This window comes from Loxodonta africana, chromosome 19, assembly GCF_030014295.1.
Source record: "Loxodonta africana isolate mLoxAfr1 chromosome 19, mLoxAfr1.hap2, whole genome shotgun sequence".
Classification (NCBI taxonomy): domain Eukaryota; kingdom Metazoa; phylum Chordata; class Mammalia; order Proboscidea; family Elephantidae; genus Loxodonta; species Loxodonta africana.
In genome coordinates, this window is record NC_087360.1 from 76,938,026 (window position 1) to 77,003,504 (window position 65,479).

The 65,479-nt window shown below is 40.8% G+C and overlaps 1 protein-coding gene across 2 annotated transcripts; it reads right to left on the reverse strand.

Moving 5' to 3' along the window:
* Nucleotides 1-28,796: 28,796 nt before the first annotated feature.
* FGL1 (fibrinogen like 1) lies at nt 28,797-55,318 on the reverse strand. Of its 2 annotated transcripts, XM_003412431.4 has the most exons (8): nt 55,119-55,318; nt 47,618-47,697; nt 45,389-45,569; nt 38,808-38,967; nt 38,443-38,540; nt 32,853-32,941; nt 32,250-32,437; nt 28,798-29,386 (listed from the first exon to the last, which is right to left on the reverse strand). In XM_003412431.4, the coding sequence occupies exons 1-8, from the start codon at nt 55,138-55,140 to the stop codon at nt 29,227-29,229; spliced, it is 978 nt and encodes a 325-aa protein (XP_003412479.2). In that variant the 5' UTR covers nt 55,141-55,318; the 3' UTR covers nt 28,798-29,226. The 2 variants fall into 2 exon arrangements, with proteins under 2 accessions (XP_064128960.1, XP_003412479.2); XM_064272890.1 differs by lacking the exon at nt 55,119-55,318 and having other exon boundaries at nt 28,797-29,386; nt 47,618-47,909.
* Nucleotides 55,319-65,479: the final 10,161 nt, after the last annotated feature.

A 65,479-nucleotide genomic window follows, 5' to 3' on the forward strand; every position in this document is an offset into this window, starting at 1 on the left:
CAATTCTGAAACTACTCTCAGTGTATTCTAGGAATGCGTAAATACATTGAGGACAGTGAAAGCTAGGTTTTTCATTGCTGGTGAAATTAGAAATATTGAAAGGGGGAGGAATAAACTGTACCCTGTGATGTTGGATTGGAATTGGCGGTACAAATATGACCTTGTGTTTTTAATATCTAGGTATAGATTTATTGATGTAGGTAGTGATATTTACAGATATGGAAATAAATATAGAGACCTGTATTTATGTCCATATGCATGTGTATATGTGTATGTATGTGCAGCCCTGGTAGCACAGTGGTTAAGAGCTTGGTTGCTAACCAAAAGGTCAGCAGTTCAAATCCATCAGCTGCTCCTTGGAAGCCCTTAGGGGCAGTTCTACTCTGTCCTATTGGATCGCTAAGAGACAGAATCAACTTGACGGCAGCATGTTCGGTTTTTTGGTTTGGTTTATGTATGGATCTATGTAAGTGTGTATGTGTTTATGCGTGTGTGTATAATGGGTACATTCTGTGTGTAGAATGCCCCAGATCTGTCCACTCAGCACCTAGAAGAGCCTTCAGCAAAGAGCACACCTGCTACCAATATCACTGTTTCTAAGTATCTTTTCTCCATTAAATGGAACCTGGGTTTCTTGGAGAAATGCTGATGCCAAGGCTACGACAGAAAAAGCACACAGTTAGCTTGGAACATCTTATTGTACCTGCAAGGGTATGCTCAAAATAAGATGGACGTTTATCAAAGGACATAGGAGTTGGCTTGTAGAGGCTTCCCCTAACCAAATGGGGAACAAATCGAGCATTAACATAAATAATAATAGTAATGAGTTATAACCCACTAAGTAAAATCAGAATCCATGAGCCCATACTGACATAAATAAATTGATTAAAGGAGCAAGAGAAGGGTGATGCTTCCTACTACACCAACTACTAAATACTGAGGGAGTGATGGCGTTAGGGAATCATTGGTGGACGTGGTGGGTGAAAACCCAATGAGGAGAGAGTATTTACGGAGTTTCCATGCTTCTTCCTATGAATTTCTTATTCATTTAAAAGAAAAAAAAAAGTGAACTTCTGTACACCACCCTAACCAAATGATTATCACCAACATCAAGATACACCAAAACTACTAATTTCCAATTTTGATGTATGAAGAACACATCATTCTTTACGCTATGTCTCTGTGAAATGTGAAAACCTAAATTATGAAGAAATACCAGATAAACCTAAACTGAGGGATATTCTCCACAATAATTGGCCTATACTCTTCAAAAGTGTCAGGATCAGGAAAGACAAAAAGGCTGAGGAATTGCTTCAAATGAAAGATCTAAACTCTTTCAAATCTAAAAAAGAATATGACATCTAAATGCAATGAGTGGACCAGCTTTGATTCTTGACTGGGAGAAAAAATCACCACAAAGGAAATTATTGGACAATTGATGAAATTCGAGTATGAACTGTGGGTCAGAGAATAGTATTTTATCAACACTATTTTTTTTTTTTTAATTCTACTGCAGTTATGAAAGAGAATGCCTATATTCTTAGGAAATATACACAGGCATTTGGGGTAAAGGGGCACAGTGTTTTCAACTCTCTCAAATAGTTCAGAAAAACTTGTGCATGTGTGTATACATATATGTGTATATATTATGTATACATTGTGGGGGTTGGGAAAGGAGAGAGAGTGCAAAAGGTAAATAATTGGTGCATCTGGGTAAAAAGTGTATAGAGATTTCTTGTATTATTCTTGCAATTATAACAAAATAAAAAGTTATGGACCCCAACCATGGTTTCAGGGGACATCTAAGTCAATTGGCATAATAAAATCTATTAAGAAAACATTCTGCATCCCACTTTGAAGAATGGCGTCTGGGGTCTTAAACGCTAGCAAGCAGCCATCTAAGATGCATCAGTTGGTCTCAACCCACCTGGATCAAAGAAGAATGAAGAACACCAAGGACACAAGGTGATTACGAGCCCAAGAGACAGAAAGGACCACAGGAACCAGGAACTACATCATCCTGAGACCACAAGAACTAGATGGTGTCCCGCTATAACCGATGACTGCCCTGACAGGGAACACAACAGAGAACCCCTGAGGGAGCAGGAGAGCAGTGGGATGCAGACCCCAAAATCTCATAAGACCAGACTTAATGGTTTGACTGAGACTGGAAGGACCCCGGTGGTCATGGCCCCCAGACCTTCTGTTGCCCCAAGACAGGAGCCATTCCCGAAGCCAACTCTTCAGACATGGATTGGACTGGACAATGGGTTGGAGAAGGATGCTGGTGAAGAGTGAGCTTCTTGGATAAGGTGGACACTTGAGACTGTGTTGGCATCTCCTGCCTGGAGGGGAGATGAGAGGGTGGAGAGGGTTAGAAGCTGGCGAAATGGACATGAAAAGAGAGAGTGGAGGGAGAGAATGGGCTGTCCCACTAGGGGGAGAGTAATTGGGAGTATGTAGCAAGGTGTATATGGGTTTTTGTGTGAGAGACTGACTTGATTTGTAAACTTTCACTTAAAGCGCAATAAAAATTATTTAAAAAAAAGTTATGGACCCCCAAACATTGAAAACAGTGACTCAGATACTTGCATGTGAATATTCAATGTTCATTGCAGTACTATTCACAACAGCCAAAAGCTGGGGGAAATCACAAGTGTCCATCCACCGATGAATGGATAAAGAAAATGTGAGATACACACACGCACCACTGGAATTTATTCAGCCATGAGAAGAAGTGAAGTTCTGATACACGCTACAACATGGATGAACCTTGAACACATTTTGCTGAGTGAAACAAACCAGACACAAAAAGACAAATACTGCAGGACGCCACTTACGTGAAATATGTGGAACAGGCAAATTCGTAGACACAGAAATTGGGTTAGAGGTTACTAGGAGCTGGGGGAAGGAGGATAGCGGGGAGTCATTGCATAATAAGGACAGAGTTTCTATCTGGGCTGATGAGTTTTGGGAATAGATAATGGCAATGGTTGCAAAACATTTTGAACGTCATTACTGCCGCTGAATTGTACATGGAAAGTGGTTACAATGGCAACTTTTATGTTATATGTGTTTTACCGCAATAAAAAGCTAGGCAAAAAGCGGTCAGCTAAATTTATGTAACTCCCGAGCACTTACCCTTACAGCTGGAGCATAGATAACATTTCATTAAAGCTACAGCTAGGATTTGTAACTGGAAAGAAACGAAGGTTGCTTACTGTGCTCCCATCCTCAAAAGGGAAACGTTTAACATCGATTACACCAGGTTTTCTAACCATATATAATTATTTTAATGTTTTATTTAAAATTTTTCCACATACTTATCTCCTGTTTATGCCAGCTGAAAAACTTGGCTTTGAATTACTTGAAATAAAAAAAAAAAAAATTCTTATACTTCATTACTTTTTATTGACTGTATTAGTTTCCTGTTGTTGCTGTAACAATACACCACATGGTTGAAATGGCAAATGTTTTGTTCTATATATTCTAGCACAATAAAAAAAATTACCATAAACTTAGTGGCTTAAAATAACACAAATTTATTCTCACACAGTTCTAGAGGTCAGAAGTCCAGAATGAGTTGTAAAGGGCTGAAATCAAGGTGTCAGTAGGGCTGGTTCCTTTGAAGGCTCCAGCAGAGAATTTATTCTCTGCCCCTTCCACTTCTAGAGGCTTCTAGCATTCCTTGCCTCCTGGCTCCTTCACTCCAATTTTTGTTTCTGTGGCACTGTCTTCTTCTCTACCGGGGTTAAATATCTCCCTGCCTCCCTCTTCTAAAACCAAAAACCAAACCCACTGCCATCGAGTCGATTCCGACTCAGGTCATTTGTAATTGCAGTTAAGAGTCCACCAGGGATTATGAACTCAGCTGTTAGCCAAAAGATCGGCAGTTCGAGTCCACCAGCTGCTCCTTGGAAGCCCTATGGAGCAATTCTACTCTGTCCTATAGAGTTGCTACGAGTTGAAATTGACTCGATGGCAACAGGTTTTTTAGGATAATCCAGGATAATGTCCCCATTCCAACATCTGCAATCTAATCACATCTGCAAAGTCTTTTTTGCCATATAACATTCACAAGTTCTGAGTATTCAGATGTGGACATTTTGGGGCCATTATTCAGCCTGTGACTAGTCTAACTATTCAGTTTCTGTTCACCCAAAAAACTAAATCAAATATTTGGCATTCTAACAGTTTGTCGTTTTCAGGAGCCATCGATTTAGGAGTCGATTCAGGCTCACAATGACCCCATGTGACAGAGTAGAACTGCCCCAAAGGGTTTTCTTGGCTGTACTCTTTATGAAAACAAGTTGCCAGGTCTTTTTTCCTCAGAGCTGCTGGGGAGGTTCAAGCTGCCAGCTTCTCAGGTAGCAGCCGAAGGTTTAACCGTGGCCACCAGGGCTTCCTTCTAGCCATTTAGGTCTAAGCATTTACTCTTCATGATAATTTATAGTATTTTATTTCATATAAATTAGACTCTTTGTGAAAAAATGTCAAAGCTAAATTTAAAAATACCACTTCCATAATTAATATTCAATTTTAAGTCTTTTCCATTAGTTTAGTTCTACCAATTATATAAGAAAGTTTCTAGATAAAGAGTAATTTATAGTGAAAATAATGAACAAGAATCTGATTTGGAAGATAGTATATCTTATTCTAATTATTCATTGAGCAATACTTACTCAGTGCCATTGATGTAGATACTGAGTAGTAGTGAAGAGCCTACCATCTGCATTTATCTCTTGTGGCAGATTCTATTTTCCAAAATGACTATGACAACATCTCCCAGCCTCCCTGTTCGTCTTACAATGTGAAGTTGACATTCCTCCCATTGAGAGGTGAAGGCTGTTCCCTTCCCTTGAATCTGGATAGACCTGTGACCACAGCAGAAGTTTTGCTATGTGACTTCTGAGCTAGGTAAAAGTCATTACAGCTTCTGCCTGGTTCTCTTGGGTTGATCACACTGAGAACCCAGCTTCCATGTTGTTAGGAAGCTCAGGGCACATGGAAAAGCCATATGTGTGTGTTCTGGTAAAAAAAATTCAACATCATCCACCAGGCATATGAGTTAGACAGCCTTAGAGAATAACTCCATTCTCAGCCATCACCCAACTTCAACCACATGAGCTGAGCCCAGTCAACTCCTGGAACCATGAGAAATAATAATAAATAATGATGATGATGATAATCATTGTTGTTTAAGCCACTAAGTTTTGGAGCAATCCATTACACAGCAGAAGATAACTTGAACATATCTACTCGTTTGGGACATAGATACAGCTTACACTTACATTTCATGATATAATATAAGAAATTTAGGATGAATCCCATTTCTTACCTAGTTCACTAAACTAAACCCAGTACAACCCAGTGCCATCGAGTCGATTCCGACTCATAGTGACCCTAAAGGACATAGTAGAACTGCCCCGTAGAGATTCCAAGGAGCACCTGGCGGACTCAAACTGCTGACCCTTTGGTTAGCAGCTGTAGCACTTAACCACTATGCCACCAGGGTTTCCTTTCACTAAACTAAAAAAAAAAACTAAACTAGATGATACTAAATACGTGTCATTCTCTGAATGTCAATTAAAAAAATATATCCAAGTAAACTCAAAGTGCTTTTTTAAATGTGTTTCTTAAGTGGCTATTGATGAGATAAAAGGAAATAATGCAAGCAAAAAAATCCGAGGCTTCCTGACCTACCAGAGCAGGTCTTTATGCTTATTTTTTTCTCTCGTTTTTAAGCCATTCAAAGTTCTTCCCCCACATCTGGTCTTCTTCCAGGGTTTCCTGTTTCAGTGTTTGTCATCATCATCTACCCAGTTGCTCAAGCTAGAAGAAACTTGGAAGTTGTCCTTGACCTCCTTCTCCTTCTTCACCCACATCTAATGAATCACCATTGTTGTTGTTAGGTACCATCAAGTCGGTTCTGATTGTTGTTGTTAGGTGCTGTCAAGCCGGTTCCGACTCGTAGCAACCCTACACTGCCAGGTCCTGCGCCATCCACACAATCATTGTTATGCTTGAGCCAATTGTTGCAGCCACTGTCAATCCGTCTTGTTGTCAATCCGTCTTCCTCTTTTTTGCTGACCCTCTACCAAGCATAATGCCCTTCTCCAGGGACTGATCCCTCCTGATACCATGTCCAAAGTGTGTGAAATGTAGTCTCACCCTCCTTGCTTCTAAGGAATATTCTGACTGTACTTCTTCCAAGACAGGTTTGTTCATTCTTTCAATCATTATTAATTATTAATAATAATTATTAATTCAACAGAAGTCTATCAACTGTTCTCCCCAAATCTCCCTAAATCCTCAGTCCCCTTCAATTTACTTTCCATCAGAATTCAAGTTGGATCATGCTGCTGCCCTGATTCCTTTTGAAGTTTTCTCAATGCTCTTAGGAAAGGAGACCAAATCCTAAACGTGACCCACAGACCCTGCAATTTTGGACCTTGCCTCCATCTCCTGCTTCTTCCCCCCACCCCTTCACCTTGTATTCAAGCCACGAAGGCCTATGTCGTTTCCACGCTTCTTTCCACCTCAAGGTCTCATTGACTATGACCCCTGTGCCGGAGACTTCCTTACTTCCTTTTCTTGGTTAGCACTTATTTAACTTGCAGAGCTCTATTTAAAAATCCCCTCTCTCGGGAAAGCCTTCCTTAATCCCTCAGCCCAGCCCAGGTGGAAATAATCATGGGGATGATACAGGTCTGGGTAGCATTTCAATTTAATTCCACTGTGCCCGGGGTGGCCATGAGTTGGGGACTAACTCAACGGCAACTAACGACAACAATCTCCCAACCTAGATCAGGTACTTACACTTTTATATTTAGCTGTCTTAAAAAATACAACAGGAACAAAAATTAAGTCACAAGTTTTCACATTTTTCTACCACCGAAATCACTAAAGGACGCTTGCTCCCACAGCGGTTAAGCACCTGGCTGCTATCATAAAGGCACCAGTTCGAAGCCACCAACTCCATGGAAGAAAGGTGTGGCAGTCTGCTTCTGTTTCTGTAAAGATTTACAGGCTTGGAAGCCATACGGGGCAGATCTATTCTGTCCTACAGGGTCACCTTGAGTTGGAACGGACTCAATGGCAGTGGGTTTCATTTATTGGTTTTAAATCACTAAAGAAATCTCTTTGCAGAATTTAACTTCACTTACATTGAGGATAGAATAGATGGAAGAAGAGGAGAAGGGAGTGGGTGAGAGGCCAAAGATCTGGGAACGTCTCAGGTGGAGGGGCAGGGAGAACTTTAGGATAATAGAGTTCTGCTGGGGAGGAGACAATGAGAGCAACGTTGAGGATATAAGGCACAGGAAAAGATGTTGAAGACCTTGTGTAGGACATTAAGAATGGACCTTTTCCGTATTTTCTAGAGAGGTCGCAATAAAGATTTGAGCTATTTTTATTTAACATTTTTTCCTGGACTAACCACAAGCTATGGGGCAGTTCTACTCTGTTCTGTAGGGTCGCTATGAGTCAGAATCGACTCAACAGCACTGGGTGGGTAACCACGAGCTTGTTTATATGGATTACGCACATTGAATATCAATTTAGTGACTGTCTTCTCCCCCCACTCCAACTTGCATACAAGCTTTCTGAGGTCAGTTTTCTGATCTGTTTCGCTCATCCTTGTAGCCCCAGTGTTGGCACAATCGGTAGCAAAGGCTGAACCAATATTGGTTGAATTAATATGTGATTTGGTGCAATTTGCTTAACCTCTATGGACCTCATTTAGGGTTGCAGTTTGTGCCTCTCAACCTTTACAAAGAAATGATGCCAACTGAAGAGGAAGAAAAGCATTTACCTCCCAGAAGTCTGGGGTAGCCTGAGGCAGCTCACTGCAGCTCTGAGTTTTCAGTGACTTTTTTGAAGTCTCACCTTTCATCTTACAAACTGGTTTCATGTCCAATTCTAAAACTTGCTTACATTTTACATTCCATACCATTATATGTCAGTACTTATTGAAAAATTAAAATAATTTTCTCTCAGATCTTCTAAGAAAAACAAATGGTGTTGTACATATTACCGCCAGGGCTAAACAAACTCATATCTGTTTGAGAAACACAAGTATTCATTGACTGATCTGTGAGGTTCCTTTTCAGCCCACACTTTTATTATTCCATGATTCTGATAGGTCAAACAGCTAACATTTCCTGAGTTCCTTTCATGTTCAAGTCACGGGGGGGAGGAGGGGAATACAAGGAACAATCAGATAGATGGTTTGCCTTTAGGAGACTGAGTTATGATGACAAGTCAAACACATCTTAAAAGGTAATACTACACGGAAATGCACAGGGAGTGCCGAATGAGCAGAGCGACTTGTCAACGGAGAAGAATTCAGAAGAAAGATTGAGCCTTCTAAGCCTCAACTTCCTCATTTGTAACACAGGGTAACAATGCTCACACCTTTGATCTCCTAGGGTGGTTACGAAGCTCAATAATATATGTCCACGTACAAATAAGGAATAGTACTATTAGTTGATCAGAAGGGCCTCGGTCACAAGGTGGAACCCTGAGATGTGTGTAGGAAATCAGTTGACAGATGAGCATGGGAGAATGGCCTGCAGATAGGCATGGGGTGAAATGGATCACAAAGATGTGGAGGACTAAAAATAGAATAGTCTGTATTGACCAGAAAGCTCTATTAAGAGAGAGACCTCTGAAGAAAGCAGATTGCTGTGGCCCTTGAATTCTGGGTTAGAGAATTGAGAATCACTCCAGAGAGCTTTGTTTTTTTAAAAGGATAACCCCCTTCCTTGATATAACTTGGTCCATATTTTGAGATGGCTGGGAACACTTCAGCACAGACCTAAGGGTGTTTTAAATGCTCCAACTCTTTTAAAGAATATTAAAAGGAGACTTGAAAAAATTAGATAATTGCTTGCAGGGATCAAGCCTCTGGATTGTAATACTGCTACAAGAGTAATGGAAGGGAACATGGTTGTATGTTTTAGTCAAAAATTAATTGGCATTATGCCAGGTATGGGAGACTGGAATAAAAGTAAATCCAAAAAGGAGTTTGGTATCATTCTTAATAAGAGGCTAAAAGCCAGCAGCTTCTACATAATTTAAAATAAAGTCCAGCATTAGTGAATGGGTAACACATGGTTCAAATGTTAATCTGAAAATCAAGTATGCGATAAAACCTTGACATGCTCAGAAGGTTCAGCGTTTTGGTCATTATGTGGGGGAAGTAGTACCTGGTGATAATTCTGTATACGTGATCATTTAAATGGGATATTTGAAAATCAACTAAAAAAGAAAAGATATTGTTAGTATACAGTAATAGACAAAAACAAATCCCTATTCTAAGAGCTTTCTATATATTAAAAAAAAAAAAAAAAGTTGCTGTTGGGTTTATTCTGACTCACAGTGACCCGAGAGGACAGAGTAGAACTGCCCCATAGGGCTTCCAAGGAGTGGGCTCCACTTCTTATATAAACCAAAAACCAAACCATTGCCCTCAAGCCGATTCTGACTCATAGCAACCCTGTAGGACAGAGTAGAACTACCCTATAGGTTTTCCAAGGAGCAGCTGGTGGATTTGAACTGCCAACCTTTTGGTTGGCAGCCAAATGCTTAACCACTGCACCACCACGGCTCCACTTCCTCTATGGCATACCCTTTTATGCAAAGCACAGAAAAGCCACAAAACTTAATGTTAAAAACACACATATTTGAGTGCTGTTAAGAATAGCTGCATTTGAACAATGCATAGAGCATGCTACGATCTGTGTAGAAAAGAAGATTAAAAAATGGTGTATCTATCTGCTAATATACGTATAGTATAACCCTGGAAGGATACAAAACAAACCGGTAATGTTGGTTTGCCTCTAGGACACCAAGGTGAGGGGGAGAAATTTCTTTGAATATCTTTTTTATTTTTTCATTTGTATCTTGTGAGTTATGTAGCCCGCTAAACAGATAAACAAATAAATAAAATGACTGCAAACCAAATGGTTATCTTTGACCTAGTTTCTAGAGATTTGAGACTTAGTTTCTTAAGTGAAAGCCCATAAGGCAGGTTACATCACAGGATTTTCACAGAGAGAAGCAACAGCCCGTAAAAGACAGATGTGGGATTAAAGACAAGCTGCAATGCTAGGGTTCTGTAAGCTTAATGTCTCTACACTGTTTCTTCAGCTGACACTGGTTATAACAATAACCACCCCAATTCTGGTGCTCAGTGATGTTACATTGCAACAAAACCTAATATTTATTAAGCACTTACTAACACTTTACGTGCATTAATTAATTTACTCTTCACAGCAACCCTATGAGATATGCACTATTAGTATTCGCATTTTCCATGAGAAAACTGAAGCCCAGAGAAATTAAGAAACTTGCCCAAGGTTGCTCAGCTAGCAAATGACAGAGTCAGGATTTGGACACCTGTGACCTGTGATCGCCATGCTATGCTGCCTCTCTTAAAAGCTGGAGAGGAAGGTAAACATTTCTTCGCTATTCCAGCCCATTGTTGTTGGATGCTGCTGAGTCAGCCCTCACCTGGTGCGTATGGACACAGGGAACAAAATGCCACTCGGTCCTGCGCAACCCCCATGATCCCTCGGGGACCAGATCGTTGCTACCTGGAGGGTTTTCATCGGCTGATTTTTGGAAGTTGGTGACCAGCCTTTCTTCCTAGTTTGTCTTAGCCTGGAAGCTCCGTCAAAACCTGTTCGGTGTCACAGCAACACGGAGGCCTCCACTGACAGACGGGTGGTGGCTGCCCACGCGGTGCCTTGGCCGGGAATTGAACCTGGGTCTCCCACATGGAAGATGAGCGTTCTACCACTGAGCCACCACTGCCCCCACTCCGGTTCTTTAGCTACCTTTATTAAAATATATACATGGCCTCTGCTCTTTTTATTTTTAAAATATATCTCCCTGATAAAGGCTTTTACAAATAAAAGGAAAAACATACACACATCTGATTGTATAATGTATTTTGTTTTTATTTTTTGCACAATGTGGTGGTGTGTCAGAGGACAAGTGTATAAAGGGCCGTTAAATATATATGGTAACTTTATTGTAAAGGACATATTGAGTGTTTATTGAATATTATGCTGTTTTCAAATTCCTGGTGATGTTTTGTATTTTAATACACAAATGATGTATCAGGAAGAAGAAACATTTTCAAGCAAAGAATGCAGTCTGCTTAGAAATGTTTGCCTAGTATAGACCACTCTATTGTTCTATCTGTCTGCCTGTTCATCTATCTACCTATCTGGAGAGTAAAGGTACTCTTGTGCCTACAAAATTTATGAACAAGCAAAACTAGGGTAACAGAAGTCAGAATAGTGACCACGTAGGTGTGGGGGGTGGGGAGGGGTAATGATGGGAAGGAGCATGACGGAGCCTCTGAGGTGCTGGAGACACTTTGTATCTTGATGTGGGTAGTGGTCACTCAGGTGAATACCTATGAAAATTAATGAAATTAAACAGTTAAGATTTGTGCACTTTGCTGTGTCTACGTAACATCTCGGTAGAAAACAAAACCAGTGTCTGCGACTTTACTATGAAATAGCTATTTCCATGCTAAATAACTTTCACCTCTGGCCAATTAAAATACTGAAAAAGTTTTGAGCACCAGCCCCGTCAGGAGGCTCCACAGCTGACTGTTACACACGGAGCCGATGTGGAAAATTACACTGGACCACGGCACTAGGAGCCATGTGGCGGCGGGGAGAACAGTGAGCAGCTCATGGATGGTGAGTACGTTTTCCGCTGAGAAGCGCCTGCCACTCCTGACTGCCTGAAACTCGTGAGTCAGAACCTGGGGGAAGAGGGAGCGGAACGTGCTCGCCCGCATCTCCCACACTGCAGCCCTGCTGACCACAGATCCCCGGCTTCGGCTCTGACTAGCTGCTCTCGGTCAGGCTTTGTGATTTTCCACATTCTAAAATACAAGTTGTGTAAATAAATGACGCAGGCTAAAAGCCTGCAGATGCTCGTAGGCGTTGCTGAGGCTTCCCTGAGGGGCCAGTTCTTGGTTTTCCTGCCCCTCAGCTCCCTTCGTTCATCATGTATCACAGACTGGGAGCTTGGAGTGGAATTAGCAGGCAACAGCTGGAGTTTTACTTTGGACTTCCAGTTTTCGGTTGTTGCAGTGGCCATCGGTGGGGTTCGCCTGGGATACAGTCCGCTAACCAATGCTCGGACATCCTTTAAAAGTTCACATCTACCAAAGTAAATAAGAATTGGTGTGATGTCTTGATGAACGTCAGCAACACGTTGACGTATCACGTGCTACGTTCTGTAAAATAAAACTGGGACCTAACAGAAGTGATAAAGGTGGAGCTGAGTCTGCCCCTACCCCGCAACTTCAAGGACGCATCCTGCTGGCTAGGCAGGAGGGTGAAGCCGAAATGCCTGCACAGCAGCCTAGGCCTATAGGTAGTCAAGTGCAGATGAGCACTTGGATGGTGGAACATCACTCTGAGATGGTAAATATTCTTCCGTGACCTGCCTCCACTGGCCACGTGAAGGACCAACCGTTTTCTGATTGTTCTGTGTTTGAGGGTACTGGAAGCCGAACGCATCTGTCACTGGCTTTGGGCTTTGGTACTGAGGCAGGGATGTCAGAACCTACAAAGGAGTGATTTCTTCCCTTTGTCCCTGCAGAAGGGGTCCTTCCAGATCCACCCAGCATCACTGGGGTGTTGGTTCAGATCCACGAGGCACAAATACCAAATGGCTATTGTTGTAGTTGTTAGGTGTCACCAAGTCGGTTCCGACCCATAGTAACCCTATGCACAGCAGAACGAAACACTGCCTGGTCCTGCGCCATCCCTACAATCCTTGTTATGCTATAGGACACTCAAAAGTGAATCATTAAAATGTTTCTAACAGAAGCAGATGAGAAAAGTGCTAAGAAAATCTTTTCATTTTTCTTGGTTGTACATAAAATATTCATATACAATTGTTATTTTCTTTTACTAGGTAGAAATTTAGAGAATTGAAATTACTAGCTCGTTGTTCTTTAGTCTTCTTTATATTTGCCCTTACTTACTTCCTCCATGACTCTATTTCTTTCTCCTCAGCTTATAGAGACGCAATTCATAGGTGTTAAGTGTGTGGATTCTAGAGCCAGGATGCCTGGGTTCAAATCCCAGCTCATGGTCCACTAGCTGTGTGATCTTAGGTGTTGTTACTTAACCTCTCTGCACCTATGTTTCTCTATTCAGAAAACAGGAGTGATTATTACAGAACCTAGCTCATAGGATTGTTGGGGGACTAATGAGTAAGCAGAGACAAAGTGCCTAGAACAGTGTCTGGCACAGAGTAAACACTGCATCACCAGCTGTAATCCTGCTCCTGCTGAAGGACTTCCCTGGACCTTTTACCCTACGATTTTCCTTTTCCTGGTGCGGATTCTTTCCCCAACTTAACTCTAGTCTTCCGTCTATATCAGCATGTCAGCTTGGTTTGTTTGCTTGTCTCTTGGCATACATGTTCCCCAACAGCTTTGAACCCAAAGATGCTCTGAGCAGTAGCAAATGAGGAGATCCTCACCAACATTCATTATACAACTACCAAAATAGACTTTGGTATAGTACATCAGGTCTGTCACTTGCTAAGTGATTCACTTATTACCCACTACTGTCATGCATTGGTCATAAGATACTCAATAGGCACAGATGAAAAGAACATTAGTCTACTGTCACTGCTGTGTTTTGGAAATGATGTGCAGATTAAAACCACAACTCTAAATCATCAAGCCTAAGGCTTGGAAGAGGCGAAAAAAATCACTTAGTCCAACCACCGACGCTGTCGCTTGTGTGCATCTGCACTGTCATCTGCAAAAGGTCCAGCCTCAATTCAATAAACTCTGCAAAGATAATCTGGTCAACTCAAGAGGCAGTTTATCTCATCTTTTAGGTAGTCTGATTCCTGGGAAGTTCTTTCTAACTTTAGCCAAAATGAGCGCACTTGCCATATCCATCCATGAGGTCTTTTTATCTATTTTTTACTCGTGGGATAAACATAATGCATCCTTCCCTAAAAACTCTTCAAGTATATTCTGACTCCTATCATGTTTTGCCTAGAATTCCCTTTGGATTTTGGTATTCCCAGTTGATCTAAATATTGCTCATCTTCTCCATTGCGGATGGTCTTCTATGAGGGAGATTGTGGCTTTTAATATCCCTTTAATTTTGGTCCCAAATTGAACCAAATACCCCATGAATACTTGGATAAGTGCAAAGTAGTTGCTACTTCTATCTACTATCCTAGATTCTCGATGTTATACCACTATTAATGTACCCCAAGACCACATTAGCTTATTTTTGACAACTACATTATCTTTTTGAATAACATTGTGTTAATTCTGTATAACTGACTTTTCCCCTGCTCCCAGAAAGGCCTAATTGACAGCTCAATCTTTGGGGCCTACCTAGCATTTTGTACAGACTACTCTTTTTTTTTACTCTTCTAATAATAACACAAAGTTATTCTAATTGTTTTTTGTGTTTATCTCTTGCATTTGACTAAGAAGTCTGCATAGGTAGGAACCATGAATTTGCCACCATTTTGTTCCAGTGACTAATACACATCTGATCCTCAAAACATGTTTGTTGAATAAATGTTGAATTAATCCCTCGGTAGCGCTTTTTGAAGGTAACAGTAGTTAACAAGGCACACTGGTGGCATAGTGGTTAAGCGCTCAGCTGCTAACCAAAAGGTGGGCAGTTCGAATCCACCAGCCACTTCTTGGAAACTCTATGGGAAAGCTGTACTCTGTCTTAAAGGGTCGCTATGAGCCAGAATTGACTCAATGGCAATGGGTTTCATTTGGGTAGTAAACAAAGACCACTGTACCATAATGCCTTATGAAAATTTAGATAGAAGAGAACCACAGAGATTAATAGACTTATCTTCTTTTCTAGAGGCAGGCCTATACGCATACCATCCATTTGAATGTTTGTGTGGCTTGACCCTAATGAAATCAGGAAAAGGCTTATTAAACCCAGTAATTGGGTCAACTGTGTATGCCCTATGTGTGCATTCCACTGGACAACCATTGAAAATACTATGTTGGAGCACAGAAGGATCACCATGCACAATCAGCACCACACCATGGCAGGTAAGTGGCTGTAGAAGACGGAAGCCATGTATAAACCTCTTCCAAGAAAATTTGATACTGGAAATGTTCAGGGAATTATGCTGCTTTGGCATCTAGATGTCATCCAACCGACTTGAACAAGAAAACTTATTTAGAGAACATACGGGCCTTTCAGGAGATTGCAATGAGTCTGGCCTTACTCTACGCAGAAGGGGTCGAGAAGATGCTGGTTCTGTTCATGTAGTTGGTGCTTCATACGTGCTGCCTATCCTTCTTTAGCTGGCCTTTGGTTAATCCATATTCTTTTCCAAGTATCTGAACATGGAGGAACAGACACCTTAAGATCTTAAACTCTATTGGATGATGCAAACTTGATATTCCATTTCCAGCTCAACTTTGATAGCAATACTTTGTTTTGTCCCGCCCCCATTCAAAAATTTGTACACAAATTGTTTTGTGACATTGGTTGCAATCCTCACATTGTGTCAGCACTCTCCCCCTTTCTCTTTTACCCTGGGCTCCCTGGTTCCATTCATCCAGCTTTCTTGTCTCTTCCTGCCTTCTCATCTTTGCTTTTGGGCAAGTGTTGCCCATTTGGTCTCATGTACTTGATTGAACTAAGAAGCACATTCCTCACATGTGTTATTGTTTGTTTTATAGGCCTGTCTAACCTTTGGCTGAAACGTGGGCTTCGGGAGTGGCTTCAGTTCAGAGTTAGCAGCAAGTAAGGGGCCATAGTCTGGAGGGTTCCTCCAGTCTCTCTCAGACCAGTAAGTCTGATCTGTTTTGTGAATTTGACCTTTTCTTCCACTTTGTCCAGGACCCTCTGTTGTAATCCCAGTCAGAGCGGTCAGTAGTGGTAGCCGGGCACCATCTAGTTCTTCTGGTCTTGGGGTGAAAGTAATACTTTGCAGTGATGGTCGATAGAGAAGCTGAGATACGTTCCCCTGGCCGTGAGGCCTCTGTATGCACTAAGGTTATAGGGAGCACTAAACACGAAAGCCTCCATGTTCTTAGTGTGATTTCCTTTGTGTCTAGAAATGCTCATCAGTAAAGTTAGACCCCAAATATGTGCAGCTGTTGCTATATTTGTTTTTTTTTATTATTGAATATTGAAGGGATTTCATTACCTGAGAATGAAGGAAATTCTAGCCCTCCCTTGCTTGCACCTCAGGAGGCATTGGCGAATCAACACCTGAGAAGGCAGAGGAGAGAATCTACTGAGAAATTAAGTCCCTGAAAATCAAGTCCAGGGTGAGCGCCAGAGAGCATTTAGTGGCTGAAGTTGGCCTCAGACCCACATATGGTGCTCCTCTGAAGGCTCTGAGAAGCCTGGTCAGAGAGCATCAAGCAGAGCTGGGGCAGGAAGTCCAGGACCGAGGCCTACAAGGAGTCCTGGAGGACTGGGCCAGCACCTTAGGGAGGAAGAGCTAAAGGAAGGAGAAGAAAAAGCCTGGCTTCACCTAGAATTTGATCCATGAAGAAAGCTATCTATGGGTGGCATCCTTTGGAACTACAGCTTTTAGGGTGAGCAAAGAAAGGCTGTGAATTTGCAGTACAATCCCACTTGGGAGGCAGCAGGAAGGGACTCATAAAGCTGCCGGTCAGCAGTCAGACAGATATGGTCGCCCTGGTGGAACCCAGGCTGTGCAGTCAGGGAAAAGACTCAGAAACTAACACAGATTCTGCAAACAGTGGCCACAGTGTCTTACCCAGAGGACACAACACAGGTCACAGGCACCCTGGGAAGGGCCTCAGCTCTGGTACCTCCTTTCCAGCCAAATTCATAAACACCAACGGTGAAAAAAGCTAACAAGAGTGTCTTCATACCCAGCCACTGTTGCACTTTTGAGTCAACCTCTTCAAGAAATCACCTCCTAACCCACAGGGAGGGGCCTGACGGCGAAGTGGTTAAGCGTTTGGCTGCTAACCAAAAGGTGGGCAGTTTGAATCCACCAGTCGCTCCTTAGAAGCCCCGTGGGGCAGCTCTACTCTGTCCTACAGGGCCACTACAAGTTGGAATTGAGTCAATGGCAACTGGTTTTAATGTAGAGGAAGGCTTGTTACATATTCTTTGTCTCCCTGCAGAAAATCTGAAAAAAGCATTTTTCAGATATACAAAAATATACAAATATTATATAAAAAATACAAATATTTATTTTTAGATATTTATATATTAAAACTCTCTCTGTGTTAGTGAAGGCTTGTTGCATCTTGGTATTCAAAACTCTGGGCCTTGTTAGGTTTTGTTTATAGAGAGGAAATGAAAACAGCCAAATAGACTGCCCCACATCTTACTAAAAAAAAAGAAAAAAAAAAATGCCCTGGGCCTGAGTCCAGCATGGAAAGTTTGAGTCTCTAAATAGACTCTTTCAGGAAGCTTTGGGTGACGGTGAAGACGGTATAAAGAGAAGTGGTGTGTCACCCTAGCGTCAGCTTTGATGAATATTTTTCTATGAAAAACCAAGTGATCAGTGAGCCCCCGGGATTTGTCCTTTACTAAACTACCCCACAAGGAGAGGAAAGGCCGGCATTCACTCACTGTGGCGGGTAGCGTGGTCCAGGCTTGGTGACTGAAGGAATGAGCGTGGGGAGCTCGCCAGCTATCCAAGCATCTTGTGTAGGGGCATCTGAGACTCCAGGGGCAGCTGAAGGATTTGGGGATCATGCCGGAGAGCCACCTGCACGCTGTGATCTTCACTGAATTCCGTTTTCTTTGTCTGTTTCAGAATAAATGTGTGGAATATAGATTTGAATGTTTCATATAAACCTTTGTCACTTTTAGGCTGGTCCTAGGAGACTGCCCTGGGACTGAAGCTAGTATGTCAGAGCTGCTCAGCTGAAGGAGAAGAGGGTTGAGGCATGGCGCTTAGCATCCTTAACTTTGGTGTGAATCAGATTAATTTGGGGAATTGTTAAAAACACAGTGGCTTAGGCCTCAAAACATGCAGTCCCTCTCAACTCTCAGTTCCTCTGAGTTACTCATTCTGCTCCATGCTGACTCACAAATAAACAATACACACGTGTTCTTTGAACTTGGGTTTCAAAAGAGCCTTATCTAGAAAAAAGTTCTTAGTCATGTCCCCCAGATTCCTTACATATTCTGAAAGTCTTTTGAATTATTCTTTTCTGGTCCTAGTCGGGCACTGAGTCAACCTGGAATTCTAGTTATATTGCATCGTAGTCTGTCATGGCTTTGTTTTGCGCAGTCTTTGCCTGCGTAAAAGCCCTCGTCTGTGTAGAAAGTTATGTTATTGTCAGCTACGACTTCCCACTCCTCCAGCAGGAGCAAGGGCTTGAGGACGTTGTACTGCTTCATACTTTGTCTTTAGAACAGGATAAAAGTTGCAAGGGAATGTCGATTTTTCACCAGTGAGCTACTTGCTTTAAATTTAACTTTCTCAAAGCTAGGGTAACACGGGCTACTTTTACTCTCTCTCTTTTTTTTTTAAACTAGTGATTGAAAAGCTGGTGTTATCTACCAAGGACCTTCTTTGAGGAATATTTGATTCATAAGAATCCGAATTAGTTGGTCACCAGGAAAGGACAGTGAAGCCTTTACAACCAGAAGGCTTCTCTGAGGTTTCATTTTACGTTTCGAGAGCTCGGTGTTCTAATATCATTCAGCTGAAAGGAGATGCCGTCAGTGTAATAAAAGGAGAATTAAAGAGATGAAATAGCTGGTGTATGTCAGCCACCTGTAAGAGCACCCAAACTACCCGGCATTCCGAAGAGTTATGACGTGCGCGGTAATTCCTTAGGGTACAATCATTCCTTCTGGGAAAGAAGAAACCAAACAGTGAGCTTATGTCCAACAAAAGGGTGTCTGTTTAGCACCCTGGAGAAAAAAATCAAATTACCCCTAGTTTAAAAGTCTGTGTAAGGCAGTCTTACACTGAACTCAAAAATCAAGTACTTCTAAGATCTACTCCTGGCCCCATTCCAGTTGCTGTATGACCTTGGAGAAACCTTGTTTGAAGTCTTTTGTGCCTATAAAACCTGGATAATAATACTATCTGTCCCAGATGATTGCAGATTGTATGAATTAATTAGCTCAGGCTGGAAAGGTCTTTGATAATGTGAAGTGCTGAGTATTGTTATGGTTATAGGTGCAGGTGGGGGTGGTGTTACACAGCACAGCTATAATTAGAAAGACCTAGAAACTGGAAATGGTGCCAACACCCTTGGAGCTACATTAAGGCGGCAATGCCCTGTGTCATTTTTTCCCTGAGACTAAATGGGCTTGTCATGACTGAATGCTTAATTCCCTCTTTTATCTTCTTTGAAAGGTTGAAGCTTGTCTTGGACTTGCCCGCCATAGAACATAGTTTTGACTGGGCATACGTGCTTTTCAAGGCGGTATTCTAAATGAAGTGCTGACATTTGTTAGAACACAAAGTACAGTCTTGGATTTACAACGTTTGTTAATTCATCTGAGTCGAGATAGCAAGAAAGTCCTTCCCCAGAAATACTTGTCATTTGGAAAAAATGCAGAACATTTCTTCATCTATAAGATGAAGGAGAGATTTAAACCTTCTTTTAGAGATAAAAACTTCTTTTTTTCCCAAGCAAAAAAAAAATAAAAGTGTTATGTGGAACAAAAATACATAAAACAGATAAAAACTGAGGTGTGCTCAGTGGAGGGAAAATGGAGGAAGCCCTTCCTGTTCTCTGAAGTGATCCCAAGGCCCTTGTAAGATCAAAGGCTCCCTGAGTCTGATCTGCAGAACACCTGACCAGGTCATCGCTAAACCAGGCCTTCAACGTCTAGTTTATTTATTTATTTTAATTACTAGTAGTATTAAGGAAACCCTGGTGGCTACGGCTGTTAACCAAAAGGTCGGCAGTTTGAATCCACCAGCCTCTCCTTGGAAACTGTGGGGCAGTTCTACTCTGTCCTATGGGGTCGCTATGAGTTGGAATCAACTCGATGGCAATGGGTTTAGTGGACTGCTAAGCTTTTGTAGGTGGTGATGTTTACCCAGACTCGTAGTTCATTTTGTGTGCTATTTCACCTGATGAAACCTTTTCTCACCCAGCCCTCGCTCCTCATAGCTCCACGTCTCAGTGAACGTCCCACAGCACCCCTTTCACCCTTACCACGTTCTTCTTACTGTGTCTTCCTCTGCTCCATCACGGTCAGCATCATCACGGCAAATGTCTATGGAGCACTTAGCACGTGCCATTTAATCTTGTCTCATTTAATCTTGACATTGGATATGACGCTACCAAGAGAAAGCTATAATATTATTTGTGTTTTAGAGATGAGAACACTCGGCACAGAGATGTAAAGCAATTGGCCACTTAGAGAAAGACAAAGATAAAATTTAAACCCCAAGCAGCCTGACTGCTGTCTTCTAGGGCAATAGCTACACACTAAATCGTCTTGTCTACCATTTACTGTAGGGTAGCTGCCTATATGTCTACTTGTCTTCTTCCCCAACTAGACTTGGCAGGTTTTGAGACTGGGCGGGAAGTCTATAATGTTGGTCACCGTATCACTGTGCCCTTGCCCAGTGCCTGGAACAATACTGTGCTCAATAATTGTTGGCTCGATGTTTTGGAGCAGCGTGTTTCTCCAGAAGGATAAAACAATCTGCCAATGGTTGTCCAAGAGTAAAATATTAGATACCCTAGGGCTACGAGTTGTTAAAGTGTGAAACGATAGAAATTTTAAAATAGAATAATCTCTAATAGAAAACACTAACTTTTGAACATTTGGGAATAAACATTTGGGATGTGACAAGCCTATGTTCTTATACTGCTGGGGCAAGCCAAATGATATAACCTTTGTGAAGGGAATTCAGTAATTCCACTTCTGGAAGTTTACCTTAGAAAATAATGCAATAAGCAAATAAAACATTTATATGGAAATGTATTTATTATAGTATTATTTATTGTAACAAATAATTGGAACTAGACTAAATATTGAAAAAGAGGAATGGTAAAAAAAAAAAGAGAGAATAACCACATGATGGTGTTTTATAGACCCTTCAAAATTATATGTGAAAAGATATTTTAATAATTTGAGAATGTAGTTAAATGATAATAGTTAGTAAAGGAAAGCAACCTATGAAATTCTACGTTAAGTGTAATTTCAATTATTGTTAACAAAACAAAAGAGAAAACAAAACAACCCAAAAGGTTAACAGCATTTGGCTCTAGTTGATGAAAGGTGTCTCTTGGTTGTTTTTTTTGCTTATACATCTCTACATCTCCAGATTTTCTACAGGATTATTTTATAATCAGATGAAAAACAAATTATATAACCATGTGTTTTGCTTTTTTAATTAAAGAGCAGCCATCTGGTACCACAAGGGCATTTAGGTTAGATTTAAAAACAAAAACAAAGACTCTTCAAGAATTTAGAAGAGTAGGCGGAACTTTGGAAGAGCAAACTTAGCTGTTTAATTCCTAGAGCCAAATTGTATGTCTCTGAATGTTGCATTTTATATCACATAGACACAATCTGTTCCCAAGTTTCAGGAGTCAGGAAGAAGCATTTATTGAAACAAGACTTCAAGTGACGGCCACATTTCTCCTGCTTTGTTCTACACGAATTTCCACTATTGTTGAAAGTTTTCCTTCAGACAGAACCAAACCAAACAAAAAACCAAACCTATTTTTGGATTCTGACTCACAGCGACGCTATATTACAGAGTAGAACTGCCCCATGAAGTTTCCATGGAGCAGCTGGTGGATTTGAACTGTTAACCTTTTGATTAGCAGTCATAGCTCTAAACCACTGTGCTAAAAGCAAACCAGTTGCCATTAGATCCACCCCAATTGATGGTGGTCCCATGTGTTACAGAGTAAAATTGATTGAGCTCCATAGGGTTTTCTTGACTATAATCTTTACGGAAGCATCTCCCCAGGCTTTTCTTCTGGGGTACCACTGGTTGGGTTCAAACTGCCAACCTTCCAAACTGTTTGCACCATCTAGGGACCTTTGTATTCAGCAGGTGAGGTAAATATTTGGGCTCATAAACATATTAAATATATACCTTATTGCTTATAATTTTATTTTTCTCTCTCTCCAGATTCAGTATCACCTACTGTATTGCCAGACACTATGCTAGATGCCTTTCCTCTCATTTAGTTCTCATAACAACTTTTTCAAGCCAGCATTAGTGTCCTCATTTGACAAATGAGGACACTGATGTTCAGAAATGTGCTCACCACAAGATCACTTGATTTATTCAACTGTAAATCTTGATTCTTGGCACCTGAGAATCTTGTAATAGTTTTAGAGGTAGGCCGTTCATCTTATAAAAAATCTTAAGGGTAGTAATAAATAAGATTACAAAAATATTTATTAAAAGTTTTTATTCCTAAAAAAGCTAAAAGTAATAAGAAAAATAATCTCATTTTTAGAGTGCAATAGTCCCTGGGGCTTAATAACTGGAAAAACAATAAATCTTCTGCAGTCATGTTTTTCACGTTAGCTTTTTATTTCTATTTACGGTGGAGTAAATTACTTAATATGGCCCTTTTAGCCATAGTCCATAACTCCCACCAAATGGCTGGGTGAGATTATGCAAATGAGGTGCATGTGGCCCACCAAGGGGATTGGATAGCTTGTTAATGATGTAAATAAGTTTCATGGCACCCTTGTGTGCGGTGGAACCATGTAAATAAGGTGTACAGAACCCTAATGAGGGGATTGGTCAGTTTTGCCATCCTGCTAGGCTTAAAATGAGTAATCCCAGAGGCAGAAAGGAGAATCTCACCACCACCAAGAAAGAAGAGCCAGGAGTGGGGTATGCACTTTGGACCTAGGATCCCTGCACTGAGACGCTCCTGATACCAGAAGACGGAGAGAGCTGTACCATCAAAGACAGCAAGAAGCAGCGGCAGAGAAATAGTGGCAGCAGCGGCAGAAGACCAGCAGGAGATGGGCAGGAGGCTTATTGGGGGAGTAGGAAGCCTCCAGGCACTTAGAGGGGCTAAGTTTGCTGACCCACAGAGCTAGAGCTGAGTGCCTTCGGGCTGAGGCTTACTGGCAGAGTGGAGTGCATCTGGGTCCTTATCGGCAGAGCTAAAGGGCTTTTTAACACTTACCTGAGCAGGGCAGAGGCCCGACTGAGGGGCCGAGGGCCAGAGAGGTGTGCCTGTGGGCACAGCTGGGAAGAAGAGGCTGTCCTGATGGAAGAACTGTACCCCGAGAGCTCCTGAACCTGAACTGTAACCTCTTACTTCCCTAATAAACCCTATAATTGTGAATATTGTCTGTGAGTTTTGTGCCGCCACTGCAATGAGTTATCAAACCCAGCAGAGAAGTAGAGAGCACTGAGGGAGGGACGGCTGGTGTCAGAATTGATGAAAAGGCTAGAGATAGGAGGCATGTCTGACCTCCACCTCACAGCGATCAGCCTTGGGCCGTTGATGCCTAAATTTGATATTATTTTTAGAACCTTATTTTATAGACTCCAATGTTTTGATTATCACAGAAGCAACCAGTGGCCGCGGACTCTGCAGTATCTAATAGAGGGTAGCACTTCCCCGTAGGACAACTTACATCTATTACATTACTCCTTCCTTCACTGGTTTCTTCAGTCAGTCAGTCAGAAATATTTAAGATTCTAATTAGTGCCAGACACTGTATAGGGAGCTAGAGATAAACTGTGAACAAAATGGCTGGAGAAAATATTAGTAATCCAGCAGAGGATAAATAAAGAGACCATCACCATTCGTGTTATTAGGTGCAGTATCAGGAGCCAGTAAGTAGGAGTATCAGGAGTCAGCGCAGTGTTAGGAGTGAGTACAGCCTGCTTTCTGAGCACATAGGAGGGCACCTAGCTGGGCTGGGGGATTACAGAAAGACTCCCTGGAACAAGCACTTAGGACTCGAAACCGAAGGAACGAGTACAAGTTGTGAGGCAAAGCAGTAAACTCTCCCGAGAGAAAGACTGTAAGTATAAAAGCAAGAATTGACTGGAGAACTGTGAGTTCAATGTGGCTGGAGAATTGGGAAAGGGTGTATTGGTGCAGCAGAGTGGGAGAAAGGAAACGTTGTACGGGAGAAAGTTATAAGGCTGGAAAGCTTCAGAGAAGCCAAGTTATGCTCAGGAGCTCTGTCCTGAGGACAGCGAGTTCTCCTTGAGGAGCTTTAACCTGGAACTTGACATAACAAATATACATTTCAGAATGGTTGTTCTAGCTGCTGCGTGGGGTTTGGATGAGGAAAGAGGGGAGACGGGCCAAGGCTAGAGGCAGGGAGTCTGGTAGGGGGGCTGTTATAGTGAACTAGGTGAGCCAATGGTGCTGGCGGTGGGAACGGGGAGTAGATGAACGTGTTAGATTAGATCTGGGAGATGATTAAGAGGTAGGAGGCAAGGATGATGTCCTCATTTCTGCTTGGCCAAGTAGATGGTGGTGTCATTCGCTGATACTGAACGCACAGGCAGGAGAGCAGGTTTAGGCCAGGGCAAGATGACAAGCTCAGTTTTGTAAACATTGACCACGAGATAACCCCAGGACATGAGACGTGCTGTTCACTACGACACAAGGGAAGGAAGAAAGGAATGCTGTATAAACAGGTAAATCTGGGGGTTAGGAACAGGAAGTCCAAGGATTGCTGCCTGAAGCAATGTCATCTGCTGAGAGTGAGGATAAATGTATAGGGCTAGAGATTTGATACAAATGGGGAGGTTATGAAACAGTTGCCATAGAGAACCACAAGCAATGGTGAGACCCTGGATGAGGTTGGGAATCATGGTGATGATGACGTTGGGAACTTATGGCGGCAACCCTGTCTGGCTTTTCTTGAGCAGTTTTGATTGGGCAAGAGAAGGCTGCCAGTTGAATTTTCTGGGGTTGAAGCTTTGCCGGGGTATTGTGCCGGCCAGATGACAGATTATGGCCCGTGTGGAACTGTAGAAGGGCTAGTCTTGGGCAGTTTTTGAAGATGATACTTTCAGGACTCTCAACCTCATTGCCTTCTCTGCTCATGTTAGACAACCAGCATTCTCGCATTTTCTACTCTTTATTAAATTAAAAAAAAAAAAAAACCACACTCATGGGTTTTTTGGCCCTAAATTATAATCAACCCATACAAATTAAATGTTTACATTTGAAAAAGTGACAAAGCCTAAAACCAAATAATTCTCTGAGTGAAATTTTAGAGAAAGGTGTTTTACTCTGGGGTCTTCTTGATATTTTTGGCTTCAGATAACACCATTCCTGTTTCCGTAGTATTTTACATGCAAAGCCCCCAGATGTCCTATCTGTTGAGCTGCCTTTCTTCCTGGCCTCTGGCTGTTCTCCCCACCATTCCATGAAAATGGGCTTAACGTTAAAAAAAAAAAAAAAAAAAAAGCATTATCACTAAATCTAATGGTCTTTCATTGGAACTCTTTCTTCTCTGTCTATTTATGGTATTTAACGCTTTAAAAAAAAATCACTCCTTCTGCACTAGAGAACTACTATACAGAGATTTGGGTAACACCACACTTGCTTAGTTCTCCTACTTCTCTTTGGAATAATTTTTTTTTTCTTTAAAATTTTTCCTTCTTTTGATCTCCTAATTGTGTGAGTTCTCCAGGCAGTCCTTGAGCAAGTAATACCCCTATTTACGAACTGTCACTGGTGCCCCGTTATTTGTAGCTTCCCAACGTGTGTTCAGTGGAACGCTGTTCCCATCAGACTGTACTAAAAAGCAAATGTTCAGGAACCATGGCCAATAACTTCTCCCTCGCCTCGCCATGCTGTAGAGACCGTAAAATTAAACATCCTCTTTCCTAATCTTACTTCCAGATGGAGTAAACACATGATACTATTCTGCCCAATGAAGATTGAATGAAAGTCTCCTAACACTTCATCCTTCTTACTGCCTTAAGCAGGAACTCCACTACATAACTTGCGATTTTGCAGCAAAAGCTGAGAGAATTGCAGAGACGTTCATCTCGACGCTGCAGAGCATTGACGCAAGACCAGCAACCACCTACCTCCAGGGTTCTTATTACAGGAGGTGAATAAACCCCTATTTCTTGGGACTACCATTATCAGGTAATCTATACCTTGCAACTGAAAACCCGTTGCCGTTGAGTCAATTTCAACTCATAGCAACCGACTGAACACACTCCTAAATAGATACAAAAATGCAAGGTATGACTGTATTTTACGCAAATAACGCGCAGCTTCTACATTTGTTTGCCAGCTGCTCCCTCTCCCCTGCTCCCAGGAATCCTCACAAGCACAGCCATGTCAGACCTCTTCCACATGTTCCTGAAAAATTAGCATAGCACCGTTACAAAAATACCTCATGGGGGGATGCTGCCCTGGGAAAGCAAACGCAGAAAGTGTACACTATTTTCGTAAAAATATGGTATATGTCTCTCTTGGAACTTCAGAATGCATATTAGCATATTAAAGGAAGTGAGAAACATGCAAGGGAAGAAATCTGTTGAATTTCATTTAATATAAACTTATCTGGGAGCTCTGACTGCACAGTGCTTAAGAGCTTGGCTGCCAACCAGAAGGTTGGCAATTTGAGTCCACCAGCCGCTCTTTGGAAACCTTATGGGGCAGTTCTACTCTGACCTATAGGGTCACTATGAGTTGGAATTGACTCAAAAGCAACTGGTTTGTTCTTGGGTTTAAACTTATTTGATCAAGAGGCCCTCTTCTTGCTGCCTGACCTATTAATTTCTTATTGCACTATGGTTCCCTAGATCCTTGATTTTGAAACTGTGGTCTCTAGACCAGCAACATCTCCATCACATGGAAGCTTGTTAAAAAAAACAGGATCTTAGGCCTCACCCCAGAATGAGAATCTGCATTTTAACAAGATTCCTAGGTGACTTATATGTACATTAAAGTTTGAGAAGACCTGCTTTGGGAAGCACTAATTGAGAGAATGAAGTACAAGCAACCTTAACATCCTTACCTGACCTATTATTTCAAAGGTATCTGTTATTATCGTCCTTTAATACCTACTTTACTAATAAAATTTTGCTAGCTCCTGCTGAACCCTTACGGAGATTCAAGGCATTATTCTAAGTGCTTTCTTTGTATAACCCTCAAACAACCCTATAAGGTGGATATAATTATAATCTTCATTTTATAAATGGGAAAACTGAGGCTCAGAGAAGTTAAGTAAGCTACCCAAGGTCACACAGCTATTAAGTGGCAGAATCCTTGATGTAAATCCCTAAGCTGTATTGCCTGTCTAACCTTCCATAATTTCGAGGCTGCCATGCATTTTCCTGCTTCATGCACTTTACATACGTGTTTCCCTCTGCGTGCAATGCTCTCCTCACCTTCACATAAAAAAAAAAAAAAAAATACGCCTGGTTGAAAAGATCTCAGCTCAGAAGGTTAGTTCTCAGGGAAACTTTTCTCTTTCCCTCCCCCCAAAACAAATCAAATCCTCCTGCTATACATTCCCTCCGCACGTATTTATCACTTGCTTTCCTTCATCCATACTAGCATTTTAAATTACATACATTTGTATGATTATAGAGTTAGTATGTGTCTTTGAACAGTCTCACTGACACCTGACATAGGATGGCACTCCATAAATATTTTTTGAAGTACCTTTCCTCAACTCCAGCTTCCATACTCCTCTGAAATGGTCTCTGCCTGCTCTTCACCCTTCACTACCTGTAGGGTAGTGGGAAAACATCTTATTTGGCATCAGAAGACTTGGATTTGAATCTTTGCTCCCCTACTTACTCGCCTTTTTTTTTTTTTTTAATTTTTATTGTGCTTTTAAGTGAAAGTTTACAAATCAAGTCAGACTGTCATACAAAAATTTATAAACACCTTGCTATGTACTCCTACTTGCCCTCCCCCTTATGAGACAGCATACTCCTTCCTTCCACTCTTTCCTTTCATGTCCATTCGGCCAGCTTCTGACCCTCTCTTCCCTCTCATCTCCCCTTCAGACAGGAGATGCCAACGTAGTCTCATGTGTCTACTTGATCTAAGAAGCTCATTCTTCACCAGTATCATTGTCTACCCCATAGTCCAGTCCAATCCCTGTCTGAAAAGTTGGCTTTGGGAATGGTTCCTATCTTGGGCTAACGGAAGGTCTGGGGACCATGACCTCTGGGGTCATTCTAGTCCCAGACCATTAAGTCTGGTCTTTTTATGAGAATTTGGGATCTGCATCCCACTGCTCTGCTGCTCCCTCAGGGGTTCTCTGTTGTGTTGCCTGTCAGGGCAGTCATCGGTTGTAGCGGACACCATCTAGTTCTTCTGGTCTCAGGCTGATGTAGTCTCCGGTATATGTGGCCCTTTCTGTCTCTTGGGCTCATAACTACCCTGGGTCTTTGGTGTTCTTCATTCTCCTTTGATTCAGGTGGGTTGAGACAAATTGATGCATCTTAGATGGCTGCTTGCTAGTGTTTAAGACCTCAGAGGCTACTCTCCAAAGTGGGATGCAGAATATTTTCTTAATAGATTTTATTATGCCAATTGAGTTAGATGTCCCCTGAAACCATGGTCCCCAAACCCCTGCCCCTGCTACTCTGGCCTTCGAAGCATTCCATGTATTCAGGAAACTTCTTCGCGTTTGGCTTAGTCCGGTTGTGCTGACCTCTCCTGTATGGCGTATTGTCTTTCCCTTCACCTAAAATAGTTGTTATCTACTATCTACTTACTTACTCACTTTTTAACTTTGAGCAAGTTGCAAAATCTCAGATCGGGAATTTTGAGAAACAGGGATAATAATACCTCACAGAACTGACACAAGAAGTAAAATGAGGCTTATAAAAGAAGGGCGTAAACATCCTAAACACAAGTGGTTGTGCTTTACAGTGATTAGGAACCTGCGTTGTGCTCAAGACTTCGAGCTCTGTAGTCAGAGACCTGAGCTCAGATCTAAACTCGTCACAGTTATTATCTACACAGTTGATCGGAGGATCTGTTACTTGGTGAGTTTTGTCATATACTTTTAATTTTTTTGTCCAGCAGAATCTCTTATCATTGCCTTTGCACACAAGAATTGGAGAAATATTAATATTATCTACATTTATTTGGTAAGTATATCTTATTTGCTACACTGAAAGTACCTTATGTAATTAAAGGCAAGTGAGACAAATGACAAACGGTACACAAAACAATTGCTATCATCATGTATCTGTATGTCCAGAATTGCTGCTTTGCAAATATTTTGAACAATTGCCTCAGTGGAAGTCCAATAGGGACGATTAAACAGTATTTGGAATAAAGTCATTTGGCCTAATTTTCATAACCACAGATTTCAAAGAATACCACCAGCCATGCCAGGTGTACCAGACGACGCCGTTATCCGTGTCCGCAGTGTACGGGCCTCTGTAGTATAAACCGTTCAAGTTTGAAGAGTGACACCTGGTGGAAGAAAAAACAGAATAATCAGACGAGAAAAACACTTCAGAAGCCCTTATATTTAGCTAGCAGATAAAACATTTGAACTGTGAATTCTGCCATTTTTCAGACAAGGGGAATATTTGTAGTCTCCGAACGCCAAGAGGTTTCTGCGACAGACGAGTTTTTCTAAACCGGTTGGTTTTCCGGCCATATCAAATCTCAGGACATGACTCAGGCCCCTTGTGATGGACTGAAAAATAAGTATTTCTCTTAATAACCTTTAAACTGAAAAACAAGCAAATAAAAAATACAACCTCGTGACCTTCAGCCTTATACCTTCCTGACCCTGAACAGTGTTCCACTCAAAACCAAAAAACCCAAACCCGTTGCCGTCGAGTGGATTCCGACTCATGGCGACCCTATAGCAAGAGTAGAGCTGCCCCACAGAGTTTCCAAGGAGTGCCTGGTGGATTCCAACTGCTGACCTTTTTGGTTAGCAGCTGAGCTCTTCACCACTGCGCCACCAGGGCTCCATAGGTTGCTTAGGTTATCATAATTTTTTAAAATACCTCCATCCTCCATTAAAGTCTGTTCATTTTGTCCCTGATACGTATACTTTTTTTTATGTATACATTATCGTACTTTTATGCAAACAATGCGCACCTTCTACGTTTGTTTGCCAAGCGCTCCCTCTCCACCCCAAGTATTTTTGCAAGCGCACTACGCTAATATTTTTACAGAAACATGTAAAATAAATTTGACATAGCGGGGCTTATGAAAATACGGGTGCGGGGGCGGAGGGAGCAGCTGGCAAACAAACGTAGGAGGTACGTGTTATTTGCGTAAAAATTCCATACGTATAAGAGTACTTTTTTTATGTAGTGTTATTATAAAGTTAATGACCACGTATTTTTTTATTGACATAACCAATGAAAAGATGTCAGCCATTAGGGTATAAGGAGGACATTCACCAGGGATAGTTCTGAAAATCTGGAAATCACCCAAATTACGGAATCAGAAAAGCATATAATTTCCCTGTAAATCCTGAGCGGTTGGCTTGGCTCACCTGCCATCCTGACAGCCCCCCTAACCTAAAGTGAATGGAACGAATCAAAACACTGAATGCTAAGCATGCAAGTGTTAGAAGTCCACTGTCTTAAAACATCATAGAAAGTAACATCAAAAAGGAAAATATTCTATATCGAGGCTCCAGAATATATATCTTTTGACATAGCTTTGTCTTCCTAAAGGATATCTACATATATTTTTATATTTGGATCACATTAGGAAACTGACCCTATGATCAACACAGGAAGCTCTAGTTATCCTGAGACCACATATAATGGCTCTCATAATGGCAAGGAAAATTACCGGATGTCTGGTATACCGCCAGTTAATAAGACTGAGGAGTCTAAGATGCTCTAAACATATTTACATAATAACGGTTAAATTTTAGATTGTGCAATTTAAATGGTTAAACCAAAAAGCCAAACCCATTGCCATTGAGTTGCTTCCAACTTATAGTGACCATATAGGACAGAACTGCTGCATAGGGTTTCCAAGGAGCAAGTGGTAGATTCGAACTGCCAACCTTTGAGTGAGCAGCTGAACACTTAGTGGTGTAGTGGCTGAGTGCTACGGCTGCTAACCAAAGGGTCGGCAGTTCAAATCCTCCAGGTGCTCCTTGGAAACTCTATGGGGCAGTTCTACTCAGTCCTATAGGGTCACTATGAGTTGGAATCGACTCGACGGCACTGGGTTTGGTTTGGTTTTTGAACGCTTAACCACCGCGCCACCATGGCTCCATTTAAATGGTTAGTCCTCAATTATAAATAAACATGACACTCCAGAAATACTCACTTAGCAAAGGTTCTATACTGGGAAGTTTAAATTTCCAGATATTTTGGGGGCAATCCCTGTCTTTTAAAGAGGGGAGTAGAAGTCCAAAGCTCATGCATTGCCTAATAGTTTGAGCACATCTGTTTGCAGACATTGAAGGCCCATCAGGTTATTTTTAAGGAAGACTCCATATGAAGTTTCCATTCCTGCCTTAAATTTGTGATTACAACAAAGGAAACTGTCTTGAAACTATCTCAGCTGGAGAACAGGGATGCTTGGCTGAGAGAAGGAAAAATGTCAAGGGATACAATAAATACCTTTCCGTCCAGTACCTGAGGAGTTATGTCAAAAAGAATAACGTTTACTTTGCAGTTACAGAGAAAAATATCTGATGAGGTGTAAAAAAGGCAGATTTCAGGTGAATAAAAGGAAGAACTTTGTCCAATCAACCATGGAATGAGCCTGGTGATAATAAAGTAACATTGGAGTATTCAGCCCCGGGGTGGAGCTACCATGTGTGTGAGAATAGAGCTGTGCTCCATCGAGTGTTCACGGCTGATTTTTTTTGGAAGTACATCTTCAGGTCTTTTTTCCGAGGTGCCTCCGGATGGTCTTGAACCTCCGAGCTTTCAGTAAACAACCAAGCTCATTAACCATTTGCCCCACCCAGGTGTTGCTGGTGGTTCTTAGAGTGCCACGATATTTTGTGTATATGTAAATTCTCCCTATTTCTTTCCGTCAGTTTGTGGCCTACTATTTGTGATACCTCACCCATAATTCACGTCTGCAGACCTCTTTATAAAAGTGGTGATTTCATTATTTCTTGGCTCATCTTTTTATTACTATGCCATATCTTTAAAGCTTTACTTTTGTACACAATGAACAGATCTTTAATAAAGCATCATCGGTGAAGAATTTAGGTTAAGGATGATTGCTTAATAATACTACACTGACAAATGAGACCAACATTACCTCATAATTGTAATTAATGCCAGCAGTGAGATATTATCAACGCCATTACCACTGTGTTTATAAAACTCCAAACCTGTTAAACCACCAGCCGGATTTGTCCTCGTTCGCGCAGTTTCCTTTGTAATTGTCATTGTCTTTGTCCCAGGTGCTGAATTTCATCCTCTGGTGACTAGCCCACCACTGAACTTCAGGATGAAAATTTCCTGCGAGGGAGTCCCCAGCCGTTCCAGAATATTCCCCAATATTCAATTCATAGAAATTCTAAGGGAAAAGAGGAAATTCTACAATCACTAGTCACCATTCAAAAAAGATGTCCATTTTTTTTTTTTTTTTAATGTACGGGCATAGCAGCCCAGGGGCAAGGAGGAGAAGGCAGGAGCAGGAGTGGACAGAAAGCTGGACAAATGGAAATGGGGAACCCAAGGTCAAGAAGGCGAGAGTGTTGACACGCCGCAGGGTTGGCAACCAGTGTCACAAAACAACATGTGTATTGTTTAACGAGAAACTAATTCGCTCTGTAAACTTTCATCTAAAGCATAATTCAAAAAATAAAAAATGTCGTTTAATGAATAACAGAACAGGTTTGATTACATATTTTTATATCCATCACCTTCAGGATTATATTGTGTTTTTAAGCATTCATTCACAGTGTTGTTTATTTGACAATTTTTCATACCTTTTCATCTCCCACTTTGAAATTTTTATATTGTGCGTAACGGCTGTTTTTTTCGAAATCAGCAAGGTCAACTTTTAAAGTGTATTCTCCTGAAAACAAACAAAGAAGAAATTGTAGTTGTTTTTTCCTGTGTGACATGACGTAGGCTACTGAGATTTAAAAACATCTTACAGATCTATTTTACTTCCACCACCTCCTTCTGCCAGGAGTCAGTTTTCAAAGAATACACAGTGACTCTACTGTTTTCACAGCATACACACCTTACTGGGCATCTCACTTGAGAAAAATCAGGAACACAGTATTAAAGGTAGAGCATGTCACTAGATCTGTCATAGGTAAAACCAAACCACGTGCCTTCGAATCTCTTCTGACTCATGGTGACCCCATGTGTTGCAGAGCAGAACTGCTCCATAGGATTCCCTTGGCTATAATCTTTATGGCAGGAGCCCAGGTAGCACAACAGTTAAGCACTTGGCTGCCAACCAAAAGGTTGTTGGTTCAAACTCACCCAGTAGCTCTGCAGAACGGAGACCTGGCAGATCTGCTCCCATAAAGAATACAGCCTAGAAAACCCTGTGGGGCAGTTCTACTCTGTTACCTAGGGTCACTGTAAGTCGAAAACCTGCTCCACGACACCTAACAACAACAATCTTTGTGGAAGTGGATGGCCAGGCCTTTCTTCTGCAGCATCACTGGATGGTTCAAACTTCCAAACTTCACCACCCAGGGACCATCACAGCTAAGACCAAAAAAACCAAACCCAGTGCCGTCGAGTCGATTCCGACTCATAGCCACCCGATAGGACGGAGTAGAACTGCCCCATAGAGTTTCCGAGGAACGCCTGGTGGATTCAAACTGCCAACCCTTTTGGTTAGCAGCCGTAGCACTTAACCACTACACCACCAGGGTTTCCATCACAGGTAAAATCTAGTGCAATTCACTTGGAGAAGAACAACAGGTAGCAAGTCATTACAGTAAATATTTAATTAACAGGTTAAGAATTCTAGTAATGACAGAAGATTTAAAGAGTTTCCTGTTCTTCTTCATTTTAAGAATAAAACCAAAACCAAACCCACTACCATCAAGTGGATTCCCACTCACAGCGACCCTACAAGGACAGAGTAGAACTGCCTCATAGGGTTCCCAAGGCTGTCGTCTTCACGGAAGCAGATGACCACATCTTCCCTCCATGGAGCGGCTGGTGGGTTTGAACTGCAGACCTTTTGGTTAGCTTCTGGGCGATTTAACCACTTTGCCCTCAGTGCTCCCAATTTTAATAATAATAATCTTAGACTGAAATAGTTGCAGTCTTCAAGTAATCGTCTTCTCCCCATCATCCCACAGTTTGTGAATAACAAAAGTTTTTCCCTTTTCAGAGACAGAACCACTGTCAGGAGCATAAAAAGTTAAAACTCAAACTGTTAGAAGAAATATGCTCTATCCTCCTGCTTTGATAAATAGAATTCCACAGTGGCCTACAAGGCCAGGTTAGAATTTGGATTCTCAGACCCCTTGGGGTTCCAAGTCCAAAGAATATAGAGTCCCAGGAGAAAGAAGCCCTCAGCCCCATCGCCCAGGCCCAGTTTAGGGTCTGACTCCGTTTCTCTTCCCATCCTTGTCTCCATCATGTGCAGCGAGGAGCCCTGTACATGCTCCTGGACACTCCAGACTGCATGTCCAAGCTGTGTCCACACCTACCAAAAAAAATAAAAAAACGCTGTTCCTTAGCCTCCCCTCAGGCTTTGCATAGGTGGGTTAACCAGTAAAAAAGGTATGCATGGGTTTAATTGTGTTTATTTACTAATCTGTAGTGCACAATTTCCCATGGGTTTCAATACATCAAACAGGTGAAATCATGCACTACGCATTAGTAAATGTGCACAGTAAGCCCATCCATGCCTCGTTTATTGGGTGGTCCATCCCTGACCATTTAGGGACGCTGGCACCAGCAGCGTAGTCGTCTTTCCACAGCAGGACAGACAAGGAGGAAACCCGAACATCTCCCTAAATAAGCTCAAGGCTGTTTGAATTCTGAATTCCCTGTTCCTGGAGTGAGGGCCAGGAGGGGGCTGTGGGCTCCTGATGGGCTTCTTGCCTTGATCCCATGGAACTTTTTAAAGCAGGGTTGCAAGGACGAGATTCCTCTAACCTGGATCTAAGGACAGAAAGATCATGTAAACAAAGCCCCCGAAGTGGGTGGGAGCCGTAGGCAGACTAAGAACGCTGTCCCAAAATATATTTCATGTTATAGGAGAGATCTACAGTCATTTCAGTTTTTTAGGTAACTGCGTGTCTTAGTTATCTAGTTCTGCTATAACAGAAATACCACTGTGGGTGGCTTTAACAAACAAATGTATTCTGTCACAGTTTAGGAGGCTAGAAGTCCAAATTCAGGGTGCCAGCTCCAGGGGAAGGCTTTCTTTCTTTGTTGGCTCTGGGGGAAGGTCCTTGTCTTCAATCTTCGCCTGGTCCAGGAGCTTCTCAGCACAGGGATCCTGAGTCCAAAGGATATGCTCTACTCCTGGCTCTTCTTTCTTGGTGGTAACGAGGTCTCTCTCCTCTCTGATTCCTTTTCTGTTTTATATCTCAAAAGAGATTGACTCAAGATACAACCTTATCCTGTAGATTGTCCTACTTCATTAACATAACTGCCTCTAATCTGCCTCATTAACATCACAGAGGTAGAATTTATAGCACATAGGAGAATTACATCAGATCACAAAATGGAGGACAACCACACAATACTGGAAGCCATGGCCCAGCCAAGTTGACACACGTTCTGGGGGTATGTAATTCAATCCATAATACCATCTAAATACCTCTTTGATCAACAAATAAATAAAATTACAATTACAGACCATTTCTAAATTAATTTTATTGAAAGCACTTCCAGGAAAAATTTATGCAATGAGGATAACGCTATTTTCAGAGCTATGTCCATAACCTTACGTGCTGTCAGAATTAAAGAAAGCAGGGGCAAAGATGCTATCTTTCTCTTGAGATGATGTAATATGTGGTTGTAAGGCCTCGAACTGATGAGTACATTTTATACTGTCGTGAGAATAGCCAACCTGAACACCAAATGAAAACATGAAGGGAAGCAGATTTGTTGGCAAAGCCCATCTGGGAGCATAAGCATATGATAACAATTTGAAAAATAATAAGTTTGAATTTAGTATATTTAGAAGGAATCAACAGTTGCTGCCTCAGGGTTTTATAGTCTCCATAAAAAACTAAATAAATATTAATGTGCCAAAGAAACAGAAGCTGGTATGGTAAATGTAATACTGTATTTTTACGCAAATAACGTATACCTTCTATGTTTGCTTGCCGACTGCTCCCTCCCGCCCTGTGAGGTATTTTTGCAAGCAGGATATACTAACTTTTTTTGCAGCAACATGTGAAAATAATTGGCTCAGTGGCAGTTATGAAAATACCTCAGAGGGGGAGGGAGAAGTTGGCAAGCAAACACAGAAGGTGGGCATTATTTGTGTAAAAATACAGTATATCTACCATAAAACATTTAAAATCAGGATAAGAAGAGCTCTGAAGGAGGGGAAATCTGATATAAATTTAGATGACTCTGATCACAAGAAGGACAAACAAAGAAAACATCAGGCTTCTAGGATTACCTATCCCCTCTAGGGTATTATTCTGGTGTCATTCAAGAACCCTGTAATTATAATCCTATCGACTATTATGAATATAGAAACACCAACAGTTTTCCTGAAGTTAGATCTTATTCTTATACTTAAGGCATCGCAGGTGTGACATAGCATACTTTTTGAAGCACTACAATTGTCTTTTATGAAATATGCAGAATCAGACTTGAGTGGGACCAACCACAATCAGAGCAAGGCAGGCAGGCAGTAGATTGGGGCAAAAGAACACAGAAAAGAGAAGCCTGGAAAATTTGTTTTCAAAATAATTATATTTAAACAAATATTGAACTCCTGTTAACAATATACAGGTGTGGTGGATTGAATTGTGTCCTCCAAAACTTATGCTGAAGTCCACCCATGTACCTGCAAATATGGTCCTGTTCAGAAAGGGAGGTTTTCTTGTGTTATGTGAATGGGGTCATGTCAGAGTAGGGGGGGGTTCTAAGCATAACTCCTTGTTGGTGTTGTTGCTAGGGGCTGTCAAGTCGGTTCCTACTCAAGGCGACCGTATAGGACAGAGCAGAACTGCCCAATAGGGTTTCCAAGGAGCAGCTGGTGAATTTGAACTACTGACCTTTTGGTTAGCAGCCGTAGCACTTAACCTCTGCACCGCCAGGGCTTCCTTCCTCCTTAGTGGTGTGTTATAAAAGGGAGTACAGGTACACAGGTGGAAGAGACAACGTGAGGAACAATGTAAGCCAAGGAACACCTGGGGCTACTAACAAGGAGAGACCCTCCCTAGAGACGATGCCCTGATTTCGACATCTAGCCTCCAAAGCTGAGTCAATAAATTTATGTTCTTTCAAGCCAACTCATTTGTGATATTTTTGTTATAGCAGTACCAGGTAACTAAGACAGCATGCAAAAATATATAGGGGGGATTGTACTGAGGTCTGCAACTTACTTTGAAATATGTCCCCCCCCCAAAAAAAAGATATGGATGGTTAGAGCGATGATTCGTGGATAGACATGTGAGATCAGCATAAATGTTAAAATGTTAACAAAGACTCTAGTTGGCAGGTATATGAATGAAACTTCTTTCAAATTTGCTATAAATTTGAAATTTTTCAAAATAGATGTTGGAAGAAAATAACAAAGAAGGACATTTAGTCCATTACAGTATTTGACTGCAAAAATGGCCTCAGTCCTCCACTTTTCTCTTTACCACGCCCTTTGCCATGTGTGGAAACTCTGGCGGTGTAGTGGTTAAGAGCCATAGCTGCTAACCAAAAGGTGGGCAGTTTGAATTCCCCAGGCGCTCCTTGGAAACTCTATGGGGCAGTTCTACTCTATCCGATAGGATCACTATGAGTTGGAATCGACTCGACAGCGACGGGTTTGGTTTGATTTTTTGCCATGTGTGATTTTATACCCCCCTAAATCTGAGCTGGAAGAAGAGAGACCATGTGGAGCACAGCTGAACTGTCTCTTTCAGAGCTCCAACCTGAGGCCAAGGTAGAGCAGCCGGCCTCCATCCAACCAGGAAGTTGGTCTCGCAACATGAGCAGGTTCAGGCAAGATCAGCTGAGCCCAGCCCCGGTCCGCAGAACCACCCAACCAACATGTAGATGGGTGAAAAATAATGAATGGTTGATGTTTTAAGCCACTAAATTTTGAAGTGGCTTGTTACATAGCATTATTGTGGCAATAGGTAACTGACATGGTATATATAATCTTAAAGCTCTCAGTGCATAAAAAAGAATGATTATGCTGTTTATTTTTACTTTCCGAAATAAAAAAATATATATGAAAAAATAAACTCTTCCTCTTTTCTCACCCCCAGCCCAGGTCTAACAGGCCTAGTCTCTTTTCCTCTATCCTTACTTTTAAGTAATTGCATTATATTCCATTACCTATGATTTAGTAAAAAACACATTAGTGCTGTTTGTATTGCATTTTAAATAGATTTGGCAACACATACATCTTACCTTGTGTGGTCAATAAGTTAATGTTTTTATTACCGAGCCAATATTCACCATTTTTTTGGACAAAATTTCCAAAGCCATTTTCATAGTCATTCCAGCCTCTAAAAAGAAAATTCCAAGTTAAGGCTGATTTTAGCAAAATCCAAAGGACATCTGCAGTACCCAAAGTGCCCACCCCCTGACTGCCACCCCTACCCCCAATAATTTCTTAATTAGTAAACGTATTGTTATTAAGAGAGAGTGAAATTCAGGCTAATCGATCGACGTCAGGATGTAGTAACAAGATTTAAATAACAAGACTTAGCTTGCTATAAATCTGACATTTGCTCACACAATCCAGATAAACCCTCCTGTCGTATTTAGCACACCTGTTAAAGTTCTCGCTGCCGTCAGATCGTCTCTGAATCACAGTCCAGCCTCCTCCATCGGACATGTCACAGTAAACAGGGAATTCTTTGGGGCTCTGGAGGGGCTTAATTTTGTAGAATCCACTGCTCTTGTACCCATCATTGAAGATCTCTGAGCAATCTGTTTGCAAAACAAGGGGATGAACCATTCGTTGGGTGTCTTTCTTCAAAGGGAGCCTCTGAATGAGATCGTGCGATACTGATGGAGACAGACAAACACAGAACGCGGATAACGGGCTGCTTAAAACTGCATCTGGTACCTGTCCCAGTGCATGTTAGGGAAGTCTTATTTTCTGGCCTTCGTCTTCAGACTCCTCGATATGATCATGGGAAAAGGGAGTGGTACAGGGATCCGGTTTATTTCTTATTTTTGTAGAAGACAATTTTTAAAAATTACATACATTTGGTTAATTACAGCACATTTCAGCGAACTTTCCTGCTTTGTTACGATGGTGGCATTTATCTCTTCTACGAAGCTAAAAACAAAAGTAGAAATAGAACACCAAGCTAATAATTTAATATGGTTTATCTTGATTTGGGGCGTTATAGGTCATCTGGAAATGAGCCCAGAATAGTCCTTTCTTGTTAGATTCTTGTAACTTCCTAGCCTGACCAGATTTTTCACTAACCCCCTGAAATTTCTGACAGTGCACACATTCTTAGATATTTTTGCTGAAGACTGTAAGCTTCTACTGTTCCCTACATTCTTCTTTGCTGTGGTATTTCCTTGATTGTCTAAGCAAGCGTAGCTGCTGATTTGACACCAAAAAGTAGTATCACGAGTTAACACTGTTTCCTAAAACACTGGAGTTCTGGGCAAACTGATGTTCATTGGGTCTCCTCAGATCTGTGCAGACTTAGGGGATATGGCAAGTGGGGACGTCGCTCTTGTTTACATGCTCAGAGAGCTGTTTCAGACTGTTGGAAATGGTGGCCACTATAAAGACAGCAAAGATATCCAGTCCTGGGATAGTCTCAAGACTACCCAGTCACAGACTTTTGAATTAAATTACTGTAATTTCACATTGGTAATTTTCACATTTTACCCTTATCAATTTGTTAATTTCCTTCTCAAGATTTTCTCTCCCTGATTGGGTCATCCCATTATTTTAAATCCTTTCTTTATTGCCATTGTTTTGATGTCAAATTGTCTACAACCCTCTCTCTTTTTTGTTTTCTGTTTTTGCTACAAATAAAATAAACTTGACGATAATAAGTGGAATAGGCAATAGGAATCAGGAGAAAGGAGGATATAATGAACTTCAGCCACTTTATGAAACCCTCACAGGTTGAGATCAATTATTTACTACTGCTTTGGTGAGATGTTCATCTTTTTAATGACTTGGGTTTTATGAATACATTTAATTTTGAGATTCAGAAGCCCAAGTGTTCCTTATAAATGCTTGATTACAAAAAGGATCCTGTTTGGGCGATTAAACAAGAAGAACAACAACAGGTAAATGATTGCTTAAGATTAAGTGACATTAAAAAGCTTACATCCTGTGGTCAACTATATATAGTAAATCACTTTTCGTTAAAGTGAGTAGACTTTAGGGAAGGAGCTCTTTGCCCACATTTAATCTTCAGACAGACTCAGAAGGTTCAAGCTGCTTTCCAGGCAAACATGGAAATAATTAGCTATAAACTTTTGTCTCTGGAAAACTTTATGAACGTGGAGGTTTTGGCCAATATTTTCAAATTCATTTTTAATGTCAACTCTAAGTTTTCTTTCTGTTTTCAATTTTCCTTCTCTCCAGAAGAAACTGCCATACAACTTAAAACACAGAGGGATATTTTCAGTTGAAAATAAATAAATAAATAAACACCAAAAACGTTTGTGCCAGTAGCTGGACTGCTTCCAGAGAACAAGTCAGGGAGTTTGCCTGTGACTTACACTGCGATAGCAGAAAGCTCAAGCAACATAGGGCTTCACATAGTAGCTAAATATTTAAAAATACAATCTTCAAAATGTTTTGACCCACGTAGACATTTGGATACTTACATAATACTAGAATGAAGCCAGCACTTCTTGTCCTGTGTGTGCACAAATTTTGCATCAGACTGGGTGATGTGAACAGTTTCTCTGATCACGCAGAAAGCAAGCCATGTTGGAAAGCAGCATGTTTGAGCTTCACAAAGTGACATGACAGCCTGCCAAACAGACTTCTTTCTGTTGCCCCAGAGTGGTGGCTAAGGCTCAAAGCTGAGAACCAAGGCACTAAGTAGCCCTGCCCCACCCCCTTTCTAAAATAAAAGAAAAACTAGCAGGTGGTCAGCCACCACTCCATGGGAGCTGTGGTGGTGCAGTGGTTAAGAGCTTGGCTGCTAACCAAAGGGTCAGTAGTTTGAATCCACCAGCAGCTCTTTGGAAACCCCATGGGGCAGTTCTACTCTGTCCTATAGGGCCGCTATGAGTCGGAATCAACTGAATGGCAATGGGTTTTTACCTCTCCACAGAGCATGCTGGGAGACGGCAGAATTGGCCCTGCCTCTGCCGTCCTCACCCCCAGGCCAGGTAAAAAGAGAACCACTAGGAGAGGTAAGTTGGGGTGGGGTGAATGGGTGCTCTTTTCAGAAAACAGGGGCGAGAGGTTATGGTTATGTCAACAGCTGATGCTGGCTAAGCCCTTCCCTTGTGCTCATGTTCCGTGTATTAACTCACTGAGTCCTTACAATGAGGTGGATGTATTCTATCACTCCCATTTTACAGGTGAAGACTATGAAGCACATAGAGGTTGAGTAGCTTGCCCAATGGCCACAGCTAACAGAAACTGGGCTTCGGAGTCTATATCTTAACCACCATCCATACTCGCTCATAAATATGGGGGGGTCCAGCAGAAAGGCCCCTCTTAAGCCAGTGGTCTCTCTAGCTGCTCAGCAGATGTCGTGATCCACAGACTTTGTGGTAGTCTCTAACGAACATGAATTTGGTACTGTAATCTTTTTAACTGAGGTATATATTTCAACAGCACCCGAATGCTAAAAAAGAAAAAGGATGCATTTTAATTATATGCTGAATGAAAGTGGGGTGATCTGGGCATTGTTTGCATATATTGCTAGGTGCTGTGTAATGAGGTGTTTTCTACCATGAGATGAATTAGGATTCAGAAATTAATGAATTTAGTAATAATGTCGTAACTTGTAAATAAGAACAAAGAAATTTATATTTCTACAGATCACGCATACGAACATTTATTTTTTTCATTCAAGGACATCAAAAATGTAAATATTGGGGGTAAGCAAGTCATTACATACTTATATTTTATATGTTAAATTAGTATATATTTTATATGTGTGCATTTTATATAGTAAAAAAAACTTGATGCTGTGGAGTCATTTCCAACTCATAGTGACCCTGTATATATATATAATATGTTTATATATATTATTTATTTTATTATATTTATTTTATATATAATGTATTTTATGGAATGTAAGTTATTATGTATTTTATTTATTGAGTGTTTGCCTATATGCTGAAAAATAAGGTTCAGTTGAGCTGTATTTATAGTTTGTGTTTTATCCTTCCTCTCCACCTCCATGCTTGTACCACATACGAAGAACATCACGTGTGGACCTACTGACTTCTGGGGTGCTGTTTAGCTCCTACATCCAGAAGCAGTCATCTAGAAAGCCTGTCATCTGTCTTGTCAATATACAATATACGCACACATACACACACACACCCAACGCAGTGGTTGTCTGGCCCTATCTCCACCAAATCTGCTTATGCAGTCAGGCCTGCTCCGACCTTGCTGTTTGAATCTCTTACTACCTGGTTCCTTGCCTTCCTCCTTGGTGACCCTTGTTTCCAGTGGCCTACTCCCCAGCACTCTCAACAGAGACTGGATTCTTAGCTCCTAGGTCCTGTGCTTCTCATAACTGATTGCTCAGTCCCAGTAACAAACACCTGATTGCCTGCCTAGACACCCTGGATCTTGAGCTTGGTTTGGGATTTGGGATGATGAAAAACTCCTCTTGCATCCATCAGTTCCTTGCCCCTGAGGCCAATCTCAATCTCTCTGTTTGTACCTACTTTCGGTGTTACACACCTGCGTGCTCATCCCTTGAATGAGCAGCCTGTTACCTTCTTCTTAGCTTGTTGTCCGGAGAGCATCCATGGCTGACCCCATGGGTCTGTTTGAAGTGTTTGCCCTCACTTTCTTTCATCTGATCTGCTCCACTAATTAAATTTTAAAAATATACTTATTGAGCATTTGCTATATGCCAGCCACAATATTAGATGTTTGACATACAACAATAAACTAAATGGTTTATCAGAAAAGATGGACAACTAAGTATGGAGTAACAGTACTCAGTGGTAAGTGACAAGAAGAAAAACAGAAGGTGTTTTCGCAATGTATGGAAGTGGTAGCTAATCCAGACTCTGAGGTCAGGAAAAGCCTCCTGGAAGAAGCAAGGGCTAAGCTGGTATCTGAAGGATGAATCACTGGAGTCAACCCAGGGCCAGGCTACAGCAGGGTAGAGAAGAATGTTCCAGATAGACGAAGGGGCTAATGCAAAGTCCTAAAGACTCAGGCGAGCATGATGCGTTTAAGAAACTGAGACAAGTTTAGTGTAGTGGAAATGTGACTATGATGGTTAATTGTATGTGTCGGTTTGGCTAGGCTGTGGTTCCCAGTGGTTTGTGCCAAACACTAGACTAGTTACTGTTCCACATGTAATCTAATGCAATGTAATGTAATTACTTTACATAATGTAATGTAATCAATTAGTTGAAAGGGGATTCCTCAGGGTGTGGTCTGCCATTAGACTCTAAATAGATACTTTGGAGAAACTCATTGGATTCTGCACTCTTCTTGTTGCCTGACCTATAGATTTTGTGTTTTTTTTTTGTTTGTTTGCTTCTTTTTTACTTTTTACTGTGCCTTAGGTTAAAGTTTACAGAGCAAATCAATTTCTCATTAAACAGTTAAAACACAAATTGTTTTGTGACTGTGGTTGCCAACTCCATAATGTGTCAACATTCTCCCTTTCTCTGTCCCAGGTTCCCTGTTTCCATTCATCCAATTTTCCTGCCCTCTCCTGCCTTCTCATCTTTGCCTTTGGGCAGGTATACCCATTAGTCTCCTATGAACGAATTGAACTAAGAAGCTGGTTCCTCACGTGTGTTATTGTTGGTCTTATAGACCTGTCTAATCTTTGGCTGGAGGATGAATCTCAGGAATGACTTCAGTACTGAGTTCAAAGGGTGTCCAGGGGCCATACTCTCAGGGTTTCTCCAGTCTCTGTAGACCAGCAAGCCTGGTCCTTTTTTTTTTTTTTTTTTTGGTGAATTTGAATTTCGTTCTAAGTTTTTCTCCCACTCTGTCCAGGACCCTCTATTGTGATCCCTGCCAGACCAGTCAGTGGTGGTAACCAGGTACCATCTAGTTGTTCCGGGCTTAGCCTGGTGGATGTTATGATAGTCATGGCCCATTAGTCCTTTGAACTAATCTTTCCCTTGTGTCTTTGATCTTCTGACCTGTGAGCAGCTATCTAAGATACATCTACTGGTCCCACTCCAGCTGGAGCAAAGCAGAATGACCTACAGATTTCTGACTTTCTGCAATGGCATGAGCCAATTCCTTGAAGTGTCCAGTTAATTGACCAAGAGAGACCCATAAAAAGAGAAATTGTAATACATTGTGGTAGAGATAAAGTGAAAAAAAAAGCTGTTGCCATTGAGTTGCTTCCTATTCATGGCAACCCCATGTGTTTCAGAGTAGAACTGTGCTCCATAGGGTTTTCAGTGGCTGGTTTTTTCAAAAATAGATTACCAGGCCTTTCTTCTGAGAAGGCTTTGAGTGGTTTCGAACCTCCAGGCTTTAGGTTAGCAGTGAACGCATTAGCCATTTGCCCCACCCAGGGACTCCAGTACTAAAAAAGACATATAGAAGAGTGTCCTAGGTGCCATCCTTTTTGTTTCTGACAACTATTGTTTGTTACTTTAAAGAAAACAAGTGTCTTTTACTTCTGGTGGAAGTGAAATGAATTAAATAGTCCTCTATAGTGAATAAAATGATAATATGTGCAGGGATACAGGCAGTGTGTTCATAGTTTTAAGATCATTTAGTTTCCAGGGGGAAATACTGGCCTAATCCAAAGACAAATAACCATATGATAAACACATCAAAACAACTCTTTATTTTACTAAATTATTCTGGATTTTTTTTCATTTCCTGACCTCCGATTCTAATACCTTATTTGCCAATCTAAAGAACAGCAGAGTTTCAGAGGGAAAATGACAAATGTAACAAGAAAAGACACACATAAAAACGATGTTCAACTGTAAAAAATCAGTTATAATCTTGTCAGTGGCGCAGTAGCATTCAAACTATCACCTGTCTTGATGTTTTATTAAACTATGGATATTCTCAGATATTTACCATTTACATTAAATATCACCTGTCGAGATAATAGACAGAAAAGGATAATACTGCACAAGACATTTAAAATTGATATAATGTTTCATTTTGCTTGTAAGTAACCAGTACCATCATTGCACATTAATATGCAAGTTATTAAAACTAAATTCTGACCTGCATACTGCCTCTTGCCTCCAAGGTCAAAGACACTCTTCTCCTCTCCTCTGTCTAGGTATTGGACTTCCTTCTCATGCAAAAGGTGAGCAATCTTGACCTGCTGCAGCTTGACGCGGGTCTCAAGCAGGTGCACCTGGGCTCGGAGCCGCGCCTGCTCTCGGAGGCAGTCCTCCAGCGCCTGCGGAACGAATTTTCATGGGAAGTACTTGCTCCTAGTAATTGGGTTAACCAGTGACTCAATGTTTTGTCCCCAACTTCTATTTTGGAATATTATTCAAACCAGTAAGTGGTTCAAAAAGTTCTAATACTTCTTGTTATTTGAAGAATAAGAGCTTATAATTCATGCTAAAGCTCCTGAACTGAAGAAATAAAATAATATAAAATAATCAGAATGGCTATGCTAAGAGCTTTATAGTCATACAGTTTCATTCACTCCTCATAAAAATTCCATGAGGGAGGAGTGGGTTCAATCCTGATGAGAGAACTTGTTCAAGATCAGCCAGCGGGCATGAGGAGTCCAGTTCAAGGTTTACACACTGAATCTCTACATGATGCTGCCTATGGTGTTGGCAAAGAATACTGAGTATACCATGGGCTGCCAGAAGAACCAACAAATCTGTCTTGGAAGGAGTACAGCCAGGATGCTCCTTAGAAGCAAGGATGGCGAGACTATATCTCACATACATTGGACGTGTTATCAGGAGGGTCCAGTCACTGGAGGAGGACATCATGCTTGGTAAAGTAGAGGGCCCGAGAAAAAGAGGAAGACCCTCACTAGGATTCATTGACGCAGTGGCTGCAACAGTGGGCTCATGCATAACAATGAACTCACCAGCCACTCTGCAGGAGAAAGATGTGGCCGTCTGCTTCCATTACGATTTATAGCCCTGGAAACACTGTGGGGGCAGTTCCACTCTGTTCTATCGGGTTGATGTGAGTCAGAATCTGCTTGAAGGCAATGGGCTTGGGCTTGGTTTTTTTTTTTGGTTACTGTTTTCCAGTCAAAGGAAATGGACAAAGGAAAGAGGTACAGTACATTTGTAGGAAGGTCAATAAATGTAAAAAATATAAAAATTCAGCCTTAGAACTGAAAGCCACACAGCAAGAGGATGGGAAAGTGGTGGCAGAGGTCTCTCTCACCCCTTCCCTCCCAACTCTTTGTCCAAGTCACTCAATCTCTCAGCTATTTCTCTAGGACTATTTCTTGTTGGAAATTCGAGCCCCCCCCCAGAGGTGCCCCAAAAGAAAGGCCTGGCAATCTACTTTTGGGAAATCAGCCATTGAGAACCCTATCGGGTGCTGTTCTACTGACACACATGGGGTCGCAATGAGTTGGAATTGACTCGATGGTAATTGGTGTTTCTTGTTATCATCTGACTTGTTGTTCTGTATTCAGCACCCTTTGATTTATCCTCTCTGAGTCATTTACTTAGCCCTTGAATCATGCCTGTCTAAAAAATGAACAGCAAGAACATTTTCTGGTGTTGCTTCCCAATAGTGGGAAAATGGTTGGGAAATTATTAAATATAGTGAACTATGCACTTTTACAATAATGTAGAGCTTACAGGCCAAGTATGTTCAGTCTTTATAAGAGACTGCATACAAGATTTTATTAAAGTTATTTTAAAACTTAGGATTTTTCTTTCTCCCACTTACTCGTTTTTACTTATTGTGTCCTTTTTAATCCTGAATGCAGGGATAAATTAATCTGCTTAGTTTACAGTAATAGTGTTCAATATTGGAAAGCCCAAGGCCAATGTCAATGCTAATTACTACTGAGAGCTTTAATTTTCTCATATAAGCAACCCAACATCCCTAGTGAATTCAAAAGGATTTTACTTACTTGTTGTGAAAGCTGATTTTCACTTGAAAAAAAATTTTAAAGCACTTACTAAGTGCCTGGAGGCCTGGTGGCACAGTGTTCAAGAGCTATGGCTGTTAACCAAAATGTCAGCAGTTGGAATCCGCCAACCACTCCTTGAAAACCCTGTGGGGCAGTTCTACTCTGTCTATAGGGTCGCTGTGAGTTGGGATCTACTCGACGGCAACAGGCTTTGGACTAAGTGCCTATTATGCACCAGGTGCTTACACAAACCTTTTTCATTTTTTTCCCACATCAGTTAAATTTTTTCAATGACAAGTTACTATATAGACTTTCTGTAAAATTGAAGAAAATTCAGGTCAGAGCAGGCATCATAGACATAACTGTTTTTGCAGTAAGCTTACCCCACTTTCCTGGCTCATTACCAAAACAACGGTGACGAGGACGAAACTGACCAGCTTCTCCATCTTCCCCATTGAAAGAACTGCAAGAACAAAAGCAGCTTTGTTCATTTATCAGCTTTGGGTTTTTTTGTGAGACCAGAGTTGGACTTGGACCCAAGTACACCAGAAGCTCTGCTGCAGTTCCCAGTTATCCCGGATCGGAGCATCACCAAGGAAATTCTCCTGGATTTCCCAAGCCTTCCCCACACAAACTTATGATGCTCAGTGTTGCCTTAAATAGAATTGAACCTGACCTGGGAGATGGAGGGGTTATTACAAAAATAAAAGGAAGGCTCTAGCTCTTCGTGTGATTCTCATACGTTGCTCATATGACATTATTTTTTAGTGGAAAGGACACAGGATTTGTAAACACAAACTCACATCCTATTTTGGCCAAGCCACTTACCAGTTGTATGACCTTAGGCAAATTATGAAAATGCTCCTAATCTATAAAATGAAAAAAATAATTCTAACCATGAAAATTTTGAGATGTTTTTAGACATCCTAGCACATGACAAGTGTGCTAGTAACTCCTTTTGCTTAGGAAAGACTGCTTTCATTTTTAAAAGGAAGGAATAACCAATTGTTTTCCTCAATGTCTTAATGTAGACAAGCTACCAAGATACGGATAAAACTTTGTTGTCGTCGTTGCTGTTGTTAGTTGCCATCAAGTCAACTTTGACTCATGTACACTCTGTGTATGACAGAACAAAGCTTTGCCCGGTCCTGTGCCATCTTCATGACTGTTAGTATGTTTAAGTCCGTTGTTGAGGCTACTGTATCCATCCATCTCAACGAGGGTTTCCCTTGTTCTTGCTGGCCCTCTACTTTACCAAACATGATGTCCTTTTCTACCTGCTGGTCTTTCTTGACAGCCTGTTCAAAGCAAGTGAGTAGAAGTCACAACATCCTCGCTTCTAAGGGACATTCTGGTTGTATTTCTTCTAAGTTGTTTGCTCTTTTGGAGCTGCGGTGTTGGGGAAGGATGCTGAATAAAAAAAAAAAAAGAAACACCCGTTGCCGTTGAGTTGATGCCAACAGGGGACTGCCAAAAGAATAAAATTAAAGCTTAAAGCTGTGGAGGGAAATTAACTCTATCACTTTTTCAGATTATTTTTAAAATCACTCTCGAAGTCTTGAGTCTCAATGAGAAATTATGATCATCCTCAAAACAGCTTCTTTGTTCTGCCACAGTGGTAAGTTTTCATGTTATAGAAGCTAAGAAGCCTAGAAGTACAGAAAATAGCTACATAATCTTCAAGCAAATTTTAAACATTTGGCTTCTGCCGAGAAAGAACTGGAATGCACTGAATTACTTGTTAGCTCATTTTTATTCTTATGGAACATATCTGCGAGGTACATTTCATATATCACTTTTGCAACTCTTATGTAATCAAGGAAGTGGTTCCGACTCACGGTGGCCCTACGTACAACAGATCAAAACACTGCCCAGTCCTGTGCCATCTTCGTGATCGTTGTTATGTTTGAGCCCGTTGTTGCAGCCACTGTGTCAATCCCCCTCCTTCAAGATCTTCCTCTTTTTCACTGACCCTCCATTTTACCAAGCACGATGTCCTTCTCCAGGGACTGGTCCCTCCTGACAGCACGTCCAAAGTACATGAGGTGAAGTCTCACTATGCTTTCTTCTGAGGAGCATTCTGGCTGTACTTCTTCCAAGACAGATTTGTTTGTATGTATAGAAAGAGGTAAAATGCTGAGTAAATTACATGGATAAACAGAAAAATAATTGGGTAGCTACTTTATGACAGGTGCTATGTATCTAGATGCTTTCACATACATTACCTTATACTAAAATATAGAAAAAGTAAGTTTAAGCATGGCATTTAAAATGTTTCCCAGTATGAAAATAAGACCCTGTGAGCTTTCAGAGAGGACACAGTGAGGTGAGAAGAGAACTGTACAGAAACAGAAACCCAAAACCCATTGCCACTGAGTCAATTCCAACTCCCAGCAACCCTATAGGACAGAGTAGAACTGCCCCGTAGGATTTCCAAGAAGTGGCTGGTGGACTCAAACTGTTGACCTTTTGGTTAGCAGCTGAGCACTTAACCACTGCACCACCAGGGCTCCACATGAACAGAGGTAGTGAGCAAACTGAGAAGAAAAAATGAATAGGTTTACTACCAATGAATATCTTCTAAGTGATGATATAATCTTGGGATTGCTTAAGAAATATGTTTTTCTGGGGACTATATAAAATCATAAGAAATATGTTTTCTGGGGACTATATAGGAAAAGTAATGGTAGCCTTTATTATTATTATAAAAGATAAAATAAAAAATCACCTCCTTTCCTTTAAGATGTCAACCCAAACTGCACTAAAGGGCAGCCATTTACAGTGCTATAGCACTCTAAACCTTGCGTTGGCAGATGTTGAGGTCATATCTACAAATTTAGCATAATTTCAGGTCGAAATGAATAGTCTAAACCAAAGATATCCAATGTTATAAACAAGTGTAATTTTATTCTGATCCTGGGGGTAGGTTCATGTTTCTTCTGTCTGGGGGTTCTTGGAAGGATCTGTCATTACCATTGGTCCTCCTGTCACAACTTGTGAAGAAAATGCCTGCAGTTCTTCCTATGATTACAATCATCTACTTTAGCTATGTCCACAATGAAGACATTTCTACCTTTCAAAAAGAGCATAGGAATCATATACTATTACAGTAAGACTTATCTCCTTACAGATTTAGCTATTTCTGTGGTCTCATCTTGCTCACTAAAACATAAAAATTATATGCAATTAAAGCCTGACAAAAATGCAGCAATCCTCTAAAATGTGTGTCTGTTTTCCTCCAACAGAATGAAAGATAGAAAAATAGTGGGAGGGAAAAAAGAGGGAAAGAATAAAATGAAAGTACCCAATTATTTTCAAAGACTACACTCCACAAACCACATTTGAAAAAACCATCATATATTGTCAATGTATCCACTGTAGTCTGTACTTCAATCATTTTTAGAGCTTATTTCATTAGACAATGACACTGATCTTTCCTAAGGAAAGCTAAGATGATGAATACCCAAAGCTGTCCAGTCGATTCTGACTCATGGTGACATGATGTGTTACAGAATAGAACTTCTTCATGGCGTTTCCTTGTCTGTAATCTTAATAGAAGTGGATCAGCAGGCCTCTCTTCTGTAGTACTGCTAGATGGGTTCGAACTGTCAACCTTTAGGTTAGTAGTTAAGTACTACTAATCATCCAAAGACCTCTAAGATGATGAGTAGAACTCCCTGAAGATCATCAAGAAGGAAGGGCTTTGCAAAGTAAACTGGACTTCTAGAACCCTAATGGCACAGCAGTTAAGAACTGAGGCTGCTAACCAAAAGTTTGGCAGTTTGAATCCACCAGCAGCTCCTTGGAAAACCTATGGGGCAATTCTACTCTGTCCTGTAGGGTCGCTATGAGTTGGAATCAACTCAACGGCACACAACAACGACTTACTGTTTATAAAATAGATATAGCGTTTTCCTATTTGAATCATAAGTATCTTTGAGGTCAACGTTTTCTATCACATTGACCAACTTCTGAATTGCCTACCCTTTGTATTTGAAAAAAGGCAATCATTCTTAAATTTTAATACTATCGATAATTCTCTCAGTGAACACATTTCTCAATTCTGCGTAAAATTATGGAAATAATTTTAAATTCTAATTTTAAGAAGAAAAAGAAATAAACCTCTATTCTACAAAAAGGAGCTATAGACTTGTCTATAGGCTATTTTTCTTATCATATCAAAGTTAACTAATATCTTTCAACTGCTAAGTCTCTGAATAAAATTTATTCCTTATTCACTGTGGGCGAATTTTTTTTATACATTAAAAAAGGCAAAGTGCCAACTAGCTGTGAACCAGGGATTTTATTAAAAGGCAATAACGGTCCATTTAAACTGAATTGCAGCAGGAAAAGCGTGTTTGTAAAGAAGCATCCAGAAAAAAAAAAGCAACAGGAACAAGTAAGCTGGAAGGTTGACTAACCACTAGCAAAATATCGTTGTTCACTCTTTTATTTCATAGGCCTCACCATGAAAATAATAACCACAGGTGCGTCTAGTGACCTGCCAAAGACCAGGCAGCCTCTCAGCAGGGGCCCCTCAAGACTCCTGAGCCTCCTTCTTTGGTGCCTGCTTGTTTCTTAAGAAATTAGATTGAACTACAATATGGTGTCACTTTGAGGACTAAGGTGCACCTGACCCAAGTCATGATATTTTCAAGTGCCTCTTATGCTGAGAAAGCTGAGCAATGAATATGGAAGACTGAAGAAGAATTGACACCTTTGAATTACGGTGTTGGTGAAGAATATTGAATATACTGTGGATTGCCAGAAGAACAAACAAATCTGTCTTGGAAGAAGTACAGCCAGAGTGCTCTTTGGAAGCCAGAGAGCTACGTGCAAGCCAGGGTGACAAGATTTTGCCTCACATACTCTGGACATGTTATCAGGGGGGCCCAGTCCCTGGAGAAGGACATCGTACTTGGTAAAGTAGAGGGTCAGCAAAAGAGGGGAAGACCTTCAACAATATGGATTGACACAGTGGCTGCAACAATGGGCTCAAACATGACAATGATTGTGAGGATGGCACAGGACAGGGCAGCGTTTCGCTCTGTTGTACGTGGGGTTGCTATGAGTCGGAACTGACCACATGGCAACTGACGACAACAAAGGTATGACTATATTACAGAAAATAAGCAACAAGAATAATTGTTTTATTATGAGGAAGCAAAAGAATAAGGGTGAAGGTTGAAAAACATGATGAATATAATGTCACTGAGCTGTACACGCAAAGATTATTGAAATGGCAAATATCTTGTGATGTGTTTATTTACCACAATAAAAAAAGAAAGAAAGCAGAACAAAAAAGATGGAAAATAGAAAAATTTTTTTAAGTATGTAAAGAAGATTTTAGAAGCTGAAAATCATCCCATGAGGCTAGAATGCGGTCAAAACAGAATTAAAGGAAGTAAGATTACCCAGTCATCATCAACACGGGAGGAAATGGCTCCTAGAGAGAATGAAGGTTATTTGTCTAAAGAAATAAAAGACTTTCACTAAGTATGTTTATATTAATCTGTGAGATCAGCATAAGAATTAGGCATAATAACATTTATTTATGACTCCAGCTTGAATTGCTTTTCTTACTTATATATGCAATCGAATTATTGGTTGGGCTTTTTCCTTGATAAAGGAAACTGCTAAGAATCAGTAGTAAAAATAATATCCCATTTTTCCTTAATTGCAGTGACTTGATCTTCATTATTTTAATTAACTTCCGGCTATTAGGTAAATTACGAAAAAATTGAAATAAACCCTGGTGGTGGGTTGGTGCAGTGGTTAAGTGCTCGGCTGCTTACTGAAAGGTTGGCAGGTCGAACCCACCAGCCTATCTGCTGGAGAAAAATGTGGCAGCCTGCTTCTGCAGAGATTTACAGCCTTGGAAACCCTATACAGCAGTTCTACCCTGTCATATAGGGTCGCTATGAGTCAGAATTGATTCCACAGCAATTGATTTAGTGTTTTTGGGGTTTTTTTTTCTAAATTGGGTAAAATACACAGGAGTCAAGAATTAAAAGTCAGACTTCCAGACTTTGCTTTCATACTATCTGTTGAAATTAATTTGTTTAAATCTGGTTCATCAAGTTCCCTTATGTACCTGTGGGACCAGCTACTTTATCTCAGAAATGAATAGCTTAGCTTAAAGAACTTAAAAGAAATTTATGTTTTTATCCTTATGTGTGATTCTGGCTCTTGGCCTAGTGAACGTGTGTTTTGTAGCTTCTCTGGGAGATGCTGGGAGATTGTAAAACGTATATAAGTACTGCTTGGCTTTGGATTTGGTAGGAAAAAGAGGGTCAATGAAACGCTTTAATGGGCCTGTCTCTTGGTGTCTAGAAATTTCCATCTCATTGTCATTAAAATAATCAAAATATGATCTTTTACAGAGAAAGGAGGTAGCCCCTGGTCTGGCAGATCCTTAAGCAACATAAGACATTTAAAGACTTATTTTTAAAAGTCTTTATATTAATTTGGCCATCTTTAGGATAATTCCTGAGAATATCTTAAGTCCTCTAAAAATTTTCCAGCATCTTCATTTATAATTCTAACCAACATCTACAATGATGAAGACATGTTTAGGCCTTAAGAAGCTTGCTCTGAAAATCTGTTCCACGTCTTTGATTATAGAAAACCACCATTTATTCTACAAATCTGGCTTGAGATAAAGTTGTATTAAATTATTTTGTTGGAGCCCTGGTGGCTTAGGGGTTAAGAGCTCGGCTGTTAACCAAAAGGCCGGGAGTTCGAATCCACCAGCTGTTCCTTGGAAACCCTATGGGGCAGTTCTATCCTACCCTATTTGGTCACTATGAGTCAGATTCGACTCAATGACTACAGGATATATTACTTGTATTTCTTTAGAATATTTTTGCTTTGGGCAATTTAAAACTTTGTTTTAAAATTAAAATCGTTTTCATATGGCTATTTTTGGATGTGAGGAAACCCTGGTGGTGTAGTGGTTAAGTGCTACGGCTGCTAACAAAGAGGTCAGCAGTTCAAATCCGCCAGGTGCTCCTTGGAAACTCTGTGGGGCAGTTCTACTCTGTCCTATAGGGTCACTATGAGTGGGAATCGACTCGATGGCAGGGAGGTTTTTTTTTGGTTATTCTTTGATGTACTATATTATTTGATATGTCATTTTTAAGACTACAAATTCCAATTATTTCCCCCATTACCTTTTTAAAATTAGTTCATTACAGCACATTCCATCTGAAAGGACAAATATGAAACTTGGAACTGAAAGGCCTACGTCTGATATATAACTTTAAGAAACACAACTGGAAAATGAATGTTCATCAGTAGCATATAAAATTTCGAAAAAGGTATGTTTTAAATGAACCTTTATGAATACAAGATAAAAGAAAGAAAATGGTATTGAAGGAAGCATGTTCAGTAAGTTAGCATTAACAAAGGACTATAACCTTAGTGTTAGACAGCTAGTTAAAATTTAACCTATAAACACAGCCTTAGAGGCTCCTTTTGGACTATTTTCCTTCTAATTTTTCTCTCTAAAAAAAATTATGTAGAATAGAGTTGTAACTCTTATTTATCTCAAGAATTAATACACAATGAAAGCCTTAAAAAGCTGTATAAACTTGATCCCCAAATAGATAAAATAAAGAAAAGTGTTCCTGAAGTTTTTACTTCTGAAGTAAAAATAGGCAAATTATAAGATGGCCCATTTTATTTCCATCTTATCTGTGGCAACTGTGCAGATTCTATCATTTCCATCAAACTTGCGTTTAATTCATTCAAAACGTAACGGAAATGGAAAGAATATGGCATTCCAAATCCCTTTCCCAAGCTGCAGAAACAGCCTTCTCTCTCAGCTCCCTCTCTTCTCTGAAAGGCCCACAGCTGTGTCTTGAGCTACGGTTAATATCCTACCTGGGAAGCAAACCAGCGTCATTACAATCCTGTCCAAAGCAGCCGAGAGGCTCAGTAACTTGCCTAAAGTCTGAAATGATCCAGAGGCTCTGCTCGGGTTGGATCCAGACACTACCCTTCAGCGTCCTCCAGCTGCATCCAGAGTTTGAAATTCTGCCTCCGTTATTTGATTAGAAATAGGAACACTGTGGATCCTGGCTTTCATCCAGACACAAACATATGAGGAAATTGGCTTAACTGGAAGGAAAACTGAACGGGGAGATTTAAGTACAAATTCCGATACTCTGTTATTTTTCTTCTTTTTCCCTATTTGTATGAGTTTTTATGCAAAGATCCAATAATGAATCTTTAGAAAGATATGTCTTGGCTATTTTCATGATCACCCAGAAAACTTTTTTCCCTCAATTAACTTTGATAATTCTCAGTGAAAGACTCACCAAAACCACAGTGCAGCTGAAGCTTTGCTTTGTAGGCACAAAGGATAATAAAAATTTTACCTATTAAAAATGATTAAAATGTTGTTTCAACTAAAACATGGAGAGAAGACAAATTTTTCTTAGTTCCAAAAAAATATGGCAGGTGAATCATTGCCAAGACGAAAGAGTCAGTTTATCTGATCTTTAAGAAATGCAAAAAATATTCCCTGAGGTGCAAAATTATGAAACGTATCAGTAAGCGTACTCTGAACAAGTTGTTCATTTTGTTTAAAATTTTAGAGGATTTTCTAATGTTTAGTAAGAGATCTCTCAGCGCGATTAGTCCAATCATGTTGCGTAATTGTTTCAAATTTGAAATTTGGGTTCATCCTCTCTTCCTCCATTCTGACGTAACTCAAGCTGTTGTTTGCTGTTTTCTGTGGTCCCTATTTATTAACTCAGATTCCAGTAAAACACCAAAAGTCGTGTTTTCTTTCTGTTCTTTGTTGATTTCTGGAATCAAACGTTGCCTGCCAGTGTTTGGCCTCTTCATTAAACATTTTCCGGTAGCTCGCTCACTCAGAAGTTTTCAAACTTATTCAGAAACCGTAAGCTTGATGACTAACTGGAAAGAAAAAAGTCAGTAATGCTGTAGCGATTTGCATACATGGGAGACGTAAAAATTGTACGTTTATCATTTCAAAGCATTCAAGTGGCTGGCATTTAGATTTACAAAGCAAAAGATTATTTGATTTGACAATTACCCCTGTGATAAAATAATGATTTAAGATACAAATCGATGTTTCCTCCTCATATTCCTTTGGTCTTTTCCCCATGAAAGCAATCAGTAAGCCCTGTGTTCACCTACCCAGGGGAGGAGAAGTAACAACACCAAGAGCAGCTAAAACATGGCGCCCTTAGTAAGGTACCAGACACTGTGCATGTATTAGCTCTTTCCACCACGACGGCCTCGTGAGTGGGCACTGTCACTACCCTCATTTCACAAATGAGGAAACTGAGTCACAGAGGTTAAAGTAACTTGTCCAAGGTCACACAGCTGGTAAGGGGTGGGGCCAGAATTCAAAGGCAGTGCAGGTCAGAATCTGTGCTTGTCACCATTAAACTGTGCTGTCATTCAAGGACATGGCTGGGATCATCACCTCAGGAGAAAACTGGATAAAGCTCGTCACACAATAAGGACAGAACCTAGGGTTAATGTTCTGTGGAAGCATGCCAGAAACTATACTGCTGCTATGCTGCTAGGGATACAACACCACGGATGCATTGTCAGAACGTGGTGGAAGAACGGTGTTCAAGAAAGGTCACCTTGCCACCTTGTGCGGTCACGCCAAAGGAATGACGTGAGAGTGCTACCTGAAATCGCTGGCTGAAAGGGGCAGGAGAGCAAGAATGATACGGGAGGAGCAGGTTGGGTCCAGTGCTTGAGGAGCTGGACGAGGTGCATACCGAGCTAGCTTCTGGAAGGGCCCTCACTGAGCAGATGAGCAAGGTCAGTAAGGTTTGTTCACATCTCAGGTTACCTTGTCTAGAAATCAGATTTTACGGACTGACTCTTAAGGGGCAATGACTCACACTATAAAACAGAAAATTGAGAGCAGTTTAGAAAAAGAGAATTGCTTGGTAAGAGAACTGCACAAAACACTTCGTCCATAGTGGGCAAAATCACTCTGGAGACCAAATCGTGTAAAAGGAGTGTTGGTGAATAAAGAATGTGAATAACGGGCATTGGATAACCTTGGAGGCTATTGTTTTTTCTCCCACAGCCAAGCAGTTGGAGATAATTTTCTTCTCTGATCTGAGAATATTTCCATTGGGTAAAGAGTACAGTTCTACATGGAAGCATCACCTCACCGTGATCCCATACGGACAGGATTAGATGAGAACTGACAAGTTCTTTTAAAGATCTTATTCAGAGAACCGTTTCAGTCAATGATACAATTCCTACTTCTCTGATTCAACTCTATTATATTAAAGATCCCAAACAGGATAGCTGGATGCCGGAAAAGGAATTTTCCAAATGTACCCTCGTTTCCTGGAGAACCCCCTCCCAGAATCCTCGTTCTTTTGCCTGCTACATGAAGCATGTAAATAGTACTATTGATAGCCATTTGACAGGCCCGATGGTCTAAACTAATGGGTATATAGAAAACCAAGCCAATGGAAAAAAGCAATAGTAATCTGGACAAAAGAGAATTAATGAATACCTCTCTCCCTCCCTCCCCACCCTCATAACCATCAAAGAATATTTTCTTCTGTGTTTAAAATTTTTGAGTTCTTATAATAGTGGTCTCATACAATATTTGCCCTTTTGCTAATGACTAATTTCACTCAGCATAATGCCTTCCAGATTCCTCCACGTTATGAGATGTTTCACAGATTCATCTTTGTTCTTAATCGATGAGTAGTATTCTATTGTGTAAATACACCATAATTTATTTATCCATTCATCCATTGATGGGCACCTTGGTTGCTTCCATCTTTTTGCTATTGTAAACAGTGCTGCAATGAACATGGGTGTGCATATATCTGTTTGTGTAAATGCTCTTATTTTTCTAGGATATATTCCAAGGAGTGAGATTCCTGGATCGTATGGTACTTCTATTTCTAGTTTTTAAGGAACTGCCAAATCGATTTCCAAAGTAGTTGTACATTTTACAATCCCAGTGTATAAGTGTTCCAATCTCTCCATGACCTCTCTAACATTTATTATTTTGTGTTTTTCGGATTAATGCCAGCCTTGTTGGGATGAGATGGTGTCTTATTGTAGTTTTGATTTGCATTTCTCTAAAGGCTAATGATGGTGAGCATTTCCTCATATATCTGTTAGCCACCTGGATGTCTTTGGTGAAGTGCCTGTTCATATCCTTTGCCCATTTTTTCATTCGATTGTCTTTTTTGTGGTTGAGTTTTTACGTCATGTAGATTTTAGAGATCAGACCCTGATCAGAATTGCCATAGCTAAAAACTTTTTCCCAGTCTGTAGGGTAATCTTTTTGCTCTTTTAGTGAAGTCTTTGGATGAGCATAAGTGTTTGATTTTTAGGAGCTCCCAGTTATATAGTTTCTCTTCTGGTGTTTGTGCATTGTTCATAATGTTTTGAGTATTGTTTCTACATAACAGTTTTCTAATACACTGTGTATTTTTCAGTTTATTTTTTTGAATGGATAATATACTAAAATATTTTTTAAAAATCAGCCGATATACAGAGGCATCCTTCCAGGGTCTTCTTGCAAACAAAAGCAAATAAATATAGATTGCTGTTCTCTCGTTTTTTTACATCAAAGGCAGCACACTGTACATGCTGTCCTACAACCCTGCTTTTTTCGTTTAAGAATGTATTTTAGAGATCTTTCCACATCAGCACATTCAGAGCTTTCTCATTCTTTTTTATGCCTGTACAAGCTTTGAAGTATCAATTTCTCCCATTTTGAGATATCGGAATTATTGGGGTCAAGTTTCAATAGCACTTCATTAAATATTTAGTGGTTTCTAGCCCTCTTAAAGTAGGGAGTCAGCATAAAAGACCCTCAGTGAGATGGATTGACACCATGGCTACAACAATGGGCTCAAATACAGCAACGATGGTGAAGATAGCTCAGGATCGGGCAGTGTTTTGTCCAGAACTGACTCAACAGTACCCAACAACAACAACAACGAAGCCCTCTTAAAACTAATGTAAAAGAATTTCAGGATTGTGGGAGCCATTTTGAGGCAGAGGCTCCTCAAATTACCACTAAAGACACAGCTTTCTCTTTGGCATCATTAGAACAAGCCACATATAACCACCAAGCGACAGGTTTTCTGGAATACATGCTCGCTTTTAAAGCACTTACTTCTAATTTCTAGTGTTTATATCATACCTGTAGCAACAAATTCACTGTGAACCCAATAAACCTTGTGTTTCAGGGCTCCTCGCTTGTACAGGCCCCTTCTAAAGCCAAAGCCAAACCAAAACCAAACTCATTGCCGTCGAGTCGATTCCAACTCATAGAGCCTAGGAGGCCCTTTATCAAAGGCATCTCATGGTCATATGCTTTTGTAAAAATTTCAGAAGTAAGGCTTCTTTTAATCCCTTAAGCTCGAACCACCATCTCTGTCTACTTCAAAGTCCTCTCCATTACACTTCTCATGCCTAGTGGCACCGAAGTGGTGGTGAGTATTTTGAGGATCAAGCTAAAGGAAAATTGAATTTGTAATATACCATTTTAACTGTGATTTGGAAAGACATTTTGGAACATTTTAATTAAACAAGTGAGAAATTTAGGATTCCTATTTTTTATGTTTATGACCAAAAAACCCCAAACAAACCTGCTGCCGTTGAGTCAATTCCAACTTATGGTGACTCTATAGGACAGAGTAGAACTGCCCCATAGGGTTTCCAAAGAGTGCCTGGTGGATTCGAACTGATGACCTTTTGGTTAGCAGCTGTAGCTCTTAACCGTTACACCACCAGGATTTCCATGTTTATGATGGGTACCTTTATTTTTCATCTTAAAACATGTTTATTTAAAGCACTGAGATAAAATTCAGATTAAAAGTTAATAGAACACAAAGAAAAAGTGATGAAAATGAGTGATTAAATCAGTAAAAATGGTTCTTTTATTGGAAGCAAAATGTAACCAAAACAAAAAAAGCATTAATTCGTTAAGAGAAAGAGAAAGGGGTGATTTGAGGAGCCTCTGCCTCAAAATGGCTCCCATATTCCCGAAGTTCTTTTAACATTAGTTTTAAGCACGCTTCATTGTTGTTGTTGTTGTTGCTAGGTACTGTTGAGTCAGCTCTGAACAAAATAGAAGTAATGTTTGAATTGTTTGATGGACCAAATAAGGATGAACCCACCGAAAAAAAAATTTAAAGATTAATAATACCTCTTGCTTTTTTGATACAAAGAACTGACATTAATGAAGACAAACGTGATTCATAATATATTATGGTAACAAGCATATCAGTAATACATTAGTTAATAAAAGTTGACAGTTTAAAGGGTATTTAAGGTTAGCCACTGAAAACCCTGTGGAGCACAGTTTTACTCTGATATACATGGGTCACCATGAGTCGGAATCGACTTGATGACAACTGGTTTGGTTTTGGTACATGTGTATTTCAATACTGGTCCATCCATCTAGGCCGAATGTTCTATGGGCTTACTGCTCTTTTATTACTTATCACTATATTGTGTGCAAGAAGCCTTGGTGGTGTAGAGGTTAAGAGATCCACTGCTAACCAAGAGGCTGGCAGTTCGAATCTACCAGATGCTCCTTGGAAACCCTACAGGGCAGTTCTACTCTGTCCTGTAGGGTTGCTATGAGTAGGAATTGACTCTACAGCAACGTGTTCTCACTATCTTCAGTGTTATATAGCTCTCTCTCTCTTTCTCGGTATCCTGATTCCAGGAGCTTCCCAGTGCAGGGATTCCTGGCTCCAAAAGGCATTGCACTCTTTGCCCTTCTACCTTGGTGGTGGTAAGATCCTCTCTCTTCTCTGTAGGTGGCTCTCTTTTAAGCCTAACAGGATGGCAAAACTGAGCAATCCCCTTGGTGGGCCATACTTACCTTATTTGCAGTCTCACTCAATCTCTTGGGTGGGAGTTACAAGACCATGGTGAGAAAGACCCCACAAAAGCCATCCATCACAGTACAGACAGACATAGAGGTGCCAGTGGATTCCTGCTTGTCCTGACTCCTTTTCTCCACATCCAGGATTTCCTGACTCCCAGGTCTGCTGACCACTCTAGGCTCACCACCAGACGCAGACTACTTCTCCAGCTCCCCTTCGTGATCCTACCGAGAGCAGCTGAAAATGTCTGGTCTCCCATATTTCCCTGCAAGTTCTAAATTCTTCACTCATGCCAGTGTTTCAAGAGAGAAGTTTAGTGACTTTTCTCTGATCCTCTAATTTCTCTTCCCTGATCTTATTTTCCTGGCTCCCCTCACAATTGTGTAAGCTTTGATTCCTATAGAGATCCGTGATTCTATAATACTCATAGTGGTTCTGCTTCCCTGCTTGTCTGGCTGATACAAAATAGGTGTATATAAACCCAAATAATGGGCTGTGTTCCTATTTGAAATTGATGTGGAATGGATAAAAATAATAGCCAAAAGAGGGAAGACTTGAAAGAGATCAAGAGTTCAACAGAAGCAGGAGACAATGAACAAACATAAGCTCCAAAAATTCTAGAAGATGTTGACAAGCGAGATCAGAGTTCCTGCTGTCTAGGAGATGGAGACAGGGATATCCCAGCAGCTCTTGGGGCTTGGGAACATTCAGGCAGCTGACATGTGAGCTACAGAAGTAAAGTTCCTTTGCTCCTTAAGCTACAAACTTATATGCAAAACAAAAATGTAACTCTGTTTTTCTAACTGGATTTCAAGGCTATATTCTTTGAGTTTGGAGAAACGTAATGTCACTCATAAGAAGAAAGGCCTCGCGATCTACTTCCAAAAAGTAGCCAATGAAAACACTATAGATCACAGCAGTCAGATCTGAAGGTGATCATGAGGAATGTGCAGGACTGGACTGACTTCTCTTCTATTGTGCATGGGGCCACCATGAGTCAGGGGCCAACTGGGCGGCAACTAACAACTACAATCTCACTCATATCAGGCAATTCAGAGTCTCTCACCATCCCAGGGACTAAATATGTCTTATGGGGTTTGGGGCAGGGTGGGGTTTCCATAGTGCTACTCAAATCATGGACCCCTGTTGGCGCAGTGGTTAAGAGCTCAGCTGCTAACCAAAAGATTGGCAGTTTGAATCCACCAGCCTCTCCTTGGAAACCCTATGGGGCAGTTCTACTCTGTCCTATAGGGTCACTATGAGTCAGAATCAACTCGACAGCAATGAGTTTGGGTTGGCTTTGTTTTTTGCTCTCACCATGTACCTGTATTGCTGTCATGGAGACCTCTGAGTTCTCCTCAGCCATCATCCACACACGGGGTTCCTGCATCTTCCTCCTTATCCTTTTCAGGGATGCAAGGGTAAGCATTAAATTATTTTGATTTCCCACGAATTCTTCCTGTCTTCACCCAATCCATGAAAACTGCGAGGAGGGATGGAAACTCCTCTGACAGATTTTAATCCTTTTTCTTATGTCTGAAATTTTTATCTTTTGTTTCCCGTATTTCTGGCCATGACAATACTTTCCAGAGGCAATGAATGCCTACTTCTAGTCTGAACGGAGAAAACAAAATACATAAGAAAACAGTACAAGTCAATACCTTCGAATATTGCTCAGTTATTTTGAACATTAAATGTTTTATGTAATTACAAGTTTTCTTCCTTTCATTTTGGCTCAAGATATTCCTCATTAAATAACCATCCTTCCAAGTATTGAAAGTAATGCATTTTCTTCCATTGTTATTTTCTCCTTTGATCAATCATTAATGATCTAAGAATTTACAGTGTTCAGTGTTCTACTTCATGGGTGAGAAAACTACTACCTGCAGGCCAAATTGGGCCCACCAGCTGTTTTTATACTTTGACATGTTTGAAACAAATCAAAAAGATTAATACTTCATGGTGTGAAAATTATATAAAATTTCAATTTCCATAAATAAAGTTTTAGGGAACATAGCCATGCTCACTCATTTATATATTGTCTGGTAGCGCAGTGGTTAAGAGCTTGGCCGCTAAACCAAAAGGCCGGCAGTTTGAATCCACCAGCCGCTCCTTGGAAACCTTATGGGGCAGTTCTACTCTGTCCTATAGGGTCACTATGAGTCAGAATAGACTCGACGACAAGGGGGTTGGGTTTTTTTGGGGGGGGGGTTATGGCTGCTTTCACTGTACAAGTGCAAAGTTGAATAACTGCAACAGAGAATGTAAGGTCTATGTCATGGATTGCATTGTGTCCCCCCAAAAATGTATCAGTTTGGCTGGGCCATGATTCCCAGTATTGTGTGGTCTTCCTATATGTTGTAAATCCTGCCTCTATGATGGTCATGAGGGAGGATGGGCGGCAGTTGTATTAGTGAGGCAGGACTCAGTCTACAAGATTGGATTGTATCTTGAGGCAATCTTTTGAGAGACAAAAGAAAGAAGCAAGCAGAGAGACAGGGGCACCTCATACCACCAAGAAAGCAGCACCAGGAGCAGAGCACGTTGTTTGGACTTGGGATCCCTTCACCTGAGAAGCTCCTCGACCAGGGTAAGAATGATGACAAGGAATCTTCCTCCAGAACCAACAGAGAAAACCTTGCCCTGGAGCTGACACCCTGAATTTGGGCTTGTAACCTACTAGACTGTGAGAGAATAAATTTCTCTTTTTTAAAGCCATCAACTTGTATTTCATTACAGTAGCACTAGGTGACTAAGACAGTTCTTCATAAAGCCTAAAATGTTTACTATCTGACCCTTTACAGAAAAAGATTACCAACAATGGCTCTACACCATTCTGTTTCACCTATTGTCAGGTTTTACTTTTTTCCTGATCTAGATCAGGGGTAGAGCCTTAGATAGTCCACCCCACCATCCATTATCCCCCTATTTTGAACCATAGAAATGATTTAGTGCTTTTCTGATAGAGAGAGAGACCATTCTGAGAAATAGTTTTAATTCTCCTGGAATCTAGATTTTTGGGGTCCATGGAGTTGGGTAGCCCACCCAGCCCATTGCCCTCAGATGTCCTTTTGAACCTTGAGCCTTGTAGAAACTGGTTTCTAAAAGCCACCTTGGAGTCAAACAATAGTCTAGGTAAACTAATGAAGACCCTTTTGCCTTAGACATGGTGCACTTTTGAAGAATTTTCCATGTGCAATCAGTTCCGAGCAGAGACTCCAAAGGTCAGACTAGAGCTATGTTTTCCAGTAAATCAGTAATTGTTTTAATTGTTCTACAACACAATGCTGTATGAAGGCCTTCCTGACCAAAAATTGTTTTACCAGTTTTGTTCCAGCTCCTCCATGGCAATCTTCATGAGATGGGGAATGAGAATCTTTGGAGGTTCTTGCCTCTTCAGAACATTTTTGACACTCTAGTTGAAATGTTACCCTGATTTGCAGATCATATATTAAATAAGCTTTGATCAATTTCTATTATTGGCTTAATACGATGTCTATTTTAACAACGTTAATCTCTCTTACCTGGTTCATCTGAGTCCAAGAATGTTCTTCCAGTTTCCCCCTAACTTTAGAATCTTTCTCATCGAAGAGGAAATACAGTGTGGAAAAAAAGCCTTTTACGGTAAAAGAGCAAAAATTATAGCTATAGCTTCCCTAGACAAAGCAGTGGATTTAATGGGGATCAAAGTAACCCCAATCCTATTGGCTACTCCTCTACTACAAACAAAAGAAACAGCAATTGCCCCCAAGTCAATTCCGATTTATGGCAGCCCCATGTGTTTCAGAGTAAGGCCACACTCCACAGGGTTTGCAATGTCTGTGGTCTTTCAGGGAAACCCTGGTGGCATACTGGTTAAATGCTCTGGCTGCTAACCAAAAGGTCAGCAGTTTGAATCCATCAGGCGCTCCTTGGAAACTCAAGGGGGCAGTTCTACTCTGTCCTATGGGGTCACTGTGAGTCGGAATTGACTTGACGGCAATGTTTTTTTTCGGTTTTTGTGTGCTCTTTCAGTAGTGGATCTCTAGGTCTTTCTTCCCAGGTGCTTCTTGGTGGGTTTGAATTGCCAACCCTTCATCGATTAGTACGTTTGGACCACCCACTAGGCCGTGATGATCTGCATGCACGTATGAGCCTGTTTGTCATCTGCAGATCTTTTTATTTCTATGGGAAGAGACATTTTCTAGCCCAGAGTTCGTCATTCACAAAGTCACTCTGGATTACTTCCTTTTAACCATGGTAATCTTCAGTCCTTATTTAAGATAATTTTTGTTTTCAATAATAGGGTTTTTAAATGTAAAAGCCTAGGTTTAATTTTTATACCTTTCTAAAATTTTTATATGAATTAGAAAACCAAATCTATAGCAG

Coding starts and splice junctions, on each gene's coding strand:
- FGL1 (XM_064272890.1), bottom strand. CDS start 47,725: ATGAACAAAGCTGCTTTTGTTCTTGCAGTTCTTTCAATGGGGAAGATG. Junction 45,570..47,617: donor TAATGAGCCAGGAAAGTGGG/GTAAGCTTACTG, acceptor TTCGTTCCGCAG/GCGCTGGAGGACTGCCTCCG. Junction 32,942..38,442: donor TAACTTATTGACCACACAAG/GTAAGATGTATG, acceptor GTTTGTTTTCAG/GAGAATACACTTTAAAAGTT.